The sequence below is a fragment of the Zosterops lateralis genome (genome assembly GCF_965231275.1).
Source record: "Zosterops lateralis genome assembly, chromosome: 16".
In the NCBI taxonomy this organism is placed as follows: domain Eukaryota; kingdom Metazoa; phylum Chordata; class Aves; order Passeriformes; family Zosteropidae; genus Zosterops; species Zosterops lateralis.
This window is the reverse complement of record NC_139776.1, coordinates 18,016-88,987: the sequence shown is the minus strand read 5'-3', so window position 1 is coordinate 88,987 and position 70,972 is coordinate 18,016. Positions and strand designations below refer to the sequence as shown.

The 70,972-nt window shown below is 46.0% G+C and overlaps 1 long non-coding RNA gene across 1 annotated transcript; it reads left to right on the top strand.

The window, feature by feature from the left end:
• Positions 1 to 20,561: 20,561 nt before the first annotated feature.
• LOC310916015 lies at positions 20,562 to 23,152 on the top strand. The gene is made up of 2 exons (XR_014591247.1): positions 20,562 to 20,679; positions 22,554 to 23,152. It is a non-coding gene; the product is annotated as an uncharacterized lncRNA (long non-coding RNA).
• The last annotated feature ends 47,820 nt before the right edge of the window (positions 23,153 to 70,972 follow it).

The following is a 70,972-nucleotide window of genomic DNA, read 5'->3' as shown; positions in this document are numbered from 1 at the left end:
CTGAGTTGCATTTTGTTTTTCCAGAAATTGTGGCTCTTTTGTTCCGCTGAAACTTCGCAACTCTGCTGAGAGTTTCAGCTGTCAAATCCAAGTAAAATTGGAGTTCCTTTGGATTGTTACTCCCATAAATGAGAGATCCTTTTTCGAATAGGAGTAAACAGGCATGTTTAACTCCCTCTTCCCTTGAAAATCAGAGCAGAGGAAGCAGATTTGAAATCCTCATTCCATGGGCTTCCACCGACTTCCTGACCGTTCCAAAAGTTTTCAGCGTTAGAAATTTCCGGGCTTGTTTTGCAGGCAAGCTGGGAGTTAGATATTATTCCTTCCTTTTATTTGATGTTTAGCCTCTCTCTGATTTTAGTAAGGCAGCTTTTTTTTTTCCTATTTTCCATCCAAGTTGGAATTTTGCTACTTCTTAGGGGACATTTCCAAGGAAATTTACCCAATTAATGTTGGTAAATCCGGAATTGTTCAGCGCCGTATCCGCAGAATTCTGGGAATTCCCAGGAAAACTCGTTAAGTGTTTAATTGCCGTGATTCGTCTCTTTGTGAAGTTCAATTTGGTGCGTTTTTTATTATATAAGTTCCATTAAAACTTAAATCCTGGCCTAGTTGCTGTTCCTTGGACACAAGGGGGTGGTTCTTTCCTGCCTTGGCACATGTGGATGTTCATCCAAAGTGAACTTCCCGATAAAACAGAATTTGTTTCCAAGCAAAACTGGGATTTGTCTAGAAAACCTTATTTTCTGGGAGGCACTGGGTTTGTTTTCCCTATCCCTGCATAATCCAGGATGCTCCCAGAGCTGTGGTAGTCAGTGGCATAAAGGGGAAAGCTGTGTTTATTTAGTTTCATATTTTATTTTAATTATTATTTTCCTTTTTACTTTTTGATTTTTGTATTTTTTATGTTAAATATTGTATTGTTGTTAATGTTTTCGTGGGGGTTTTTTTTGTTTTGTATTTTTAAAATGATTTGGGTTTATTTCTTTTATATTTTTGTTCTGTTATTTACTTTTTAGTTTTTATTTTTCTTTATTACTATTTAAAATCCTAATTACTCTTAATTTTTTCATTTTTCAATTTATGGATATTTTAGATTTTACTTTCATGATATTTTTTATTTTAAACAATTTATTATATTTTTAATTTATTTTAAATTTTATTTATTTTTTACTCTTTTGAGGGTTTTTTTTCAACTTTTATTTGTTTTATATTAATTTTTTTTTCATGTTTTCTTTATTCCGTTTTTTTTTATCCTACTCTTTTTTTCCCCTGAGCACGTGGAAAGTTGGCTGTGGGCAAGGAAGGAGTTGAGAAATGACCTCCCTCTCCGCTGGACGTCTGGATATAATCAAGAGCGCAGTTAGCAAAACTCCTCTGTATTTTCTGCTGAATTAAAAAACCTGAACGGAGAAGGCTGTGAACACCGTGGTGCCTTTCTTTTCCTTTCAAACCCTAAACAGGTCTCCTTCTCCCCGTGCACAGTATTGCCAGCAGTGAGTCACTGCCGAGGTGTATTTCAGAGGCAGCGATAAAACTGTGCGGACATTTTATTTTGTAACTCTCCGAACCCCCTTGTTTATTAGCCAAGAAATCCAAAATTCAGAAAAAAAAAAAAACAAACCACAAACAAACCCCCCCACAAACAACCCCCCCCTCCCCCAAAGCACGCAGAAAGAGAAAATGTGCCCATAATATTTTAATAAAGATTAAATATTTACCCCTTAGAAAACCAGGGTCATTCAATTCTAATTAACTGTGGTTCTGATCTGTTAGGTTAATGAATACATATGTTTAAAATATCAAAAAGAAAACACACACACACAAAAAATATATATATATAAGCAAGAAAAGGAGAACTATAAAATATGAAAAGTAATATCAATAAATCCACTCTATATTTTTACATGTTCCCTATATTATAATATGTAAAATATACCTACTATAATGTACATATCATAGATAAATTGTAATGATTAATAGAAATATCAAAATAAGAAATAGAAGAAATATTGAAGTGTAGCCTAAAATGAAGGCTTTTTTGGTTTTGGCTTGGTTGATGGCGGGGTTCTCGTAGTTGTTGTGGTTGGGGGTCTTTTGGGGCCTTTATTTTCGGGGATGTTAGGAAGGGGAATTTTGGCCACGTTCTTTTCTGTCTCCGCTCCCTACGGCGGCGCTGCCACCGTGTGGACACAGAGCGGTACTGCAGCTCTCCCCACCCGAGGCGTGTAGCAGCCCCGGGCTGTGATCTGTGAGGCAATGCTGCCATCCTGTGGATAAAAAGCGATACTGCAACGCTCCGCCGTGCCCGTCCCCGCGGGCCCGCAGCAGCCCCGAGCTGTGAGCTCACGGGCAGTGCTGCCGCCCGAGCGCCGAACGTTCACGGCCAAAAAGGTGGGAAAAAATGCGAAGACCCCGGGCGCGTGGCAGCCGGCTCCCTGCGCGCGACCTGGACCACGGAGACGCCCGGGAGCGATTTTTCCGCGGCGTACGCAGGTGCGCGGACACGGGATGGGGGCTGAGCGGCGCCAGGGCAGTGTTCGGGCAGGCGATGTGGTCAGGGGCCTGTGCGAGCAGCCGAGGGGGACATTTGGGGGGGTGCCACAACCAAGATGGCAGCGCGGCTCGGGGCGCTTGACCTTCTAAAGATGGCGGCGAAAAGGGCGGGAAAATGAGAGGACCCTATGTGTGTCTAGTTGACTGCCTGCACAAAACCCCGACCACGGCGCCGCCCGGGGGAAATTTTCTGTGCTTTCTCCAGATGTACGGACACGGGCTGTGGATTCAGCCGCGCAGCAGCCGGGTTAAGGTTAGTGGATTTAGTCAGGCGTCTATGTTAAACACCGACGGGGGCCTTAAGCGTGCCACAACCAAGATGGCGTCTCGACCAGAATTGGCTTCAGCCACAACTAAGATGGCGGCAGGGAGGGGCGAAAATGACGTAATGCTTCTCGCAACCGAAAAGAGCCCGGGGGGGGTGACGAGAACGACCGAGTGTTGCCGAACAGCCGAGAAGAGCCGACGGCTGAGGGAAAGCGCCGAGTTTCCCCGAAGAGCCGAAGCCAGCCGAGTTGCCCCGAACGTCGCTCCCCAGGACCCTGATTTTGGAATGCTTTATGGAATTAGCCGAGCAGCTTTTACTTCTGAGGTTTCCATAGAGAGGAAATGAGCTGTTCCATAGATTTATTTTTCGCAATGCGTTTTGAAATTATACCAGAATCTCCGCTCTCCCGTCAGACCCCGTGTCCCCGAGTTTTGAGGTTTCTCGTAAAGATTTTTCTGCCTATGCTGGAAACAGATTCCCCGGCACCACGGGGAGCGGCAGGATTTGGGGGGTCCCGGGGCCGGCACGGGGGTTCCCCGCGGCCCGGCCCGGCCCTGCCGGCACCAGGAAATCGCCGTCGCCGTCCTCTCGTGCCCGGAGCCCCGGCAGGACGCCGGCGCAGCGCCGGCTGCGGGCGGAGCAGGAGCGGCTCCTGCCGCCCGCAGCGCTCCCGGTCCCGATCGCGACCGCCCTGGCGGGAGCGGGGACATGAGGGGACAGCGGGGGGGGGCTCGCGGAGCCGAGCTGGGATTGGCGGGGCCGGCGCTGCCTCCGCTTGTGATTGGTTGGGCTCACCTGGCCGGCGCTTCCTCAACAGGGATTGTCGGGGCCGGCGCTGCATCCGCTTGTGATTGGCTGAGCTGGCCGGCCCTGGGGCATAAATAGCGCCCTGAGGGGACGGGGAGCGGCGTTTGGAGCTGTGCGGTCGGTCGGGAGGAGCGCCGCTGCGCCAGGACGGGATGTCCGCAGCTGCCGGCCCGGGGAGCGAGGGTGAGCACGGACGCGACTCCCGCGTCCGCCTGCGCCAGTGTCTGGGGGCCGGCGGTGTCCTGGGGCAGTGGCGCCAGCCGTACCAAGGGAGGCCGGAGGCCTGGTGCGGCGCAGGAGGACCGGCTGTAGCTAGCAGGGGCCCGGCGAGAAGCGCTTCTGTAGTTTCTGGATTTAAAGCAGCGTTTAAAGGATCAGAAATAAAACCGCGTTTTTTGCATTTTTTGTTATTTTTTGCTTTTATTAGAAGTAACTATGTTTTTCATATTTATTGCATCTTTTCACTATTTTGCTTGTTTCAATGCACTATTTTTGGTTCAATTTTTTTTTCCCTGTTTTTTTCCCCATGGCAGTAAAATTCTCTAAAGCACTAAACTGGCTGCATAATGGCATTTTATCGGACAAAGTAATGCTGCTTCTCCCAGCCAGCACTGCACCGTTCTTGGTGCAATTTTTCACTGTTTCCTGTAGACCCAGAATCCGTGGCTGTCCCTCAGGGTTCTGAAGGAGTGCTGTATTTGGATTTTTCGTTTCAGGATCTAAACTGTGGCATCTGGGCTGTATTCTAGGAACCCTGGAAAAGCAAGTTCTTATTCGTGAGGACCCATTAACTCTTGACAGTCGAGCTGTCTTGCAAGAGGTGCTGCAAAGGGTGAGATATCTTTTTTTTGTAATCATCTCTGTGAAACCTTAATATGCTTAAACAGTTTCTGCGGAACAGATGATTTCACCCAGAGCATTGCAGAGCATTGTAACACATACTGGACTGCTTCATGTAATCGGTATCTTTATTTTTCCCAATGCGTTTTGAAATGATACCAGGATCTCTCCTCTCCCCTCGGACCCGGCTCGGCTGAGCTGTGAGGGGCGGGGCCGGCCCAGGGAGAAGGGCGGGGCCGCGGGCGATGGTCCCGCCCCCATCTCGGGCAGGGTGGGCGCTGGGCGGGCTCGGGGCGGGGCCGGGCAGGGCCGGGGTTCTCGGTGTTTGGGTTTTGTCTGGGCTTGTCAGCCAAGTCATAAACAAGCCAACTCGGCTCCTGAACTCTCCAATGAATGTTTAAAATGCTTCCACAGAAGGACAAGTTAAGAGTGATTCCAAAGGAATGTTTGTAAATGAAGGGTAACGATTTCTGGGGAATTTCCTTGGGAATTATGAACCTCATGCATACGGACTTTCGGGGGTGGAATCCCCGTTCCAGCCTCGGGCACCTGCAGGAGAAGAGGGGTCCTTATCCACAGCAAGGGAAGCCCGGTGCCCCATCGTGTCAGGTGCAGACAATGAACCGTCCCGGGAATGAACACCAAGTCCCCTCTGCCCTCACCCTCGGGCTGGCAGCAGCTGCAGGTGAGAGATGCCACAGGATGGGGAGGGGAGAGAGCAGCCCCAGGTGTGAGCTGGGAACAGTGAGGGGGGACAGAGCAGGCACAGGTGGGGCTGTGATGGATAACGATGGGGCGGTTCCAGCCGGGGGCTGTTTAAAAGGGGAGCCTCAGCTCAGTTGAGTATCGAGCTGTGAGGAGTGAGGAGTTTATCCTGAGGTTCTGGGTGTGATTCATGGGGAGACTACAAGAGCATTTGGATTTAGAGCATTTCCTCGGGAAGCGCCGAGGGACAAACCTTTGTGCCAAACAGGTAAATAACCCAGTGCGGGTTTATTGGGGGGACTTTTTTCCTTTTCAGCTTCGTCTCACCAATCCCTCCCCGGTGCTCCCAGAAGAAAAAGGAGTTATGGAGACAAAAGGAGTTCAAATTGATGGAAGAAACTCCTTTTTTCTGTTGTTATCCGTGTTTAAAGTGGCGAGATTTTCTTTTCAGCTGAAATTTTAATTAATAGTGGCCCTTCTATGTGGCTTCTTTTTAATATGAGGTTCTTAGGTGGTGTGTCGTGTTTTGTCTGTCTTTTTTGGTATTATTTATTGTGTGTAATTTGGGTTTTGAGTGAAGGTAACCTCATGTGTGAGTTTGTTTGTATTTGAGGTAGAACTAATTTAAGTAGCTTTTTTAAAGAGACTTCTGAAATGTGTTATTGGGGTTTTGTGTGTTGTATGGAGGGATTCAGGTTGGGTAGGGCTGTTTTTTTTTCTGTTTGGTGGTTTTTAATTATTTATTGTGTAGCTTTATTCTCTTTGTAGGTGGTGTGATGAGGGATATGTGGTGTATTTATTTCATGTTCGGTTTCATAGCTCACATGATCAGAGTATTTTTGAACTGAGTTTTGTTACTGAGTTGTTTTTGGGGGATATTGTGTTTTTCAAGAGTTTGTTTTCTAAGGTTTACAGTGGTGTAATTGGCTGTGGTGTGAGGTATAGGGGAGGTTTTTATTTATTTAGCGGTGGCTTTAATCATGGCAATGGTGTTGTGTTTGTTTTAGTGGGTTTGAGTCAGTGTGATGTAGTTCATTTTTTAGGGTTTCTTAATATTTATAATTAGATTATTGTTTTATGGGATTTGTTTATTTAGCATGCTTGACTACAGTGTATGTTTTATAATTTTGGATAATTTAGGGGATATTGTTTGTAGCCAAATGGATCTTTTGGTTTTGTGTGTATTTATAGGTGATCTGTTTGTTTTGGTGGTTCTGAGGTATTATGGGTTCATTGAGTTAGGAATAATTGGTTTTGGTGCTGTTAATTGAAGTATATTTGTGCTGTTTTTATTCTTGTGGATTGATTTGTTTGTTGTTGTGGTTTAGGGTAAACCTGAGAGGAAACTTTTGAATAGGGTTTTTTTTAGAGAGTAAACCAAAATGGTCTCTCTTTTAAATTGGTTTGTGAAAGAATTTCTTTAGGAAGAAATGGAAAAAAAAATTTATTTAACAAACAAAGTGGTCATAAGCATAAAGAATAAATAACAAAAAATAATAAAACACTTTGTTTTTCTGAAAGGAGATGGTAAATTCAGCAAGTCCTTGCTGTGGGCTGTAGCTCAGCTCCTTTGGTCTCTTATCCGCTGTTCTGGTGTTGATAAAATGCTGAGGTCCAGGCCTCGTGGCTGCAGGTGCAGCTCTCGGTGCTTCTCTGGGTTTTTCAGTCTGCAGCAGGTTTAATGAACTCAAAGAAAAAGGGGAAATAATCAGTGCAGGGAACTTCTCTGCCCTAAAACTAACTAAGAGCGAAGGAGATCTGTGTGCTGCAGTCTGTCTGTGCTTGGGCTGAATACAGTGGACAGGGAATGCACAGGAGTGACCACTGTTTTCTTAAAACAGGCTGCGTGCTTTTTATTTCCTTGCTTTGCTCTCAAAATCAGTCTGAAAGGTACTGAAGGCGTTTTTGAAGTAGTTATTTTGAATTTTTGAGGGTTTTTGGTGTTTAAATTATTTATTTTGGAGGAAGTTTGTTTGAAGTTTTTGCTTAGTTATAATGAAATTATTTTATTTTTAATTAGAAGTTTTATTGCAGTTAAAGGTAGAGGCTTTTTTTGTTCTGTTAGTAATAGAAAATTGGCTTTGATTTGGTATGTAGTGATGGGATTGGTGTATATGGTCTACATGTGTGGACTAAGGATTTAAAAGTCTGTGGTTTTGACGTACTAGGTTAATAAATTTCTATAGGTCAAGGAATATAGGTTTTCTAGTTTTTATGTGGTTAGAGGCAGGTATTTCAGTTGGGGGTGTTCTGGGTGTATATTTCAGAGTTTTTTGGGGAGAATGGAGATGGGGTTATTTTTATTATATTTGGAAAATGGACTAGGAGTAATAAGAGTTGGCTTTTTTTTAATGGACTTTTGTTTGTGTTTTGTTTTCTAAAATGGATATATTTGTGTGGTCAGGGCAGTGGTGTTTCTGGTGCAACTCTGAGCATCCCTTATTGTTTGTGTGTTTCAGGTGGTCACTTGTCGCACACTGAGATCCTCTCACCCAACAGCCCTGCTGAGATCATCCGTGGATGTTTGGTTTTCTTTATGGCACCTGACTGAGACAGCAGGAATTTCCCTGAGGCAGAGACAGCCTTCCTTGGCCCCTGATGTGGATTCTCATCCCTGAACATCCCAGTGATAAGTGAAGGGCTCAAAGCCACAGAGGGGGTGAAAGTGGGATGTGGGTTGGGAGTCACTGGGAGGGATTTTTGGGTCAGGTTTGGAGGTGGGGATGTCCAAGCTGTGACCCCTTTAGGGCACGTGAAGGGAAGGTCTCACAGTGCTGAGGTGTGCAGGGCAGAGCAGTCCCAGGGCATGTCTTGTCACTTGTCTGTTGTGCACTCTGTGTCTGTTGTGTGTTTTGTTTTGTGTGTCTTTTGCCTTAACCCTTCAAGGGGTCTTTTGGAGACCCCAGGCATCGTTCTTAATATCTCCCTGTTCCTTGGACAGGCACTGATATCATTGAACTTTGAATCAGGTGCTCAGACACACATCAGAATCCATCTCTCTTCACAACCTTCCAGACTGGTTCCTTTCCAGGTCTTGTTCTGAGCTGTATCAACAGCTGTGCATTGCCACCATCCATTCAGGCAGATTAGGTCTTCTAAAAGTGCACAGCTGAGTGAAGGATTCTGACCGTAGGATTCTCAGGCATCCGTCTCTGCATTTCTTGGGATCAGTGATCCCATTGGCATCTTCTTCCTGCAGGGTTCTCTGAGCCTGGTCAGCTCCCCATGGGTCTTACTCGGTCATCTCATTGCGAGTTCTCTCGGTCCTCAGGGTCATTTTTCTTGCCGAGATATTTCTGTCCCTGTTGTGTTCCCCCTTTTGTCCTGTCCTGTGTCACGGGTGTTGGTGTGTTTGGCCTGGAGCTGCTCTGCCTTGTGTTGGAGAAGGGAGACGCAGACACCATTAGGTCATCAGCAGAACTCACTTTATTCAAGCACAGTCTCAAGTTATATACTTTGCTTAATTAGCTCATACATATTGCAAAAGCCAAACTCCTGATTGGTAGTGACTACACAATAGTTTACTTCATGTTATATCAGCATATTGTAACAGTTGTATCGCCTTGTAGCATTTAGTTCCTCTTTTCTCATGATCTCAGTTTCTCTCCCTCATCCTCATGCTGGCCTTGTCCTAGCTTCTAGTTACAATATTAGTCTGAGAGCTATTGTGTCCCTTATCTTCTTCCCATTTCTCAGCTAGCCTCTCCACAGCCTTGTTGCTCAGTCTGGGTGTAGGGGGAATGGGACAAGTCCTGGGGACTTGAAATTTGTCATGTAGGGTGTAGTTGGGCTGTAGAGGGTATTCCTAGATTGACACAAAGTGTCTGGAATTGTCAAGTTCTCCTTGGTAAAAATCAATAGTAAGGACTGAAAACATGAGAGACTGGCAAGTTATACATACCAGAGACATGTTTTTCTTTTTCTTTTTTTTTTCTTTTTTTTTTTTTTTAATAGCTGTGAGACTTACATCTTGATTTTGAGACTCTCTTTTTTTGTCCAACTTTTTTGTTAAAAAATCTTATTTTGAAGTGCCTCAACCAAGGAGATCCTGTTTGAAACTTTATCCCTGTTGCTTTTCCTCTTGCAGGTAGTTGGCAAAAAAGGATGGAGCCAGTAGGAAGCAAAGCCCCTGGAAGGCCTCATCCCAGTCCAGCTGTTGTTTTGTGTTCTTGAAAAGATTTTATATTTATTTTTTATTTTTAACTTTTTTTTAATATTACTTTTAGATTTTTTTGATTTTTATTTTATTTCCATGTTTTTATTGTATTATTAATTTTTATTCAATTTTTTTTTTTTTTTTTTCATGTTTTCTTTGTTCCTTTTTTAAATACTATTTCTTACCCGGAGTACGTGGAAGTTGGACCCTAAAGGAGAGAAAAACCAGGAAAAGACTGACATCAAAGAACACTAAATTCATTTGTGCCACGCTTTAATAGAAATAGGATACAGGATAGCATGAATAAAGACCAAGCATTCTCTGTTTTCCAGGAGACTCCCATTCTCTGAACACTGACCACCCTTCTGGTGGATTTCTACACAGAAACCATTAACTTGTTTATTGTATTTCTCCCTCTATGTATTTTAATGTGGGTTTTTTTTGTTTGGTTTTTTTTAGTGGTTTTTTTTTTTTTGTTTTGTTTTGTTTTGTTTTTTTGGTGGGTTTTTTTATGGGGTTTTTTTAATTTTTTTTTCCATACTCTTTCTTACCCTGTGTAGGTGGAAGTTTGGCTGTTGGTAAGAAAGAAGTTGAAAAATGACCTCCATGTCCATTGGAGGTCTGGATATAACTGAGAGTGCAGTTAGTGAAAAACCTCTGTATTTTCTGCTGAATTAAAACCTGAATGGAGAAAGCTGTGAACACTGTGGTGCCTTTTTTTCTTTTAGGTCTCATTTTCCCCATGCACAGTATTGCCAGCAGTAACTTGATGTCAAGGTGTATTTCAGAGACAGCAATAAAACTAAGTAGACATTTTAATTTGTAACTCTCTGAACTGCCTTGTTTATTAGCCAAGAAATCTAGAGCTAAGCAAACAAAAAAACCCCAAAACAAAGCCCCCCACAAACACCCCCCTCAAAAAGCAGGCAGAATGGGAAAATTATTTTATTATTTTATATTATTATTTTAATATCATTTTTATTATTATTAATTACTATTTTAATAAAGATTAAATATTTACCCCTTAGAAAACCAGGGTCATTCAATTCTAATTAACTGTGGTTCTGGTGTCTTAGGTTAATCAATTCATATGGTTTAAAATATTGTTTAAAATATCAAGAAGTAAATAAAAAAAAATACAAATACAAAAAAAAAAGGAAAATATAAGTAACAAGAGAACTATAAAATATGAAAGATAATATCAATAGATACACTATATATTACCTGTTCCATATATTATAATATGTAATGTATACCTAATATAATGTGCATGATATAATAGGTAAATTATAATAATATAAATAGGTAGGTAATATAAATAGATAAATTATAGTAGATAAATACATGATATAATGGAAATATCATAATAAGAAATAGAAGAAATATTTAAATATGGCCTAAAATGAAGACTTTTTTGGTTTTGGCTTGGTAGATGGTGGGATTCTCGTACTTGTTGCGGTTGGGGGTCTTTTGGGGCTTTTATTTTCGGGGATGTTTGGAAGGGGAATTTTGGCCACATTCTTTTCTGCCTCCGGTCCCTGCGACAGTGGTGCCACCGTGTGGAGAAAGAGCGGTACTGCAGCTCCCCCTTCCTGGCACCGGGCTGTGATCTGTGAGGCAATGCTGCCATCTCGTGGATAAAAAGCGGTACTGCAGTTCTCCCCCTTGCCCGTAGCAGCCCCGGGCTGTGAGCTCACGGGCAGTGCTGCCGCCCGAGGACCGAAAGATCACGGCCAAAAAAGGGGGAAAAAAAAATGAGGGGACGCAGGGCACGTGGCAGCCGGGTGCCTGCGCGCGATTCGGACCACGGAGCCGCCCGGGAGCGATTTTTCCGCGGCATACGCAGGTGCGTGGACACGGGATGGGGGCTGAGCGGCGCCACGGCAGTGTTTGGGCAGTCGATGTTGTCAGGCGCTTGTGCGAGCAGCCGAGGGGGACATTTGGGGGAGGTGCCACAACCAAGATGGCGGCGCGGCTCGCGGCGCTTGACCTTCTAAAGATGGCGGCGAAAAGGGCGAAAAAGAGAGAGGACCACCATGTGTGTCTAGTTGACTGCCTGCACAAAAATCCCGACCACGGCGCCGCCCGGGAACAATTTTCTGTGGCGTCTCCAGGTGTAGAGACACGGGCTGTGGTTTCAGCCGCGCTGCAGGCGGGTTGAAATTACTCGTTTTAGTCAGGCGCCTGTGTTAGACATCTATAGGGGCCTTAAGGGGCGCCACAACCAAGATGGCGGCTCGGCTCGCTGCTCTTGACCTTATAAAGATGGCGGCGGGGAGGGGCGAAAGTGACGTAATACTCTCTGCCACCAAAAAAGGCGAGGTGTGACGAAAATGACCGAGAGTTGCCGAACAGCCGAGAATAGCTGACGCCTGACGGAAATGACCGAGTTTAGCCGAACAGCCGAAAATAGCCGACGGCTGACGGAAATCGCCGGGTTTCCCCGAACAGCCGAACCCAGCCGGGTCTCCCCGAACAGCCGAAGACGTCCGACTTTCCCCGAACGTCGCCCCCCCTCAGCCGAACCGAACGCGCTGAGGGCAGTTCCAGGGTGGCCCCGGACCGGTGTCCGCCCTCACTGCCGCTTCCTCGGCGGGCCATTCAAGGCGGTGTCGGGGCCGCTGCCGATCCCCCGGCGGGCGGGCGGGACACGCTGGCGCTGTGCCCGGAGCTGGAGCACTCGCTGTCGGCGCTGGAGCCGAGCCCGGGGTTCCCGGGGAAGGCGGCGAGGATAAGCCAGTAAAACGCCCGGATTGCTCGTGTGGCCCTGAGAGCCCCCAGAACATTGATTTGGGGGGGTCTGTGCCAGCCGCTTATGCCCTAATGGAGAGGGATTTCTCACAAGGACACGCCGTGAGATGGACAAGGGGAAGGGCTTCATCAGGATGAAGGGAGGCTGAAACGACGCGGAAAGAACTCCACAACTAATCCGAGTTGTTAGAGCGGTTTGTATTTATTGACGTGGGGAATAATTTTATCAAAGACACGCATACCCCCCAGGGGATTTGCCCCCTTTCTTATTTTCTGAGGTTTTACATATTCATGATATCTTACAGACTTTCTTCATACATACTTATTTTTTGATCTTGCTTATTTTCCTTTGATATGGTAATCACTTTATGCTTTTCTGGGCACGCTCAGTGTTTAGTGGTGGTGGTCTCCAGGCCGTGGTGGGGGTCATTTTTTATTCATTTTTTCACCTTTATCTTTCTCACGTGTGCTTTGGCTTTTTTGGCACAATTTTAAGAGAACGTATTGTTTTAGAGTCTGTGTTGTTTTCTTTACTTGTGCTCTTAATGCTGTTATTCTGTTGTTTAGGTTAGTTCTTGTAGTTCATTTTCTGATTGTGCTGAAGGTTTCATATTTGTAATGTTTAAATATATGCAAAAAAGTAATAAGCACAGTATTACTAAATGCTGTCTTATATATTTTAAAATATTACTTGGAATATATTCTATTATACTGTATATGCTCTTTAATTTACTATAAAGGATTAGTTGTGATTTTTCAGTTTATGCCTCAGAGGCCGGTTTAGATTAAATATCAGGAAGGAATTGTTCCCTGGGAGGGCGGCGGGGCCCTGGCACAGGTTCCCCAGAGAAGCTGTGGCTGCCCCTGGATCTGGTGGAAGGTGTCCGTGCCCTGGGTGGGGGCTGGAATGGGATGAGCTTTCCCTTCCACAATTCAGTGATTCTGGTGGTCTTGCTGACAGCTCCTCAGTCAGCCTGAGGGGCTGTTGCAAATTCAGGCTGGAAGTTGAGTGCTTGTAATTTACACAGTGTAAAACAAGAATGAGCGCTTAAAAAAATTCTACTGCATGATTTTTTTAATATAAAAAGCAGGGGGAGAGGTGCTTCCTTTTATTTTCTTCTGATTCAATTGTATTTCTCACTTACAGCACAGTAGAAACCCTGTTCTGTTTTGGCTGCTGAAGGACACTGCAGCATCTCCAGGTGCACCTGAAGGCATCTCGACACCGAGAGAGATTTGTTCTGTTTCCGCATTGACTCTGTTGAAAGGTGAACGCAGAATGTCTATGGGTCACCCTGCCAGCTCCACTTGGCTCAGCAGGCATCGCAGGGAGGGCCCTCCTGTCATCTCTCTGGTGAGTCTGGAGGTGAGTTTTTCTGCTGCTCTGGGGCTGTGCTGGGACCCCTCAAATTCCAGTCAGAGGTGCTGGGCACTGCTGGGCCTTGGGGACACCACTGAGAGGCAGCTGCTTTGGTTCTTAATACCTAGAAATCCATGGATTGCTGGGTGATTTCCATAAGTTCTCCTATTTTGTGGGAGCTGCAGGGTGAGGTCAGTATTCTGAGGGAGGCCCTGGCAAAGCTGCCAAGGACAAGGAACACGGAGCATCCGGGGGCTTCTCCCACCTGAGTTTCTCCCGGAGCGTGCTGCGTGTCATGCTGGATGTTTAACCTGGCTTTGGGGCGTTCTCCTGCAGTCCCAGCTCCAACTGCTGCCCCTGAGCCGAGGCCTTGCTGTGTCCCAGAACTAAACCCGGCAGGTGGGTCCTGCTTTTCCAGCCCTTTAATTCCACGGGCAATCCCAGATTCCCGGAGCTCCCCTGGGCCCAGCCTGGACTCGCTCCCTGGGAGCTGCACTTCAGTCTGCCTGAACCAAGGACCTCCTGTTTGAAACTTTATTTCTGCTGTTTTTCCTCTTGCAGGTAGTCGGCAAAAAAGGAGAGAGCCAGTGGGAAGTGGAGGCACTGGAAAGCCTTATCCCAGTGCAGGGTTCCCACTTTTCTCTCTGACTCCTGGAGAAATGCCTGATCAGAACCAGAGAGTGTCCATTTGATTTCCTGCCCTTTACAGTAGATCGTTGCTTTCAGCTGGTTTGTGTTCCTGGTGTCATCCTCCTCCTCCTCCTCCATGGATTTGTCAATAGAATTCCTGACTTTTGCTGAGTTGAATTTTGTTATTCCAGGATTTGTGGCTCTTTGGTTCCACTGAAACTTCCCATCTCTGCTGGGAGTTTCATCTGTCAAATCCAAGTAAGATTGGAGTTTATTTGGATTGTTACTCCCACAAATGAGAGATCCTTCTGGAATAGGAGTAAACTGGCATGTTTAACTCCCTCTTCCCTTGAAAATCAGAGCAGAGGAAGCAGATTTGAAATCATCATTCCATAGACTTCCACAGACTTCCTGGCTGTTCCAAAAGTTTTCCATGTTAGAAATTCCTGAGCTTGTTTTGCAGGCAAGCTGGGAGTTGGATATTATTCCTTCCTTTTATTTGATGTTTTTCCTCTCTCTGATTTTAGTAAGGCTATATTTTTTTTCCTATTTTCTATCCTAATTGGAATTTTGCTAATTCTTAGGGGACATTTCCAAGGGAATTTCCCCAGTTAAGGTTGGTAAATCAGGAATGTGTCAGCACCATATCCACAGAATTCTGGGAATTCCCAGGAAAACTTGTAAAATGTTTAATTGCCTTGATTCATCTCGTTTTCAAGTTCAACTGAGTGTGTTTTTAATTACATAAGTTCCATTAAAACTTAAATCCTGGCCTAGTTGCTGTTCCTTGGACACAATGGGGTGGTTCTTTCCTGCCTTGGCACATGTGGGTGTTCATCCCAAGTGAGCTTCCTGCTAAAACAGAATTTGTTTCCAAGAATTGTCTAGAAAACCTTATTTTCTGGGAGGCACTGGGTTTGTTTTCCCTATCCCTGCCTAATCAAGAAAACTCCTGGGGCCTGTGTTAGGCAGTGGCATGAGGGGAGGGCTGTGTTTATTTAATTTCGTATTTTATTTTACTTATTGTTTATTTTTTTTTTAATTTTCGATTTTTGTATTTTAGGTTAAATATTGTATTGTGGTTAATGTTTTAATATATTTTTTGTTTTGTCTTTTTAAAATGCTTTTGGTTTATTTCTTTAATTTTTATATTTTTAGTCTATTATTTATTTTTAAAATTTAAAATTTTTTCTTTATTGCTATTTAAAATCTTAATGACTTTTATTTTTTTTAAAATTTATGGATATTATTTCAGTTTTTACATTCATGGTATTTATTTAGTATTTTAAATTTTTAAATTATATTTAAAATTTATTTTAGATTTTATTTATATTTTTTCTTTTTTAATAACTTTTGAGTTTTTTTAAAAATTTTAATTTTGTTTTATTTTATTTTATAATTTTTTTTTTCATGTTTTCATTGTTCCTTTTTTTTTTTCCTTACTCTTTTTTTTCCCCCGAGTATGTGGAAGTTTGGTCCCGCCCCCATCCCGGGCAGGGCGTGGGGCGGAGCGTGGGGCGGAGCGTGGGGCGGAGCGTGGGGGCGGAGCGTGGGGGGCGGAGCGTGGGGGGCGGAGCGTGGGGCGGAGCGTGGGGCGGAGCGTGGGGCGGAGCGTGGGGCGGAGCCGGGGGCGGAGCGTGGGGCGGAGCCGGGGGCGGAGCGTGGGGCGGAGCCGGGGGCGGAGCGGGGGGCGGAGCGTGGGGCGGAGCGTGGGGCGGAGCGTGGGGCGGAGCCGGGGGCGGAGCGTGGGGCGGAGCCGGGGGCGGAGCCGGGGGCGGAGCCGGGGGCGGAGCCGGGGGCGGAGCCGGGGGCGGAGCCGGGGGCGGAGCCGGGGGCGGAGCCGGGGAGCTCACGGGGCAGGGCCGGGCAGGGCCGGAGTTCTCGGTGTTTGGGTTTTGTCTGGGCTTGTCAGCCGAGTCATAAACAAGCCAACTCGGCTCCTGAGCTCTCCAATGAACGTTTGAAACGCTTCCACAGAAGGACAAGTCAGGAGTTATTCCAAAGGAATATTTGTAAATGAAGGGTAACGATTTCTGGGGAATTTCCTTAGGAATTATGAACCTCAGGCATATGGACTTTCGGGGGTGGAATCCCAGTTCCAGCCTCGGGCACCTGCAGGAGAAGAGGGGTCCTTATCCACAGCAAGGGAAGCCCGGTGCCCCATAGTGTCAGGTGCAGACAATGAACTGTCCCGGGAATGAACAGCAAGTCCCCTCTGCCTCACCCTCGGACGGGCAGCAGCTGCAGGTGAGAGATGCCACAGGATGGGGAGGGGAGAGAGCAGCCCCAGGTGGAGCTATGATGGATAATGATGGGGCGGTTCCAGGTGAAGAGGGCAGCCCCAGCTCATTTTGGTATCCAGCCGTGGGGAGTGAGGAGCTCACGCTGAGGTCCTGGCTGTGGGTCATGGGGAGCACGTGGGTTTGGAGCGTTACTTGGGAGGCGATGGGGATCAAACCTTTACACTGAGCAACAGCACAAGGTGAACCAGTGTGGGATTATAGAGGGGACTTTTTTTTCCTTTTCGGCTTCATCTTAATAAACCCTCCCCGGTGCTCCCAGACGAAAAAGGAGTTATGGAGACAAAAGGAATTCAAATTGATTGAAGAAACTCCTTTTTTCTGTTGCTGTCTGTGTTTAAAGTGGAGGGATTTTCTTTTCACCTGGAATTTAAATGAATAGTGGCAATTCTGTGTGGCCTTTATTCAATATGATTTTCTTAGGTGGTGTGTAGTGTTTTGTGTGACTTTTTTTGGTGTTATTTGTTATATATAATTTGGTTTTTGAGCAAAGGTAACTTTATGGATGGGTTTGTTTGTATTTGAGGTAGAACTAATTTAAGTAGCTTTTTTGAGAGACTTCTGAAATGTGTTGTTGGGGTTTTGTGTGTTGTATGGAGGGATCCAGGTTGGGTAGAGCTGGTTTTTTGGGTTTGGTGGTTTTTAGTGATTTATTGTGTAGTTTTATTCTGTTTGTAGGTGGTGTGACGAGGGATATGTGGTGTATTTAATTCATGTTTGGTTTCATAATTCACGTTGGTCAGAGTATTTTTGAACTGAGTTTTGTTGTTGAATTATTTTTGGGGGATATTGTGTTTTTCCAGGGTTTATTGTCTAAGGTTTACAGTGGTGTAATTGGCTGTGGTGTGAGGTGTAGGGGAGGCTTTTATTTATTTAGTGGTGGCTTTTATCATAGGGAGCATCTAGTGTTTGTTTTAGTGGGTTTGAGATGGTGTGATGTAGTTCATTTTTTAGGGTTTCTTAATATTTACAATTAAATGATTTTTTATTGTGTTATAGGGGTTTGTTTATTTAGCATGCTTGACTACAGTATACATTTTATAGTTTTGGATAATTTAGGAGATATTGTTTGTAGTCAAATGGATCTTTTGGTTTTGTGTGTATTTATAGGTGGTTTGTTTGTTTGTTTTGATGGTTTTGAGGAATTAAGAGTTCATTGAGTTAGGAATAATTGTTTTTGGTGCTGTTAATTTAAGTATATTTGTGCTACTTTTATTTCTATGGATTGAATTGTTTGTTGTTGTGCTTTAGGGTAAACCTGATAGGAAACTTTTGGATGGGTTTTTTTTTTAGAGAGTAAACTAAAATGGTCTTTCTTTTAAATTGGTTTGGGAAAGAACTTCTTTGGAGAAAAATGGGAAAAACTATTTATTTAACAAAGTGCTCACAAGCATAAAGAGTGAATGACATAAAATAATAAAACTTTCTGTTATTCTGTGGCGAGATGGTAAATTCAGAAAGTCCTTGCTGTGGGTTGTAGCTCCTTTGGTCTCTTGTCAGCTCTTTCAGCATTGATAAAATGCTGAGGTCCAGGCCTCCTGGGCTGCAGGTGCAGCTCTCGGTGCTTCTCTGGGTTTTTCTGTCTGCAGCAGGTTTAATGAGCCTGGAGAAAAAGGGAAAAAAAATCAGTGCAGGGAACTTCTCTGCCCTAAAACTAACAACTAACAAAGAGCCATCAGATCTGTGTGCTGCAGTCTGTCTGTGCCTCAGCTGAATACACTGGAGAGAGGGAATGCAGAGGAGTGACCACTGTTCTCTTAAAACAAGCTGTGTGCTTTTTCTTTCCTTGCTTTGCTCTCCAAATCAATCTGAAAGGTACAGAAGGCATTTGTGAAGGAGTTATTTTAACTATTTGATGGTTTTTGGCACTTCAAGTACTTGTTTTGGAGTGTTTGGGGTTTTGAGTTAGTTATAATGGGATAATTTTACTTCTAATTAGGTGTTTTTAGGTTTTATTGCAGTTAAAAGTTGTGACTTTCTTGTTTTGTTAGTAGAAATAGAAAATAGGTTTTGATTTTGTATATAGTGATGGGATTGGTGTATATGGTGTATAAGTGTGGACTAAGGATTTAAAATTCTGTGGTTTTGATGTGTTAGCTTAATGAATTTATAGTTTAAAAGACGTGGGGTTTATGGTTCTTACTTGGTTAGAGGCAGGTCTTTAAATTGGGGGGGTTCTGGGTGTGTATTTTGGAGGTTTTTTGAAGGGAATGGACATGGGGTTATTTTTATTATATTTGGAAAATGGACTACGAGTAATAAGAGTTGGCTTTTTTTTTGCTGGACTTTTGTTTGCAATTCCTAAAATTGATATATTTGTGTGGTCAGGGTCGTGGTGTTTCTGGTGCAACTCTAAGCCTCCCTTATTGTTTGTGTGTTTCAGGTGGTCCAGTTGTCTCACACTGAGATGTCCTCACTGACCAGCCAACAGCCCTGCTGAGATCATCCCTGGATGTTTGGTTTTCTTCATGGCACCTGACTAAGAGACAACAGCCCAGTAACAGCAGGAATTTCCCCGAGGGAGAGGTGGCCTTCTTTGGCACCTGATGTGGATTCTCATCCCTGGACATCCCAGAGATAAGTGAAGGGCTAAAAGCCACAGAGGGGATGAAAGTGGGGTGTGGGGTCATGGGTCACCGTGAGGGATTTTTGAGTCGGGTTTGGAGATGGGGATGTCCAAGATGTGACCCCTTTAGGGCACGTAAAGGGAAGGTCTCACAGTGCTGAGGTGTGCAGGGCAGAGCAGTCCCAGGGCACGTTGTGTCACTTGTCTGTTGTGCACTCTGTGTCTGTTGTGTGTTTTGTTTTGTGTGTCTTTTGCCTTAACCCTTCAAGGGGTCTTTTGGAGACCCCAGGCATTGTTCTTAACATCTCCCTATTCCTGGTGCTGATACCAGGCCAGGCATCAAACCCTTGACTCAGGAGCTCAGAGGCCCCTCAGAATCCGTCTCTCTTCACAAGTGTCCAGGCTGGTGCCTTTCCAGGTCTTGTTCTGAGCTGTATCCACAGCTGTGCACTGCCACCATCCATTCAGGTGGATTAGGTCTTGTCAGAATGCAGAGACAGGTACAGGATTCTGACCATAGGATTCTCGGGCATCCATCTCTGCTTTTCTTGGAATCAGTGATCCCGCTGGCATCTTCTTCCTGCAGGGTTCTCTGAGCCTGGTCAGCTCCCCATGAGTCTTACCTCGGTCATCTCATTGCGAGTTCTCTCGGTCCTCAGGGTCATTCTTCTTGCTGAGATATTTCTGTCCCTGTTGTGTCTCCCCTTTTGTCCTGTCCTGTGTCACGGGTGTTGGTGTGTTTGGCCTGGAGCTGCTCTGCCTTGTTGCTCAGTCTGGGTGTGGGGAGAATGGGAGAAGTCCTGGGGACTTGAAATTTGTCATGTGGGGTGTAGTTGGCCTGTAGAGGGTATCCCTAGATGGACACAAAGTGTCTGCAGCTGTCAAGTTCTCCTGCAGCACTTTGACTGTTGTCCTGACTTTGTTTCAGGTGCAGATGGATTAAATCCATGGCAGAGTGCCCCATCCTGGGTGTGGGGGCTCCCCTGAGACGGTCAGTCACTGTTGGTGTTTGCAGGGGAGTGTAAATGGTGGCCATGTTACAGCACTGTTCTTTGTCTTTGTTTTTAGGAGGCAAAGTTGGATCTGTGCAGTCAAGGTGAAGTGGACAAGGTGAGCAGTGATGGGTGGACAGAAGCAGTTGCTGTTGCTCAAGTCTCACTTGCTGGTTCTACTCTAAGCATTCTCTGTTCTGTTTTATTTTATTTTAGGTGGTCCCTTTGGCAGATGTGCTGGCCCAGGATGCCAGAGGAGGGTAGATGGGTGCAACATTAAGGTTCACTTGTGCTGCGCTTCAGTCAGAGCGGGGATGTTGCTGTTTCACAGGAACTCAGCATGATTTTTCCTTTTTTGTTTCTTTGCAGGTGCTGCTGCTGCCCCAGGTGTGCCAAGGAATAGAGGGAGGGGGTGAGTTGGCACTTGGGCAGGTGGCCCACAGGTGAGTGCTGTGCTCAGTGTGTCCCTTTTCCTTTTGCTGGGTTCACTCTGGGCAGCCTCTGGAGTGGGGGGAGATCTGAGGGGGAGCCGGGACAGGGGTGCAGAGGAGCCCTGGGGGTGACTCTTCTGGAGGGGAATAGTCACATTTTCTGTTCTGTGGTCCCAGGTAGTGTGAGGAGGTGCACAGCTGGAGTTTGGATATGGCAGCACCGAGGTGGGAGCAGAGAACATCTTCAAATCCACGGTGCCAACACATTCATTTCTGTCGAGGAGGGATTTTGTCTGCTCGTATTCCAAAAGCTGAGTGTTGGGGCTGGTGGTTGGGAGAAGGGGAAAAACCTTTTCAGTCCCAGGAGGCAATTTAAAGTTACCTTAGAGAGGAGAGGGCCCCAGTGGGATGGACCCCTCAGGAGTAAAAAGAGAGAGGGTGACACAAAGTGTCTGGAGCTGTTGAGTTCTCCTGCAGCACTTTGACTTTTGTCCTGACTTTCTTTCAGATGCAGATGGATTACATCCATGGCAGAGTGCCCCATCCCGGGTGAGGGGGCTCCCCTGAGAAGGTCAGTCACTGTTTGTGTTTGCAGGGGAGTGTAAATGGTGGCCATGTTACAGCACTGTTCTTTGTTTTTAGGAGGTAAGGCTGGATCTCTGCAGTCAAGGTGAAGTGGACGAGGTGAGCAGTGATGGGTGGACAGAAGCAGTTGCTTCTGCTGGAGTTTCACTTGCTGGTGCAACCCTAAGCCTCCTTTATTGTGTGTTTTAGGCAATCCACTTGCACTGCACTGAACTCCCCTCTCACCAACTGGACTGCTGTCCCAGTCTGCCTCATTCATGAGCCCTTGGGGAGCATTACAGGACTCTGTGGTGAAGCCTTGACCTTCTCCATTTGAAGGGGCCATCCAGGTGGGCTTTGGTAACAGCCGAGGAGTTGAGGTGTGTCAGGGAGGAGGAGGGAGGCTCTGCTCAAGTTTCAGCAGTGCCACATCACCTTGTCTGCTCTTAACCCAGGCACACCCCAATGTTGGTGTCTGAGCAGAGCTGGAGCACAGGGCCCGAGGACCTGGGTGTGCTTAGGAGGTGGTGAGTAGCAGAATTGCTGGTTTTTGGCCCATGTGCTGCTGAGATCACACGGTCACATTTGCTTTTCTTTATTGTAGCTGACGGAGAGACACCAGCCCAGTGACAGCAGGAATTTCCCCGAGGGAGAGGCACCTTCTTTGGCTTTTGACATGGATTGGCATCCCCAGATGTCCCAGAGATAAGTGGAGGGCTGGGAGCCACAGAGGGAATGAAAGTGGGATGTGGGGTCAGGGGTCACCAGGAGGATGTTTTAAATCAGGTTTGGAGATGGGGATGTCCAAGATGTGACCCCTTTAGGGCACATAGAGGGAAGGTCTCACAGTGCTGAGGTGTGCAGGGCAGAGCAGTCCCAGGGCATGTCCTGTCACTTGTCTGTTGTGCTTTCTGTGTCTTTCTGTGTTTTGTTTTGTGTGTCTTTTGCCTTAACCCTTCAAGGGGTCTTTTGGAGACTCCAGGCATTGTTCTTAAAATCTCGCTTTTCCTGGTGCTGATACCAGGCCAGGCATCAAACCCTTGACTCGGGAGCTCAGAGGCTCCTCAGAATCCATCTCTCTTCACAAGTGTCCAGGCTGATGCCTTTCCAGGTCTTGTTCTGAGCTGTATCCACAGCTGTGCACTGCCACCATCCATTCTGGTGGATTAGGTCTTGTCAGAATGCAGAGACAGGTACAGGATTCTGACCGTAGGATTCTCGGGCATCCATCTCTGCTTTTCTTGGAATCAGTGATCCCGTTGGCATCTTCTTCCTGCAGGGTTCTCTGAGCCTGGTCAGCTCCCCATGGGTCTTACCTCGGTTATCTCATTGCGAGTTGTCTCGGTCCTCAGGGTCATTCTTCTTGCTGAGATATTTCTGTCCCTGTTGTGTTCCCCCTTTTGTCCTGTCCTGTATCACGGGTGTTGGTGTGTTTGGCCTGGAGCTGCTCTGCCTTGTTGCTTGTCTGAGTGTAGGGGGAATGGGAGAAGTCCTGGGATCTTGGAATTTGTCATGTGGGGTGTAGTTGGCCTGTTAGAGGGTATCCCTAGATGGACACAAAGTGTCTGCAGCTGTCAAGTTCTCCTGCAGCACTTTGACTGTTGTCCTGACTTTGTTTCAGATGCAGATGGATTAAATCCACCCTCTTGTTTCCCCCGAGTACGTGGAAGGTTGTCTGTCAGCAAGGAAGAAGTTGAAAATTGACCTCGCGGTTTGCTGGACGTGTGGATAGAATTGAGAGTGCAGTTAGGCAAAATCCTCTGTATTTTCTGCTAAATTAAAAAACCTGATAACACCGTGGTGCCTGTTTTTTCCTTTCAGGTCTCATTCTCCCCATGCTCAGTATTACCAGCAGTAACTTCATGTCGAGGTGTATTTCAGAGGCAGAGATAAAATAATATAGACATTTTATTTTGTAACTCTTTGAACCTCCTTGTTTATTAGCAAAGACATCCAAAACTAAGGAAACAAAAAAAACCCCAAAACAAACCCCCCCCCAAACAACCTTCCTTCCCCAAAAGCACACAGAAAGAGAAAATATGCCCCTATTATTTTAAAAAAGATTAAATATTTACCCCTTAGAAAACTAGGGTCATTCAATTCTAAATAACTGTCGTTCTGATGTGTTAGGTTAATGGATTCATATAGTTTAAAATATCGGTAAAAATGTCAAGAAGTAAATACGAATTGAAAAAATACAAATACAAAAAAATAAGAAAAATATAAGTAACAAAAATAGAACTATAAAATATGATAGATAATAGCAATATATACACTATTGATACAGTATATTATTACTTGTTCCATATATTATAATATGTAAAATATAGTTAATATAATGTACATGATATAATAGATAAATTGTAATGGTTATTAGATATATCACAATAAGAAATAGAAGAAATTTTGAAGTACAGCCTAAACTGCAGGCTTTTTTGGTTTTTGCTTGGTTGGTGGCTGGGTTCTCGTAGTTGTTGTGGTTGGGGGTCTTTTGGGGCATTTATTTTCGGGGATGTTTGGAAGGGGAATTTTGGCCACGTTCTTTTTTGCCTCCGCTCCCTGCGGCGGCGCTGCCACCGTGTGGACACAGAGCGGTACTGCAGCTCTCCCCCGAGCCGATCTGTAAGGCAATGATGCCATCCTGTGGATAAAGATCGGTACTGCAGCTCCCCCCGAGCCGATCTGTAAGGCAATGCTGCCATCCTGTGGATAAAGATCGGTACTGCAACTGTCCCCCGTGCCGGTCCCGAGAGCTGTGCGGCAGTGCTGCCATCCTGTGGACATACAGCGGTACTGCAATTCTCCCCCGTGCCGGCACCCGAGGTGAGCAGCAGCCCCGTTCTCTGAGCTCACGGGCAGTGCTGCCGCCCGAGGACCGAAAGATCACGGCCAAAAGGGCGGGAAAAAAAAAGAGGGGACCCAGGGCACGTGGCAGCCGGCTGCCTGCGCGCAACCTGGACCAGGGAGCGGCCCGGGAGCGGTTTTTCCGCGGCATACGCAGGTGCGTGGACACGGGATGGGGGCTGAGCGGCGCCATGGCAGTGTTTGGGCAGGTGATGTTGTCAGGTGCTTGTGCGAGCAGCCAAGGGGGACATTTGTGGAGGGTGCCACAACCAAGATGGCGGCGCGACTCGGGGTGCTTGACCTTCTAAAAATGGCGGCGAAAAGCGCGGGAAAAAATTAGGACCACCATGTGTGTCTAGTTGACTGCCTGCACAAAAATCCCGACCACGGCGCCGCCCGACGACAATTTTCTGTGACGTCTCCAGGTGTAGGGACACGGGCTGTGGGTTCAGCTGCGCCGCCGGCGGATTCGGGTTACTCATTTTAGTCAGGCGCCTGTGTTAGACACCTATGGGGGGCCTTAAGGGGCGCCACAACCAAGATGGCGGCTCGGCTCGCTGCTCTAGACCTTCTAAAGATGGCGGCGGGGCGGGGCGAAAGTGACGTAATACTCTCTGCCACCAAAAAAGGCGAGGTGTGACGAAAATGACCGAGAGTTGCCGAACAGCCGAAAAGAGCCGACTGCAAACGGAAATGACCGAGTTTAGCCGAACAGCCGAAAATAGCCGGGTCTCCCCGAACAGCCGAAGACGTCCGACTTTCCCCGAACGTCGCCCCCCCTCAGCCGAACCGAACGCGCTGAGGGCAGTTCCAGGGTGGCCCCGGACCGGTGTCCGCCCTCACTGCCGCTTCCTCGGCGGGCCATTCAGGGCGGTGTCGGGGCCGCTGCCGATCCCCCGGCGGGCGGGCGGGACACGCTGGCGCTGTGCCCGGAGCTGGAGCCGAGCCGGGGGTTCCCAGGGAAGGCGGCAGGAGAAGCCGGTAAAGGGCCTGGAGTGCTCGTGTGGCCCCGAGGGCCCCCGGAACATCGATTTGGGGGGGTCTGTGCCAGCCGCTTATGGCCTCATGGAGAGGGATTTCTCACAAGGACACGCAGTGATGGACAAGGGGAACGGCTTCATCAGGATGAAGGGAGGCCGGTTTAGATTAAATATCAGGAAGGAATTGTTCCCTGTGAGGGCAGCGGGGCCCTGGCACAGGTTCCCCAGAGAAGCTGTGGCTGCCCCTGGATCTGGTGGAAGGTGTCCGTGCCCTGGCTGGGGCTGGAATGGGATGAGCTTTCCCTTCCACAATTCAGTGATTCTGGTGGTCTGGCTGAGCTCAGTCAGCCTGAGGGGCTGTTGCAAATTCAGGCTGAAAGTTGAGTGCTCGTAATTTACACAGTGTAAAGCAAGAATGATAGGTTAAAAAAATTCTGATGCATGACTTTTTTAATATAAAAAGCAGGGGGAGAGGTGCTTCCTTTTATTTTCTTCTGATTCAATTGTATTTCTCACTTACAGCACAGTAGAAACCCTGTTCTGCTCTGGCTGCTGAAGGACACTGCAGCATCTCCAGGTGCACCTGAAGGGATCTCGACACCGAGAGAGATTTGTTCTGTTTCCACATTGACTCTGTTGAAAGGTGAACGCAGAATGTCCATGGGTCACCCTGCCAGCTCCACTTGGCTCAGCAGGCATCGCAGGGAGGGCCCTCCTGTCATCTCTCTGGTGAGTCTGGAGGTGGGTTTTTCTGCTGCTCTGGGGCTGTGCTGGGACCCCTCAAATTCCAGTCAGAGGTGCTGGGCACTGCTGGGCCTTGGGGACACCACTGAGAGGCGGCTGCTTTGGTTCTTAATAACTGGAAATCCATGGATTGCTGGGTGATTCCCATAAGTTCTCCTATTTTTTAGGAGCTGCAGGGTGAGGTCAGCATTCTGAGGGAGGCCCTGGCAAAGCTGCCGAGGAGAAGGAACACGGAGCATCTGGGGGCCTCTCCCACCTGAGTTTCTCCTGGAGTGTGCTGCGTGTCATGCTGGATGTTTGACCTGGCTTTGGGGTGTTCTCCTGCAGTCCCAGCTCCAACTGCTGCCCCTGAGCCGAGGCCTTGCTGTGTCCCAGCACTAAACCCGGCAGGTGGGTCCTGCTTTTCCAGCCCTTTAATCCCACGGGCAATCCCAGATTCCCGGAGCTCCCCTGGGCCCAGCCTGGACTCGCTCCCTGGGAGCTGCACTTCAGTCTGCCTGAACCAAGGACCTCCTGTTTGAAACTTTATTCCTGCTGTTTTTCCTCTTGCAGGTAGTTGGCAAAAAAGGAGAGAGCCAGTGGGAAGTGGAGGCACTGGAAGGCCTTATCCCAGTCCAAGGTTCCCACTTTTCCCTCTGACTCCTGGAGAAATGCCTGAGCATAACCAGAGACTGTCAGTTTGATTTCCTGCCCTTTACTGTAAATCGTTGCTTTCAGCTGGTTTGTGTTCCTGGTGTCATCCTCCTCCTCCTCCTCCATGGATTTGTAAATAGAATTCCTGACTTTTGCTGAGTTGAATTTTGTTATTCCAGGATTTGTGGCTCTTTGGTTCCACTGAAACTTCCCATCTCTGCTGGGAGTTTCATCTGTCAAATCCAAGTAAGATTGGAGTTTATTTGGATTGTTACTCCCACAAATGAGAGATCCTTCTGGAATAGGAGTAAACTGGCATGTTTAACTCCCTCTTCCCTTGAAAATCAGAGCAGAGGAAGCAGATTTGAAATCATCATTCCATAGACTTCCACAGACTTCCTGGCTGTTCCAAAAGTTTTCCATGTTAGAAATTCCTGAGCTTGTTTTGCAGGCAAGCTGGGAGTTGGATATTATTCCTTCCTTTTATTTGATGTTTTTCCTCTCTCTGATTTTAGTAAGGCTATATTTTTTTTCCTATTTTCTATCCTAATTGGAATTTTGCTAATTCTTAGGGGACATTTCCAAGGGAATTTCCCCAGTTAAGGTTGGTAAATCAGGAATGTGTCAGCACCATATCCACAGAATTCTGGGAATTCCCAGGAAAACTTGTAAAATGTTTAATTGCCTTGATTCATCTCGTTTTCAAGTTCAACTGAGTGTGTTTTTAATTACATAAGTTCCATTAAAACTTAAATCCTGGCCTAGTTGCTGTTCCTTGGACACAATGGGGTGGTTCTTTCCTGCCTTGGCACATGTGGGTGTTCATCCCAAGTGAGCTTCCTGCTAAAACAGAATTTGTTTCCAAGAATTGTCTAGAAAACCTTATTTTCTGGGAGGCACTGGGTTTGTTTTCCCTATCCCTGCCTAATCAAGAAAACTCCTGGGGCCTGTGTTAGGCAGTGGCATGAGGGGAGGGCTGTGTTTATTTAATTTCGTATTTTATTTTACTTATTGTTTATTTTTTTTTTAATTTTCGATTTTTGTATTTTAGGTTAAATATTGTATTGTGGTTAATGTTTTAATATATTTTTTGTTTTGTCTTTTTAAAATGCTTTTGGTTTATTTCTTTAATTTTTATATTTTTAGTCTATTATTTATTTTTAAAATTTAAAATTTTTTCTTTATTGCTATTTAAAATCTTAATGACTTTTATTTTTTTTAAAATTTATGGATATTATTTCAGTTTTTACATTCATGGTATTTATTTAGTATTTTAAATTTTTAAATTATATTTAAAATTTATTTTAGATTTTATTTATATTTTTTCTTTTTTAATAACTTTTGAGTTTTTTTAAAAATTTTAATTTTGTTTTATTTTATTTTATAATTTTTTTTTTCATGTTTTCATTGTTCCTTTTTTTTTTTCCTTACTCTTTTTTTTCCCCCGAGTATGTGGAAGTTTGGTCCCGCCCCCATCCCGGGCAGGGCGTGGGGCGGAGCGTGGGGCGGAGCGTGGGGGCGGAGCGTGGGGGGCGGAGCGTGGGGGGCGGAGCGTGGGGGGCGGAGCGTGGGGGGCGGAGCGTGGGGGGCGGAGCGTGGGGCGGAGCGTGGGGCGGAGCGTGGGGCGGAGCGTGGGGCGGAGCGTGGGGCGGAGCGTGGGGCGGAGCCGGGGGCGGAGCGTGGGGCGGAGCGTGGGGCGGAGCGTGGGGCGGAGCCGGGGGCGGAGCGTGGGGCGGAGCGTGGGGCGGAGCGTGGGGCGGAGCGGGGGGCGGAGCCGGGGGCGGAGCCGGGGGCGGAGCCGGGGGCGGAGCCGGGGGCGGAGCCGGGGGCGGAGCCGGGGGCGGAGCCGGGGGCGGAGCCGGGAGCGGAGCCGGGGGCGGAGCCGGGGGCGGAGCCGGGGAGCTCACGGGGCAGGGCCGGGCAGGGCCGGAGTTCTCGGTGTTTGGGTTTTGTCTGGGCTTGTCAGCCGAGTCATAAACAAGCCAACTCGGCTCCTGAGCTCTCCAATGAACGTTTGAAACGCTTCCACAGAAGGACAAGTCAGGAGTTATTCCAAAGGAATATTTGTAAATGAAGGGTAACGATTTCTGGGGAATTTCCTTAGGAATTATGAACCTCAGGCATATGGACTTTCGGGGGTGGAATCCCCGTTGCAGCCTCGGGCACCTGCAGGAGAAGAGGGGTCCTTATCCACAGCAAGGGAAGCCCGGTGCCCCATAGTGTCAGGTGCAGACAATGAACTGTCCCGGGAATGAACAGCAAGTCCCCTCTGCCTCACCCTCGGACGGGCAGCAGCTGCAGGTGAGAGATGCCACAGGATGGGGAGGGGAGAGAGCAGCCCCAGGTGGAGCTATGATGGATAATGATGGGGCGGTTCCAGGTGAAGAGGGCAGCCCCAGCTCATTTTGGTATCCAGCCGTGGGGAGTGAGGAGCTCACGCTGAGGTCCTGGCTGTGGGTCATGGGGAGCACGTGGGTTTGGAGCGTTACTTGGGAGGCGATGGGGATCAAACCTTTACACTGAGCAACAGCACAAGGTGAACCAGTGTGGGATTATAGAGGGGACTTTTTTTTCCTTTTCGGCTTCATCTTAATAAACCCTCCCCGGTGCTCCCAGACGAAAAAGGAGTTATGGAGACAAAAGGAATTCAAATTGATTGAAGAAACTCCTTTTTTCTGTTGCTGTCTGTGTTTAAAGTGGAGGGATTTTCTTTTCACCTGGAATTTAAATGAATAGTGGCAATTCTGTGTGGCCTTTATTCAATATGATTTTCTTAGGTGGTGTGTAGTGTTTTGTGTGACTTTTTTTGGTGTTATTTGTTATATATAATTTGGTTTTTGAGCAAAGGTAACTTTATGGATGGGTTTGTTTGTATTTGAGGTAGAACTAATTTAAGTAGCTTTTTTGAGAGACTTCTGAAATGTGTTGTTGGGGTTTTGTGTGTTGTATGGAGGGATCCAGGTTGGGTAGAGCTGGTTTTTTGGGTTTGGTGGTTTTTAGTGATTTATTGTGTAGTTTTATTCTGTTTGTAGGTGGTGTGACGAGGGATATGTGGTGTATTTAATTCATGTTTGGTTTCATAATTCACGTTGGTCAGAGTATTTTTGAACTGAGTTTTGTTGTTGAATTATTTTTGGGGGATATTGTGTTTTTCCAGGGTTTATTGTCTAAGGTTTACAGTGGTGTAATTGGCTGTGGTGTGAGGTGTAGGGGAGGCTTTTATTTATTTAGTGGTGGCTTTTATCATAGGGAGCATCTAGTGTTTGTTTTAGTGGGTTTGAGATGGTGTGATGTAGTTCATTTTTTAGGGTTTCTTAATATTTACAATTAAATGATTTTTTATTGTGTTATAGGGGTTTGTTTATTTAGCATGCTTGACTACAGTATACATTTTATAGTTTTGGATAATTTAGGAGATATTGTTTGTAGTCAAATGGATCTTTTGGTTTTGTGTGTATTTATAGGTGGTTTGTTTGTTTGTTTTGATGGTTTTGAGGAATTAAGAGTTCATTGAGTTAGGAATAATTGTTTTTGGTGCTGTTAATTTAAGTATATTTGTGCTACTTTTATTTCTATGGATTGAATTGTTTGTTGTTGTGCTTTAGGGTAAACCTGATAGGAAACTTTTGGATGGGTTTTTTTTTTAGAGAGTAAACTAAAATGGTCTTTCTTTTAAATTGGTTTGGGAAAGAACTTCTTTGGAGAAAAATGGGAAAAACTATTTATTTAACAAAGTGCTCACAAGCATAAAGAGTGAATGACATAAAATAATAAAACTTTCTGTTATTCTGTGGCGAGATGGTAAATTCAGAAAGTCCTTGCTGTGGGTTGTAGCTCCTTTGGTCTCTTGTCAGCTCTTTCAGCATTGATAAAATGCTGAGGTCCAGGCCTCCTGGGCTGCAGGTGCAGCTCTCGGTGCTTCTCTGGGTTTTTCTGTCTGCAGCAGGTTTAATGAGCCTGGAGAAAAAGGGAAAAAAAATCAGTGCAGGGAACTTCTCTGCCCTAAAACTAACAACTAACAAAGAGCCATCAGATCTGTGTGCTGCAGTCTGTCTGTGCCTCAGCTGAATACACTGGAGAGAGGGAATGCAGAGGAGTGACCACTGTTCTCTTAAAACAAGCTGTGTGCTTTTTCTTTCCTTGCTTTGCTCTCCAAATCAATCTGAAAGGTACAGAAGGCATTTGTGAAGGAGTTATTTTAACTATTTGATGGTTTTTGGCACTTCAAGTACTTGTTTTGGAGTGTTTGGGGTTTTGAGTTAGTTATAATGGGATAATTTTACTTCTAATTAGGTGTTTTTAGGTTTTATTGCAGTTAAAAGTTGTGACTTTCTTGTTTTGTTAGTAGAAATAGAAAATAGGTTTTGATTTTGTATATAGTGATGGGATTGGTGTATTAGTGTGGACTAAGGATTTAAAATTCTGTGGTTTTGATGTGTTAGCTTAATGAATTTATAGTTTAAAAGACGTGGGGTTTATGGTTCTTACTTGGTTAGAGGCAGGTCTTTAAATTGGGGGGGTTCTGGGTGTGTATTTTGGAGGTTTTTTGAGGGGAATGGACATGGGGTTATTTTTATTATATTTGGAAAATGGACTACGAGTAATAAGAGTTGGCTTTTTTTTTGCTGGACTTTTGTTTGCAATTCCTAAAATTGATATATTTGTGTGGTCAGGGTCGTGGTGTTTCTGGTGCAACTCTAAGCCTCCCTTATTGTTTGTGTGTTTCAGGTGGTCCAGTTGTCTCACACTGAGATGTCCTCACTGACCAGCCAACAGCCCTGCTGAGATCATCCCTGGATGTTTGGTTTTCTTTATGGCACCTGACTAAGAGACAACAGCCCGGTGACAGCAGGAATTTCCCTGAGGCAGAGACAGCCTTCCTTGGCACCTGATGTGGATTCTCATCCCTGGACATCCCAGAGATAAGTGAAGGGCTCAAAGCCACAGAGGGGATGAAAGTGGGGTGTGGGGTCAGGGGTCACCAGGAGGGGGTTTTAAATCAGGTTTGGAGATGGGGATGTCCAAGATGTGACCCCTTTAGGGCACATAGAGGGAAGGTCTCACAGTGCTGAGGTGTGCAGGGCAGAGCAGTCCCAGGGCACGTTGTGTCACTTGTCTGTTGTGCACTCTGTGTCTTTGTGTGTTTTGTTTTGTGTGTCTTTTGCCTTAACCCTTCAAGGGGTCTTTTGGAGACCCCAGGCATTGTTCTTAACATCTTCCTATTCCTGGTGCTGATACCAGGCCAGGCATCAAACCCTTGACTCGGGAGCTCAGAGGCTCCTCAGAATCCATCTCTCTTCACAAGTGTCCAGGCTGATGCCTTTCCAGGTCTTGTTCTGAGCTGTATCCACAGCTGTGCACTGCTGTGATCCATTCAGGTGGATTAGGTCTTGTCAGAATGCAGAGACAGGTACAGGATTCTGACCATAGGATTCTCGGGCATCCATCTCTGCTTTTCTTGGGATCAGTGATCCCGTTGGCATCTTCTTCCTGCAGGGTTCTCTGAGCCTCGTCAGCTCCCCATGGGTCTTACCTCGGTCATCTCATTGCGAGTTGAGGACCTCATCTCGGTCCTCAGGGTCATTCTTCTTGCTGAGATGTTTCTGTCCCTGTTGTGTTCCCCCTTTTGTCCTGTCCTGTGTCACGGGGGTTGGTGTGTTTGGCTGGAGCTGCTCTGCCTTGTTGCTTAGTCTGGGTGTAGGGGGAATGGGACAAGTCCTGGGGAGTTGAAATTTGTCATGTAGGGTGTAGTTGGCCTGTAGAGGGTATCCCTAGATGGACACAAAGTGTCTGGAGCTGTCAAGTTCTCCTGCAGCACTTTGAATTTTGTCCTGACTTTCTTTCAGATGCAGGGGGATAAAATCCACCCTTTTGTTTCCCCCGAGTATGTGGGAGGTTGGCTCTCAGCAAGGAAGAAGTTGAGAAATGACCTCCCTGTCTGCTGGACGTCTGGATATAATTGAGAGTGCAGTTACTAAAAATTCTCTGTATTTTCTACTAAATTAATAAACCTGAACCGAGAAAGCTGTGATCACCGTGGTGCCTGTTTTTTCCTTTCAGGTCTCATTCTACCCATGTACAGTGTTACCAGCAGGAGCTTGATGTCGAAGTGTATTTCAGAGGCAGAGATAAAATAATATGGACATTTTATTTTGTAGCTCTTTGAACCTCCTTGTTTATTAGCCAAGAAATCCAAAACAAACCCCCTCTCCCCAAAAGCACACAGAAAGAGAAAATATGCCCATATTATTTTAATAACGATTAAATATTTATCTCTTAGAAAACCAGGCTCATTCAATTCTAATTAACTGTGGTTCTGATGTGTTAGGTCAATGAATTCATATACTTTAAAATATCGGTAAAATTGGAAAGAAGTAAATACGAATTGAAAATAATACAAAAAAATAAAAATATAAGTAACAGAATGAGAACTATAAAATATGAAAGATAATAGGAATAGATACAGTATTGATACACTATATTATTACTTGTTCTATTTATTATAATATGTAAAATATACTTAATATAATGTACATGATATAATAGATAAATTTGTAATGGTTATTAGATATATCAAAGGAAGAAATAGAAGTTATTTTGAAATGCAGCCTAAACTGAAGGCTTTTTTGGATTAGGTATGGTTGATGGCAGGCGATTTGTAAGGCAATGCTGCCATCCTGTGGATAAAGATCGGTACTGCAACTGTCCCCCGTGCCGGTCCCGAGAGCTGTGCTGCAGTGCTGCCATCCTGTGGACATACAGCGGTACTGCAATTCTCTCCCGTGCCGGTACCCGAGGTGAGCAGCAGCCCCGGTCTCTGAGCTCACGGGCAGTTTTGCCGCCCGAGGACCGAAAAATCACGGCCAAAAAGGCGAGAAAAAAAAAGAGGGGACCCAGGGCACGTGGCAGCCGGCTGCCTGCGCGCGACCTGGACCAGGGAGTGGCCCGGGAGCTGTTTTAGCGGCCCACGCAGGTGACGGACACGGGATGGGGGCTGAGCGGCGCCACGGCAGTGTTTGGGCAGGCGATGTTGTCAGGCGCTTGTGCGAGCAGCCGAGGGGGACATTTGGGAAGGGTGCCACAACCAAGATGGCGGCGCGACTCGGGGCGCCTGACCTTCTAAAAATGGCGGCGAAAAGGGCGGGAAAAAATGAGGACCCCCCCATGTGTGTCTATAAGACTGCCTGCACAAAAATCCCGACCACGGCGCCGCCCGGGAACAATTTTCTGTGGCGTCGCCAGGTGTAGGGACACGGGCTGTGGGTTCAGCCGCGCCGCAGGCGGGTTCGGTTTACTCATTTTAGTCAGGCGCCTGTGTTAGACACCTATGGGAGGGCCTTAAGGGGCGCCACAACCAACATGGCGGCTCGGTTCGCTGCTGTTGACCTTCTAAAGACGGCGGCGGGGAGGGGCGAAAGTGACGTAATGCTCTCTGCCACCAAAAAAGGCGAGGTGTGACGAAAATGACCGAGAGTTGCCGAACAGCCGAAGAGCCGACTGCAAACGGAAATGACCGAGTTTCTCCGAACAGCCGAGCCCAGCCGGGTTTCCCCGAACAGCCGAGCACGTCCGACTTTCCCCGAACGAGCCGCGCCCGCCCGAGCCGGGGGCAGTTCCCGGGCGGCCCCGGGTTGGTGTCCGCCGTCACTGCCGCTTCCTCGGCGGGCCATTCAAGGCGGTGTCGGGGCCGCTGCCGATCCCCCGGCGGGCGGGCGGGCGGGACACGCCGGCGCTGTGCCCGGAGCTGGAGCACTCGCTGTCGGCGCTGGAGCCGTGCCGGGGGTTCCCGGGGAAGGCGGCAGGAGAAGCCGGTAAAACGCCCGGAGTGCTCGTGTGGCCCCGGGAGCCCCCAGAACATTGATTTGGGGGGGGTCTGTGCCAGCCGCTTATGCCCTAATGGAGAGGGATTTCTCACAAGGACACGCAGTGATGGACAAGCGGAAGGGCTTCATCAGGATGAAGGGAGGCCGGTTTAGATTAAATATCAGGAAGGAATTGTTCCCTGTGAGGGCGGCGGGGCCCTGGCACGGGTTCCCCAGAGAAGCTGTGGCTGCCCCTGGATCTGGTGGAAGGTGTCCGTGCCCTGGCTGGGGCTGGAATGGGATGAGCTTTCCCTTCCACAATTCAGTGATTCTGGTGGTCTGGCTGAGCTCAGTCAGCCTGAGGGGCTGTTGCAATTTCAGGCTGGAAGTTGAGTCCTCATAACTTACACTTGCATAAAAGCAAGAATGAACACTTAAAAAAATTCTAGTGCATGATTTTTTTTAATATAAAAATACAAGGAGAGATGCTTCCTTTTATTTTCTTCTGATTAAATTGTATTTCTCACTTACAGCACAGTAGAAACCCTGTTCTGCTCTGGCTGCTGAAGGACACTGCAGCATCTCCAGGTGCACCTGAAGGCATCTCGACGCCGAGAGAGATTTGTTCTGTTTCCGCATTGACTCTGTTGAAAGGTGAACGCAAAATGTCCATGGGTCACCCTGCCAGCTCCACTTGGCTCAGCAGGCATCGCAGGGAGGGCCCTCCTGTCATCTCTCTGGTGAGTCTGGAGGTGGGTTTTTCTGCTGCTCTGTCCCAGAGGGGTTTTCTATATTGCTGCTGTTGGCATCGTAGTGCTGAGTTGTGAGGAACATCACCTGTGTAGGGCAAATCCTACAAAAAACCCAAACAAAACTGCCTTTTGTATGAGAAATTGCATTTTGTCCAGGAAAATCTCACCGGGCTCAGGGCACAGGAGGGTTCCTTCCCATCTGATCAGGAGAATACACAAAGCAAACTCATAAAGGGCCTGGCTGGAGCCTGTTGGGGCCAGTATTAGCAGCAGGAAGGGTGGCCAGAGGGGCTCAGGCAGGGCTTGGGGTGGGTCTGACCTGCACTGGCCACGTCTGCTCTGTCCTTGCTGAGGAGGGCAAAGGCAAATCTGACGACTGAGTGTGTGCTTGAGACTCTCACTCAGCAGTCTGAGGATCTGTCTAGAAAATGGAAGCGGGCTTGGGTTTAGTTTGGTGTACAGCACTTAAAAGTGGTCTTCAGATATTCTTCAGTAACTTTATCCTGAATTAAGGCTCCACGCCAGAGTTCTTTGGTGCAAGCATTGTTCTAATAGACGGCTTTTCATTGGGGCTGGTTTTAATGTCTCTATTTTTTTTTCTGAAGTCTCTATTTATTTTGATGTCTTATTGTGGATGTTCAGCCTCAGACTCTGGACAGTGGTTTGGGGATTTTTTCCCTTCATTCCCCAGCTATAATACCTTTTTTTTTTTTTCCCTCCCCCATGGCAGTAAAATTCTCTAAAGCACTAAACCGGCTGCAGAATGGCATTTTCTCAGAGAGTAATGCTGCTTCTCCCAGCCAGCACTGCACTGTTCTTGGTGCCATTTTTCACTGTTTCCTGTAGCCCCAGAATCCGTGGCTGTCCCTCAGGGTTCTGAAGGAGCACTGTATTTGGATTTTTGGCTTCAGGATCTCAACGGTGGCATCTGGGCTCTATTCTAGGAACCCTGGAAAAGCAAGCTCTTATTTATGAGGAACCATTAACTCTTGAAAGTCGAGCTGTCTTGCAAGAGGTGCTGCAAAGGGTGAGATTTAACCTTATATCATTTTTGTTTAATCATCTCTGTGAAACCTTAATGTGCTTCAGCAGTTTCTGCGGAACAGATGATTTCACCCCGAGCATTTCAGTGCATTGTAACACGTACTGCACTGCTTCATGTCATTGCTGTCTTGTGTTATGGAAGATCTTCAGCAAGTTTTCCTTCAGTTTTCATGGTAATCAGCATTTTGTGTTTATCCAGCACAGCATCAGGTTCCTATTTGTGTCTCAATAATTTGACAGGTTGTTTTTGGTTAGTTCTGATTCACTTCTCCAGATCTTGACTTAACTTTGAGTCACGTCTCTTCTGCCTTTTGTGCAAATGGACTTAATGTTGTTGCTGTCACTTTGTATTGAAATATCGAGCAGCTTTTACTTCTTTGGTTTCCATAGTCTGCTCTTGGCAGGTCCAGCCTGTGCTTCAACCTGGAGCCCTCAGTCCGCAGGGAAATGGACCTTTGGGAAGTTCTTACAGCTCTATTTAATGCTTTGTGGATGATGCTGATTTTCTGGAGGTAGGCTGTCCATTCTGACCCATTTTCTTCTCTCTCCTTGCAGGCTGGACCTGCTGAAAGGCTGAGGCGAGACCAGGATCTGCAAAATCTCTGAGTCTGTCTTGCTGAGGCTGAAGCCATGTTTGCTGTCAACGGTGACATTGTGGAAGATGCTAAAGACTGAAAACTTTGGGGTTTTTCCCCTGAGTCACCAGACTCTGTCTGCGGCTGTGCCCTGTATATCTCTTAAAAGAGTTTCTGGGTTTAGAAAGGTTTTTTACATTCTGCAATATTAATCTATAACTCAATTGAAAAGAATCATACTCTCTCAGTGTGGTGTTAATTGCTCTGAGTTGGTTAATTAAAATTATTGGTAAGGGGTTTTAGCAACCGTTGGATGGCCCCTGGAGCTGGCAGCTCTTGTTCAATTTGTCTTCATTCCTTTCATGTTTTTCAAATATTTCTTAAGCAATTACTGCAATTAGGATATAATTTTTGCCTTGTTGGATTGGGAAATCCAAGCCGAGGTCCTTGGAGAGACTGAGGGGATGGGGAGCTGAGCCTCAGGCTGGGTTTTGACAGTGGGAGTTTGGTGAGGAAGAAAAGAGAGATCCCCCAAAAGTGATTAAGGCCAGTTCTGCTGGCTTTGGGTGCTGCTATCCCCAGAAAATCATTCTGGTTAAACGGGACTTGGAGAAGCAGGGGGATGTGCCGGGGGTCCTGTGCTGGGACCCCCAAACCCTGGTCAGGGCTGCTGGGAAGTGTCAACTCCAGAGGAGGAACACTCCAGAGGGGCTGTGCTGGGACCCCTCAAATTCCAGCCAGAAGTGCTGGGCACTGCTGGGCCTTGGGGACACCACTGAGGGGCTCCGCTGCCTGATCCAGGGAGTTCTCCCATTATTTTCTGTCGTGCTTAGACTCTGGCAGGTCATTGCAGCTCCACAGGCTGAAAATGCCATCAGAGCAGTTGGAGTCACAGACGATCACACAGAAGCCAATCTGGGAGAGGAAATGAGCTGTTCCATAGATTTATTTTTCCCAATGCGTTTTGAAATTATACCAGAATCTTTCCTCTCCCCTCGGACCCGGCTCGGCTGAGCTGTGAGGGGCGGGGCCGGCCCAGGGAGAAGGGCGGGGCCGCGGGCGATGGTCCCGCCCCTACCTCGCTGGGCGGAGCCGGGGGCGGGGCCGGGCGTTCCAGGGGGCGGGGCCGGGCCGGCGGTCTCGGTGTTTGAGTTTTGTCTGGGCTTGTCAGCCAAGTCATAAACAAGCCAACTCGGCTCCTGAACTCTCCAATGTATGTTTGAAACGCTTCCACAGAAGGACAGGTCAGGAGTGATTCCAAAGGAATATTTGTAAATGAAGGGTAACGATTTCTGGGGAATTTCCTTGGGAATTATGAACCTCAGGCATACGGACTTTCGGAGGTGGAATCCCCGTTGCAGCCTCGGGCACCTGCAGGAGAAGAGGGGTCCTTATCCACAGCAAGGGAAGCCTGGTGCCCCATCGTGTCAGGTGCAGACAATGAACCGTCTCGGGAATGAACAGCAAGTCCCCTCTGCCTCACCCTCGGACGGGCAGCAGCTGCAGGTGAGAGATGGCACAGGATGGGGAGGGGAGAGAGCAGCCCCAGGTGTGAGCTGTGAACAGTGAGGGGGGACGGAGCAGGCACAGGTGGGAGCTATGTTGGATAATGAGGGGACGGTTCCAGTTTAAGAGGGGAACCTCAGATCAGTTTAGCATGGAGCTGTGAGGAGCTCACGCTGAGGTCCTGGCTGTGGTTCATGGGGAGCACGTGGGTTTGGAGCGTTACTTGGGAGGCGATGGGGATCAAACCTTTATACTGAGCAGCAGCACAAGGTAAACCAGTGTGGGATTATAGAGGGGACTTTTTTTTCCTTTTCGGCTTCATCTTAATAAACCCTCCCCGGTGTTCCCAGAAGAAAAAGGAGTTCAAATTGATTGAAGAAATCCCTTTTCTGTTGTTGTCTGTGTTTAAAGTGAAGGGGTTTTCTTTTCAGCTGGAATTTTAATGAATAGTGGTACTTTCATGTAGTTTTTATTCAATGTTATGTTCTTAGATGGTGTGTAGTGTTTTGTGTGCCTTTTTTGGTATTATTTGTAATATATAATTTGGTTTTTGAGATAAGGTAACTTTATGGTTGGGTTTGTTTGTATTTGAGGTAGAATTAATTTAAGTAGCTCTTTTTGAGGGACTTCTGAAATGTGTTATTGGGGTTTTGTGTGTTGTGTGGAGGAATTCAGGTTGGGTAGGGCTGGTTTTTTCTGTTTGGTGGTTTTTAGTGATTTATTGTGTGGCTTTATTCTGTTTGTAGGTGGTGTATGATGAGCGATGTGTGGTGTATTTATTTCATGTTTGGTTTCATAGTTCTCGTGGTCAGAGTATTTTTGAACTCAGTTTCATTGTTGAATTATTTTTGGGGGATATTGTGTTTTTCCAGGATTTGTTTTCTAAGGTTTACAGTGGTGTAATTGGCTGTGGTGTGAGGTATAGGGGAGGTTTTTATTTATTTAGTGGTGGCTTTTATCATAGGGAGCATCTAGTGTTTGTTTTAGTGGGTTTGGGACAGTGTGAGGTAGTTAATTTTTTAGGGTTTCTTAATATTAATAATTAGATTATTGTTTGTTGTTTTGTAGGGGTTTGTTTATTTAGCCTGCTTGACTATGGTATATGTTTTATAGTTTTGGATAATTTAGGAGATATTGTTTGTAGTCAAATGGATCTTTTGGTTTTGTGTGTATTTATAGGTGTCTGTTTGTTTTGATGGTTTTGAGGAATTATGGGTTTATTGAGTTAGGAGTAATTGTTTTTGGTGCTGCTAATTTGAGTATATTTGTGCTGGTTTTATTTTTGTGGATTGATTTGTTTATTCTTGTGCTTCTCTGGGTTTTTCAGTCTGCAGCAGGTTTAAACAGTCTGAAGAAAAAGGGAAAAAAAAAGTCTTTGCTTTAGCTGGCTAAAACTAACTAAGAGCAAAGGAGATCTGTGTGCTGCAGTCTGTCTGTGCTTGGGCTGAATACACTGGACAGGGAATGCACAGGAGTGAACGCTGTTTTCTTAAAACAGGCTGTGTGCTTTTCTTTCCTTGCTTTGCTCCCAAAATCAGTCTGGAATGTACAGAAGGCATTTCTGAAGGAGTTATTTTAAATGTTTGAGGTTTTTTGACGCTTAAAACATTTGTTTTGGAGGAAGTTTGTTTGAAGTTTTTGCTTAGTTATAATGAGATTATTTTATTTTTAATTCGGTGTTTTTATGGTTTTTTTGTAGTTAAAAGTTGAGACTTTTTTGTTATTTTATTAATAGAAAAGAGGATTTGTTTTTGTATATAGTGATGGGATTGGTGTGTATGGTGTTGACTAAGGATTTAAAATTCTGTGGTTTTGATGCATTAGGTTAATGAATTTATATAGTTTAAAAGATGTGGGGTTTAGGCTTATTTGATTAGAGGCAGGTCTTTAAATTGGGGGTATACCCAAATATATAAGATATGCATCTTGGAGGTTTTTTGAGGGGAATGGACATGGGGTTATTTTTATTACATATTATATTATGCTATACGTTTTTATATTATATATTATATAATATATAATATATTATATGTTATTATATATATTATAGTATACATCATTATATTGTATTATTGTATTATATTGTATTATTGTATTGTATTGTATTATTGTATTGTATTAGGTAGTTTGACTATCAGTAATAAGAGTTGGGGTTTTTTTTGCTGGACTTTTGTTTGTGTTTCCTACAATTGATATATTTGTGTGGTCAGGGCAGTGGTGTTTCTGGTGCAACTCTGAGCATCCCTTATTGTTTGTGTGTTTCAGGTGGTCACTTGTCTCACACTGAGATCCTCTCACCCAACAGCCCTGCTGAGATCATCCGTGGATGTTTGGTTTTCTTTATGGCACCTGACTGAGACAGCAGGAATTTCCCTGAGGCAGAGACAGCCTTCCTTGGCACCTGATGTGGATTCTCATCCCTGGACATCCCAGAGATAAGTGAAGGGCTCAAAGCCACAGAGGGGATGAAAGTGGGGTGTGGGTTGGGAGTCACCGGGAGGGATTTTTGGGTCAGGTTTGGAGATGGGGATGTCCAAGCTGTGACCCCTTTAGGGCACGTGAAGGGAAGGTCTCACAGTGCTGAGGTGTGCAGGGCAGAGCAGTCCCAAGGCACGTTGTGTCACTTGTCTGTTGTGCCCTCAGTGTCTGTTGTGTGTTTTGTTTTGTGTGTCTTTTGCCTTAACCCTTCAAGGGGTCTTTTGGAGACCCCAGGCATTGTTCTTAACATCTCCTGTTCCTTGGACAGGCACTGATATCATTGAACTTTGACTCAGGTGTTCAGACACACATCAGAATCCATCTCTCTTCACAACCATCCAGGCTGGTGCCTTTCCAAGTCTTGTTCTGAGCTGTATCCACAGCTGTGCACTGCTGTGATCCATTCAGGCAGATTAGGTCTTCTAAAAGTGCACAGCCGAGTGGAGGATTCTGACCTTGGGATTCTCAGGCATCCATCCCTGCGTTTCTTGGGATCAGTGATCCCGTTGGCATCTTCTTCCTGCAGGGTTCTCTGAGCCTGGTCAGCTCCCCATGGGTCTTACCTCGGTCATCTCATTGCGAGTTCTCTCGATCCTCAGGGTCATTCTTCTTGCTGAGATGTTTCTGTCCCTGTTGTGTCCCCCCTTTTGTCCTGTCCTGTGTCACGGGTGTTGGTGTGTTTGGCCTGGAGCTGCTCTGCCTTGTTGCTCAGTCTGGGTGTGGGGGGAATGGGACAAGTCCTGGGGAGTTGAAATTTGTCCTGTGGGGTGTAGTTGGGCTGTAGAGGGTATTCCTGGATTGACACAAATTGTCTGGAATTGTCAAGTTCTCCTGCAGCACTTTGATTTTTGTCCTGACTTTGTTTCAGGTGCAGATGGATTAAATCCATGGCAGAGTGCCCCATCCCGGGTGAGGGGGCTCCCCTGAGAAGGTCAGTCACTGTTTGTGTTTGCAGGGGAGTGTAAATGGTGGCCATGTTACAGCACTGCTCTTTGTCTGTATTTTTAGGAGGCAAAGCTGGGTCTCTGCAGTCAAGGTGAAGTGGACGAGGTGAGCACTGATGGGTGGACAGAAGCAGTTACTATTGCTCCAGTCTCACTTGCTGGTGGAACTTGAAGCATTCACTGTTTGGGTTTTTTTTTATTTTATTTTAGGTGGTCCCTTTGGCAGATGTGCTGGCCCAGGATGCCAGAGGAGGGTAGGTGGGTGCAACATTAAGGTTCACTTGTGCTGTGCTTCAGTCAGAGCGGGGACGTTGCTGTTTCACAGTAACTCACCATGATTTTTCCTGTTTTGTTTCTTTGCAGGTGCTGCTGCTGCTGCCCCAGGTGTGCCAAGGAATAGAGGGAGGGGGTGAGTTGGCCCTTGGGCAGGTGGCCCAGAGGTGAGTGCTGTGCTCAGTGTGTCCCTTTTCCTTTTGCTGGGTTCACTCTGGGCAGCCTCTGGAGTGGGGGGAGATCTGAGGGGGAGTCGGGACAGGGGTGCAGAGGAGCCCCGGGGGTGACTCTTCTGGAGGGGAATAGTCACATTTTCTGTTCTGTGGTCCCAGGTAGTGTGAGGAGGTGCACAGCTGGAGTTTGGATTGGGCAGCACTGAGAGAACGTCTCCAAATCCACGGAGCCAGCACGTTCATTTCTGCCCAGGATGGATTTTTTCCACTCATATCCCAAAGTTAAGTTGTTGGGGTTGGTGCTGGGGTGAAGGAGAAAAACCTTTTCATTTCCAGGAGGCAATTTAAAGTTACCTTAGAGAGGAGAGGGCCCCAGTGGGATGGACCCCTCTGGAGTAAAAACAGTGAGAGTGACACAAAGTGTCTGGAGCTGTCGAGTTCTCCTGCAGCACTTTGACTCTTGTCCTGACTTTGTTTCAGGTGCAGATGGATTAAATCCATGGCAGAGTGCCCCATCCCGGGTAAGGGGGCTCCCCTGAGAAGGTCAGTCACTGTTTGTGTTTGCAGGGGAGTGTAAATGGTGGCCATGTTACAGCACTGCTCTTTGTCTGTATTTTTAGGAGGCAAAGCTGGGTCTCTGCAGTCAAGGTGAAGTGGACGAGGTGAGCAGTGATGGGTGGACAGAAGCAGTTACTATTGCTCCAGCCTCACTTGCTGGTGGAACTCTGAGCATCCAGTGCTGTGTGTTTTAGGTGTTCCACTCACACGATGCCGAGCTCCCCTCACCAGCCAGACAGTGGGAGCATTACAGGACTGTGTGGTGAAGCCTTGACCTTCTCCATTTGAAGGGGCCATCCAGGTGGGCTTTGGTAACAGCCGAGGAGTTGAGGTGTGTCAGGGAGGAGGAGCGAGGGTCTGCTCAAGTTTCAGCAGTGCCACATCACCTTGTCTGCTCTTAACCCAGGCACACCCCACAGTGTTGGTGTCTGAGCACAGCTGGAGCACAGGGCCCAAGGACCTGGGTGTGCTCAGGAGGTGGTGAGTAGCAGAATTGCTGGTTTTTGGCCCATGTGCTGCTGAGATCACACGGTCACGTTTGCTTTCCTTTATTGTAGCTGACTGAGAGACACCAGCCCAGTGACAGCAGGAATTTCCCCGAGGGAGAGGCGGCCTTTTTTTGTACCTGACATGGATTTGCATCTCCAGATGTCCCAGAGATAAGTGGAGGGCTGGGAGCCACAGAGGGGATGAAAGTGGGGTGTGGGTTGGGAGTCACCGGGAGGGATTTTTGGGTCAGGTTTGGAGATGGGGATGTCCAAGCTGTGACCCCTTAGGCTGTGTAAAGGGAAAAGTCTCATTTTTGATCCCAGTGCTGAGGTGTGCAGGGCAGAGCAGTCCCAGGGCAAGTCATGTCACTTGTCTGTTGTGTACTCTGTGTCTTTTGGCAACTCGTCTCTTTCATGTCTTTTCCCTTTTCCCTTCAAGGGGCCCTTCAAAAACACTGGCATCAATCTTAGCATTTCTGATCTCTGCATTTCTCAGCCAGGTGACTTTGACTCAGGTGCTCAGACACACATCAGAATCCATCTCTCTTCACAACCATCCAGGCTGGTGCCTTTCCAAGTCTTGTTCTGAGCTGTATCCACAGCTGTGCACTGCTGTGATCCATTCTGGCAGATTAGGTCTTCTAAAAGTGCACAGCCGAGTGGAGGATTCTGACCTTGGGATTCTCAGGCATCCATCCCTGCGTTTCTTGGGATCAGTGATCCCGTTGGCATCTTCTTCCTGCAGGGTTCTCTGAGCCTGGTCAGCTCCCCATGGGTCTCACCTCGGTCATCTCATTGCGAGTTCTCTCGGTCCTCAGGGTCATTCTTCTTGCTGAGATATTTCTGTCCCTGTTGTGTCCCCCCTTTTGTCCTGTCCTGTGTCACGGGTGTTGGTGTGTTTGGCCTGGAGCTGCTCTGCCTTGTTGCTCAGTCTGGGTGTGGGGGGAATGGGACAAGTCCTGGGGAGTTGAAATTTGTCCTGTGGGGTGTAGTTGGGCTGTAGAGGGTATTCCTGGATTGGCACAAAGTGTCTGGAATTGTCAAGTTCTCCTTGCTAAAAATCAATTTAAGGACTGAAAACATGAGGGGCTGGCAGGTTATACACACCAGAGACAGCTGTTTATTTTTTTTTTTTAATATCTGTGAGACTTATATCCTGATTTTGAGACTCTCTTTTTTGGCCAACTTTTTTTTTGTTAAAAATCTTATTTTGAAGTGCCTCAACCAAGGAGATCCTGTTTAAAACTTTATCCCTGTTGTTTTTCCTCTTGCAGGTAGTTGGCAAAAAAGGATGGAGCCAGTAGGAAGTGAAGCCACTGGAAGGCCTCATCCCAGTCCAGCTGTTGTTGTGTGTTCTTTAAAAGATTTTATATTTAGTTTTAACTTTATTTTATATTACTTTTAGGGTTTTTTTACTTTTTATTTTATATTACTTTATTATTTTTATTTTAGTTTTTTATTTTATATTACTTTTATATTTTTATTTTATTTTAATTTTTTATTTCCATGTTTTTATTTTTTGTATTTTTAATTTTTTAAAAACTTTTTATTAATTTTTATTCAATTTTTTAATTTTTTATATTTTCATGTTTTCTTTGTTCCTTTTTTAAATACTATTTCTTACCCAGAGTACGTGGAAGTTTGACCCTGAAGGAGAGAAAAACCAGGAAAAGACTGACATCAAAGAACACTAAATTCATTTGTGCCACACTTTAATATAAAAAGAATAAAGGATAACATGAAAAAAGACCAAGCATTCTCTGTTTTCCAGGCGACTCCCATTCTCTGAGCACTGACCACCCTTCTGGTGGACTTGGACACAGAAACCTTTAACTTGTTAATCCTATTTTTCCCTCCACATATTTTTTATGTTTTCTTTGTTCTTTTTTTTTGTTTTGTTTTGTTTTTTTCCTCCGTTCTCTTTCTTACCCTGAGTAGGTGGAAGTTTGGCTGTTGGCAAGAAAGAAGTTGCAAAATGACCTCCATGTCCATTGGGTGTCTGGATATAATTGAGAGTGCAGTTAGGGAAAAAATGCTGTATTTTCTGCTGAATTAAAAAACCTGAACAGAGAAAGCTGTGAACACTGTGGTGCCTTTTTTTCGTTTCAGGTCTCATTCTCCCCATGCACAGTATAGCCAGCAGGAACTTGATGTCGAGGTGTATTTCAGAGGCAATAAAACAATTCAGACATTTTATTTTGTAACTCTTTGCACCTCCTTGTTTATTAGCCAAGAAATCTAAAATTAAGCAAAAAAAAAGAAACCCCAAAACAAACCCTGAAGAAACAACCCCCTCCCCAAAAGGATGGAGCACAAGAAAATAATTTTAATTATTAAATTATTTTTAGATTATTTTTATTATTAATTATTATTTTAATAAAGATTAAATAGTTACCCTTTAGGAAACCAGGGTCATTCAATTTTAATTAAGTGTGGTTCTGAATTCTTAGGTTAATGAATTCATATTGTTTAAAATATCAAGAAGTAAATAAAAAAAAAATACAAGTACAAAAATATGTAAGTAACAAAAAGGGAACTGTAAAATATGAAAAATAATATCAGTAGATACACTATATTCTTATTATGTGTTGCATGTATTATAATCTGTAAAATATACCTGATATAATGTACATGATATAATAGGTAAATTATAATAATAGAAATAGGCAGATAATATAAATAGATAAATTATCATAGATAAATACATGATATAATAGAAATATCATAATAAGAAATAGAAGAAATATTTAAATATAGCCTAAAATGAAGGCTCTTTTGGTTTTGGCTTGGTTGATGGTGGGATTTTCGTAGTATTTGTGGTTGGGGGTCTTTTGGGGCCTTTATTTCCGGGGATGTTTGGAAGGGGAATTTTGGCCACGTTCTTTTCTGCCTCCTTTCCCTGCGGCAGTGCTGCCACCGTGTGGACACAGAGCGGTACTGCAGCTCCCTCTGCCTGGCACCGGGCTGTGAACTGTAAGGCAATGCTGCCATCTCGTGGATAAAAAGCGGTACTGCAGCTCTCCGCCGTAGCAGCCCCAGGCTCTGAGCTCACGGGCAGTGTTGCCGCCCGAGCGCCGAAAGATCACGGCCAAAAAGGCGAGAAAAAAGTGCAAAGACCCCGGACACGTGGCAGCCGGCTCCCTGCGCGCGACCTGGACCACGGAGCCGCCCGGGAACGATTTTTCCGTGGCGTACGCAGGTGCACGGACAAGGGATGGTGGCTGAGCGGCGCCACGGCAGTGTTCGGGCAGGCGATGTGGTCAGGCGCCTGTGCGAGCAGCCGAGGGGGACATTTGGGGGGATGCCACAACCAAGATGGCGGCGCGGCTCGCGGCGCTTGACCTTCTAAAGATGGCGGCGAAAAGGGCGGGAAAAATGAGGACCCCCCCCATGTGTATCTATTTGACTGCCTGCATAAAAATCCCGACCACGGCGCCGCTCGGGGACAATTTTCTGTTGCGTCTCCAGGTGTAGGGACATGGGCTGTCGGTTCCGCCACGCCGCAGCCGGGTTCGGCTTAAGCAATTTAGTCAGGCGCCTGTGTTAGACACCGATGAGGTCCTTAAGTGTGCCACAACCAAGGTGGCGGCGCGGCTCGCAGTGCTCGACCTTCCAAAGATGGCGGCGGGGAGGGGCGAAAGTGATGTAAGGCGCGACGTCACCGTAAAGAGCCGGAGAGTGACGAAAATGACCGAGTGTTGCCGAACAGCCGAGAAGAGCCGACGGCTGACGGATATCGCCGAGTTTCCCCGAACAGCCGAGAGTAGCCGACGGCTGACGGAAATCGCCGAACAGGCGAACCCAGCCGAGTCTCCCTGAACGTCGCCCCCTCAGCCGAACCGAACGAGCCCAGGGCAGTTCCGGGCCGGATTTGCCGCCTTTCTTATTTTCTGAGGTTTTACATATGCATAATGTCTTACAGACTTTCTTCATACATATTTATTTTTTGATCTTGGTTATTTTTGTTTGGAATAGTAATTACTTTATGCTTTTCTGGGCAAGCTCAGTTTTTAGTGGTGGTGGTCTCCAGGCCGTGGGGGGGGGGTCTTTTTTTATTCATTTTTTCACCTTTATCTTTCTCATGTGTGCTTTGGCTTTTTTGGCACAATTTTAAGAGAAGGTATTTTTTTAGAGTCTGTGTTCATTTCTTTATTTGTGCTCTTAATGTTGTTATTCTGTTGTTTAGGTTAGTTCTTCTAGTTCATTGTCTGATTATTTGAAGGTTTCTTATTTGTAATGTTTAAATATATGCAAAAAAGTAATAAGCACAGTGTTACTAAATATATTAATATATATAATAATATATATATAATACATATTATATATATGTAGTATATAATAATAAATTTATATATTTTAAAATACTACTTGGAATGTATTCTAATATACTATATTGTATACTATATTTTATACTATATACTATACTATATACTATTCTATACTAATATACATAATGTATATGGTCTTTAATTTACTATAAAGGATTAGTTGTGATTTTTCAGTTTATGCCTCAGAGGCCGGTTTAGATTAAATATCAGGAAGGAATTGTTCCCTGTGAGGGCGGCGGGGCCCTGGCACGGGTTCCCCAGAGAAGCTGTGGCTGCCCCTGGATCTGGTGGAAGGTGTCCGTGCCCTGGCTGGGGCTGGAATGGGATGAGCTTTCCCTTCCACAATTCAGTGATTCTGGTGGTCTGGCTGAGCTCAGTCAGCCTGAGGGGCTGTTGCAATTTCAGGCTGGAAGTTGAGTCCTCATAACTTACACTTGCATAAAAGCAAGAATGAACACTTAAAAAAATTCTAGTGCATGATTTTTTTTTAATATAAAAATACAAGGAGAGATGCTTCCTTTTATTTTCTTCTGATTAAATTGTATTTCTCACTTACAGCACAGTAGAAACCCTGTTCTGCTCTGGCTGCTGAAGGACACTGCAGCATCTCCAGGTGCACCTGAAGGCATCTCGACACCGAGAGAGATTTGTTCTGTTTCCGCATTGACTCTGTTGAAGGGTGAACACAGAATGTCCATGGGTCACCCTGCCAGCTCCACTTGGCTCAGCAGGCATCGCAGGGAGGGCCCTCCTGTCATCTCTCTGGTGAGTCTGGAGGTGGGTTTTTCTGCTGCTCTGTCCCAGAGGGGTTTTCTGTATTGCTGCTGTTGGCATCGTAGTGCTGAGTTGTGAGGAACATCACCTGTGTAGGGCAAATCCTAAAAAAAAACCCAAACAAAACAACCGTGTCTGCCTTTTGTATCAGAAATTGCATTTTGTCCAGGAAAATCTCACCGGGCCCAGGGCACAGGAGGGTTCCCTCCCATTAGATCAGGAGAGTGCACAAAGCAAACTCCTAAAGGGCCTGGCTGGAGCCTGTTGGGGTCAGCCTTAGCAGGGAGAAGGGTGGCCAGAGGGGCTCAGGCAGGGCTTGGGGTGGGTCTGACCTGCACTGGCCACGTCTGCTCTGTCCTTGCTGAGGAGGGCAAAGGCAAATCTGACAACTGAGTGTGTGCTTGAGCCTCTCACTCAGCTGTCGGAGAATCTGTCTAGAAAAAGGAAGCGGGCTTGGGTTTAGTTTGGTGTACAGCACTTAAAAGTGGTCTTCAGATATTCTTCAGTAACTGTATCCTGAATTAAGGCTCCACGCCAGAGTTCTTTGGTGCAAGCATTGTTCTAATGGAGGATGGTTGTTCATCTGAACTGGATTTAATGTCTCTGTTATTTTCTGAAGTTCTCATTTATTTTGCTGTGTTGTTGGGGATGTTCACCCTCGTACTCTGGACAGTGGTTTGGGGTTTTTTTTAATTCCACAGCTATATTACCTTTTTTTTTTTTTTTTTTTTTTTTTTTTTTTTTTTTTTTTTTTTTTCCCATGGCAGTAAAATTCTCTAAAGCACTAAACCGGCTGCAGAATGGCATTTTCTCGGACAGAGTAATGCTGCTTCTCCCAGCCAGCACTGCACTGATCTTGGTGCCATTTTTCACTGTTTCCTGTAGCCCCAGAATCCGTGGCTGTCCCTCAGGGTTCTGAAGGAGTGCTGTATTTGGATTTTTGGCTTCAGGATCTGAACTGTGGCATCTGGGCTCTATTCTAGGAACCCTGGAAAAGCAAGCTCTTATTTATGAGGAACCATTAACTCTTGAAAGTCGAGCTCTCTTGCAAGAGGTGCTGCAAAGAGTGAGATTTAACCTTATATCATTTTTGTTTAATCATCTCTGTGAAACCTTAATATGCTTCAACAGTTTCTGCGGAACAGATGATTTCACCCCGAGCATTTCAGTGCATTGTAACACGTACTGCACTGCTTCATGTCATTGCTGTCTTGTGTTATGGAAGATCTTCAGCAAGTTTTCCTTCAGTTTTCATGGTAATCAGCATTTTGTGTTTATCCAGCACAGCATTAGGTTCCTGTTTGTGTCTCAATAATTTGATAGGTTGTTTTTAGTTAGTTGTGATTCACTTCCCCAGATCTTGACTTAACTTTGAGTCACGTCTCTTCTGCCTTTTGTGCAAATGGACTTAATGTTGTTGCTGTCACTTTGTATTGAAATATCGAGCAGCTTTTACTTCTGGGGTTCCCAAAGTCTGCCCTTGGCAGGTGCAGCCTGTGCTTCAACCTGGAGCCCTCAGTCCACAGAGAAATGGACCTTTGGGAAGTTCTTACAGCTCTATTTAATGCTTTGTGGATGATGCTGATTTTCTGGAGGTAGGCTGTCCATTCTGACTCATTTTCTTCTCTCTCCTTGCAGGCTGGACCTGCTGAAAAGCTGAGGCGAGACCAGGATCTGCAAAATCTCTGAGTCTGTCTTGCTGAGGCTGAAGCCACGTTTGCTGTCAACGGTGACATTGTGGAAGATGTTAAAGACTGAAAACTTTGGGGTTTTTCCCCTGAGTCACCAGACTCTGTCTGCGGCTGTGCCCTGTATATCTCTTAAAAGAGTTTCTGGGTTTAGAAAGGTTTTAAATACTTCAATATTTTTCTATAACTCAATTATAAAGGATCATGCTGTATCATTGTGGTGTTAATTACTCCATTTGAGTTGGTTAATTAAAGCAAATTATTGGTTTGAGGGTTTTGAGCAACCCTTGGGATGGCCCCTGGAGCTGGCAGCTCTTGTTTAATTTCCCTTCATTCCTTTAATGTCTTTCAATTATTTCTTAAGCAATTACTGCAATTAGGATATACAATGAGGACAGCAGAATTTCTGCCTTATTGGATTGGGAAATCCAAGCCGAGGTCCTTGGAGAGACTGAGGGGATGGGGAGCTGAGCCTCAGGCTGGGTTTTGACAGTGGGAGTTTGGTGAGGAAGAAAAGAGAGATCCCCCAAAAAGTGATTAAGGCCAGTTCTGCTGGCTTTGGGTGCTCCTACCCCAAAAATTCATTCTGGTTAAATGGGACTTGAAGAAGGCGGGGCGCTGGGCGGACTCGGGGTGGAGCCGGGGCACTGTGGGGCGGGGCCAAGAGGCGGCCGGGGGCGGGGCCGGGCAGTGCCGGGGGCGGGGCCAAGAGTCGGCCAGGGGCGGGGCCGGGCAGTGCCGGGGGCGGGGCCCAGAGGCAGCCGGGGGCGGGGCCGGGCAGTGCCGGGGGCGGGGCCAAGAGGCGGCCAGGGGCGGGGCCGGGCAGTGCCGGGGGCGGGGCCCAGAGGCAGCCGGGGGCGGGGCCGGGCAGTGCCGGGGGCGGGGCCCAGAGGCAGCCAGGGGCGGGGCCGGGCAGTGCCGGGGGCGGGGCTCCACGGGCGCGGGGCGGGTCCCAGGTGCCAGGACCCCGGACCCCACCGGAGAGTTCCACACCGAGCTCATGGAGCATCGGCATTTTCCGGCACCGATTTGAATCCCCGCCCGGCTCCCAATTGGCGGGCTCGCTGAGGCATCGGCAGCGCTGATTGGACAGCGGGTCCCGGGAACCGCCCCCGGCTCCGCCCCGCGCTCAGCACCGACCCCGATCCCCCCCGGCCCCGATCCCCCGGCACCCACAGGTGAAGCTGTAATGGATAACGAGGGGACACACCAGGCACAGGTGGGAGTTGTAATGGATAACGAGGGGGCGGTTTAAGAGGGGGAGCCTCAGCTCAGTTCGGTATCCAGCTGAGAGCAGTGAGTGCTCGGGTTCTGGCTGTGGCTCTTGGAGTGAAGGCAGGAGCACGTGGGTTTGGAGCGTCACTTCTGGAGGCCACGAGGGACAAACCTTTATACCCAGCAGCAGCAGAAGGTAAGCCAGTGTGGGTTTATAGGGGGGACTTTTTTTTCTTTTTCAGCTTCGTCTCACCAATCCCTCCCCGGTGCTCCCAGAAGAAAAAGGAGTTATGGAGACAAAAGGAGTTCAAGTTGATTGAAGAAATTCTTCTTCTGTTGCTGTCTGTGTTTAAACTGGAGAGATTTTCTTTTCTTCTGGAATTTTAATTAATAGTGGCCCTTCTTTGTGGCTTCTTTTCAATATGATGTTCTTAGGTGGTGTGTAGTGTTTTGTGTGACTTTTTTGGTGTTATTTATTGTGAGTAATTTGGTTTTTGAGTGAAGGTAACTTTATGTGGGTTTGTTTGTATTTGAGGTAGAATTAATTTAAGTAGCTCTTTTTGAGAGACTTCTGAAATGTGTTATTGGGGTTTTGTGTGTTGTGTGGAGGGATTCAGGTTGGGTAGAGCTGGTTTTTCTGTTTGGTGGTTTTTAGTGATTTATTGTGTGGCTTTATTCTGTTTGTAGGTGGTGTGATGAGGGATATGTGGTGTATTTATTTCATGTTAGAATTCGTAGTTCACATGGTCAGAGTATTTTTTAACTGAGTTTTGTTGTTGAATTATTTTTGGGGTATATTGTGTTTTCCGAATAATTGTTTTTTAAGGTTTATAATGGTGTAGTTGGCTGTGGTGTGAGGTGTAGGGGAGGCTTTTATTTATTTAGTGGTGGCTTTTATCATGGTGAGTGTGTTGTGTTTGTTTTAGTGGGTTTGAGACAGTGTGATGTAGTTAATTTTTTACAGGTTTTTTAATATTTATAATTAGATAATTGTTTGTTTTATTATTGGGGTTTGTTTATTTAGCCTGCTTGACTACAGTGTATGTTTCATATTTTTGCATAATTTAGGAGATATTGTTTGTAGTCAAATGGATCTTTTGGTTTTGTGTGTATTTATAGGTAGTCAGTTTGTTTTGATGGTTTTGAGGAATTATGGGTTTATTGAGTCAGGAATAATTGGTTTTGGTGCTGTTAATTTGAGTATATTTGTGCTGTTTTTATTTTTGTGGATTGATTTGTTTATTGTTCGGTGCTTCTCTGGGTTTTTCAGTCTGCAGCAGGTTTAAACAGTCAGAAGAAAAAGGAAAAAAAAATCTTTGCTTTAGCTGGCTGAAACTAACAGAGAGCAAAGGAGATCTGTGTGCTGCAGTCTGTCTGTCCTTGGGCTGAACACACTGGACAGGTGTTGGAGTCCAGGGCATCCCTCTGGGCGCCCTGGGAAGTCACAGACCTCGGTAGAGAGGCCTGGGACCCAAGAAAGAGGGTCTGGGGTCTGTGCAGGGGGGTTTGCCTGGCACAGAGCCCAGGAAGACACAGTCTTTGATCTTGGTCCATGAGAAAAACATCTAACACAGAGAAGAATTGCAAGTCACAAAGGTGTTACTGAGAGTAGTGTAGTTATCACTGTGCAGAAGATTTTGTAGTTTTGGATTTTTAGAATGTAGATGCAAAGGGACAAGATGGTGGTTTTAGGGCGGTGCCCTGGGTTCTTCTTCTTCTTCTCCCTTGGCATCCATCTTCTGCAGTGACATGGGCACAAAATAGTTTCAGTGGATTGGATCAAAGTAGAAATGACCGTGTTAGTATAGGTGATAGACATTGGCACAGAATTGTAAACAATGGGTACGTAGTTATCTGTATAAGAGGTAGCGACCTCCCATCACACGGGGGAGTCGCCTTGTGTCCGAGCTGCTGTGAACACCATGGCCGGACACAGGAGGGGAGTCGCCTTGTGTCCGAGCTGCAGTGGACATCATGGCCGGACACAGGGGAAGGGGAGTCACCTCGTGTCCAGGCTGCTGTGAACACCATGGCCGGACACAGAGAATTGTAAGATAAGAACTAATAAACAACGCGAGAAACCAGAAAACCAAGACCTTGAGACTCCTCATCATTCTCGCTCTGAACACCGAGCACCGAGCTCAGCACAGAACACAGAGACACAGAGTCAGACAGCAGACCCTAAATCCTTCAGAGGTCAAGAGGGAAAATCACTCCCTTCGTGCCCACACGAACCACCAGCCAGCTTTGGAATCTCGGGTGAGGAAACAACCGGATTGAAACCCCGAGAATTGGCGTCCCTGGGTGGGCACACGAGTGGGCACATGGATGGGCATGAACGGGCACGAATGGACACCAGTGTGGGCAGAATCGGTGCTTTCCAGTGGACACAGCAAAACCTCTTAAGGAAAGAAGACAAGCTGAGAAGACAGGGGAAGAAATCTCTAACCAGAGACGGCAGCTGATTGCAAATTCACCTCGGACGGACGAGTTCCAAGGGCCCAGGACTCGTCTCCTGAAATCTGCAGGTCGGTGATCAGGAAACCTCCGAACTGAATTTGAGAACACCTGCACTGCATTCTTCGATTTTGGTAAGAACAGTTAAATTTAGAACACGGGAGGAGACCCTCTCCCGGGAAAAATAAGGGAAAAACTTTCTCCGTGCAGCAGCAGTAGTGTAGTGGGGAGGGAGGAAAGAAACACCTTACCCGCTGGCCTCCAGCCAGCACCGGCTTTGTCTGTTGCCAGCAGCAAGCAGCGGTTTCTTTTGCTGGCCGGCAGCCAAGCAGGTTCTTTCGTCTGTTATCAGCAGACGGGTCTCATACACCTCTTACAGGAGGTGGGGAAGGGGAGAGCCATCAGCCTCCTCTGGGTTTTAATAGGAAAGGAGAGATACCAGCACCCTCAGGATTACCGCAGGGAGGTAAAAAAACCCTCGAGACAGGAGAGTCAGCAGATCTCCTTGAGTTTAGCACACGGGAGACACCAACTTTCCTTGTGTTTGCCACAGTCCTCAGGAATTCAGTCCCAGAAATTCGTCTCGGGAAAGTCAAAACTTCTAATCCATCCCAAGATAAGAACATGCTTGTTTTCGAGGCATGTTCCGTGAGTACGGGACACTTGCCGCAGCAGTGGGGGAGGGAGAAGTGAGACAAAGTGCATCCAGGAGTCTTTTCAGCCCCCCTCAGACACAGCGCGTTCAGACACAGCCTGAAAGTTTTCCACTGCCCTTTCCCCTTCAGCGCAGGGACAGACAGAGAGAGGGGGGAAGGGGGAGTGGAGGAGACACCAGGAAAACAGGGAAAACAAGCCCAGATCGCGTCAGTGGTGAGAGATAACACTGCGGCGTGTGCGCGCGAAAGCGATCGCGATGGGGGCGGCCGGGGAGTGCCCCGTGTCGGGACAGCGCGGGCTGCGGGGGCGGCGCGGGCGGAGCAGGGCCTGTGTCGCGGAGCGCGAGTGAGGAGCCGGAACAGGCAGAGTTGGAAACTACAAACCCCAGAAAGCTTTGCGGTTGGCGCATGTGCAGACACAGAGCCAAGATGGACGGCGCAAGTGCAAAGCAGGAAACTACAAATCCCAGAAAGCCTTGCGGCAGGCAGGGAGCAAGTAGGATGCAGCTCGAGGATCACGATCGCTCCAGGCGGGACAAACCCCGACAGAGAGCGAGACGCGGGCAGCGCCGGGGCGGCACAAGCAGAGCCGAGGCAGGCGGTGCCGGCACAGGCAGGACCGGGACAGGCAAAGGCAGAGCAAGCAGAAGAGGCGTGGCCAGGGCGGAGAGTTTCTCTGGGGTGCCAGCCCCTCAGAGCAAGTGCTGCAGAGCCTGACCCCGCCCACAAGCGGCACTTCGATATTGTCAGTCCAGTTCCCTCAACTTTTCCTTTCAGCAAAAGGTAGCCAGGTTTCCCTTAAATTCACTGCACACATCCTTTCTTCATTTATCCTTCGGCTACATGCTGGGTTTACCCTTTTCTTAAGAGTTTTAAGGTTCCCACTCCTCATCCAGGAGAGGAAGGGTTTTTCTTAAGCAGTGCTGCACAGGGATTATGTGCAGCAACAAGAGTTTTAAGGTTCCCACTCCTCATCCAGGAGAGGGAGGGATGCCAGGGATGGCAGTAACCCTCGGGGTTAGGAGAGGCTGCATTCAGGCAAAATAATAATTCAATTAAAGTTACAGGTTTTATGAATTCAGAAGCAGAGATCCGGAAATCATTGGATGTTTGCAAAGCAGCTGCATGATCAGGAGCAAAAGACTTATTGTCATGACATGGAAAAGGATTTTTGATTATAGTATTGATGTATTTGGATCCAAGTTGATTTGTGTTTTAGTATTGTATTGACATTAGAAGTGATTTCTATGTGGTTTTAAGTTCAAGATTTGTTAAGTAAGTAAAGTTGAATTTAAGATAAGGATTGATAAAGTTTAAGTGATAGATTTATATTTTATAAATTTAAAGTTTTATTGTATGTAGGTTTTAAATGTATTTTATGTTAAGATAAGTTAAATAAGTTAAGTATATTAAGTTATAAGATAGATAAGATAAATAAGTTAAGAGAATAAGTTTTAAGAGAATAATTCAAGTTTTAAGTTAAGTAAGTTAAAGTTAAGATAATAAATAAGTTAAAAAGGTAATAAGTAAGATAAGTTGGTAAAATAAGATAAGTTTAAGATAATAAGTTTTAAGTAATAAGTACTGTGAATTGTATCATGATATACTTCAGGATCCTTCTTTATGTTCTTTAGTTGCTTAAGCATTTCATAATTGTTGTTGTTAAGAGCTTTGTTCCAAAAATGTATTAAAGGATATTACTTTGATAAGGTCAGGGTTTTGGCCACACCTTGACTTTAACTAGAGGAGAGATGTGTTCATCAACAAGCACAGATGTTGCATGTGAAACTTTTCCTGATGGATTTCAGGTTTGAACAAGAGTTGTGCATTTTCCATCAAAGTACAGTTTTAACTAACCTATGGCAAAGAAGCAGCTTTTGTTTCTGCAGATACAGAGCACAAGTGAATTTCTGCAAAGAATGTGGAAATCATGTCAAGCGCAGAAGCTCTGACGGCTTCAAGAGTGGAAAAGAAAGCATGCAGATGTGAACCAGTGTCAAGACTGCAGACATCTTTCATTCTGCGTGCAAGGACTTATATCTTGGGTTTTCTTTTCATTCTGTATTGCATGAATTTGTCAGATGGTTCAGAATCGATTCATGGAAGCATAGAGCAGTTGGGAAATGGAGTGAACAAACTCGGAGAAGAAACCGGATCATGGATGAATGGCATGTTTGATTTCTTCAACCTTTCACGGTTGTGGAAGAAAATTTTGAAAACAATTGTATATATTTTATCGAGACTTGTAATTCTTCTCATGATCGAGTCGTGTTTGCTTTAATGCATATGGCAAAGCAGCCAAAGAGGTGTTTTTTGTGAAAACAAAGGGGGGAGATGTTGGAGTCCAGGGCATCCCTCTGGGCGCCCTGGGAAGTCACAGACCTCGGTAGAGAGGCCTGGGACCCACGAAAGAGGGTCTGGGGTCTGTGCAGGGGGGTTTGCCTGGCACAGAGCCCAGGAAGACACAGTCTTTGATCTTGGTCCATGAGAAAAACATCTAACACAGAGAAGAATTGCAAGTCACAAAGGTGTTACTGAGAGTAGTGTAGTTATCACTGTGCAGAAGATTTTGTAGTTTTGGATTTTTAGAATGTAGATGCAAAGGGACAAGATGGTGGTTTTAGGGCGGTGCCCTGGGTTCTTCTTCTTCTTCTCCCTTGGCATCCATCTTCTGCAGTGACATGGGCACAAAATAGTTTCAGTGGATTGGATCAAAGTAGAAATGACCGTGTTAGTATAGGTGATAGACATTGGCACAGAATTGTAAACAATGGGTACGTAGTTATCTGTATAAGAGGTAGCGACCTCCCATCACACGGGGGAGTCACCTTGTGTCCGAGCTGCTGTGAACACCATGGCCGGACACAGGAGGGGAGTCGCCTTGTGTCCGAGCTGCAGTGGACATCATGGCCGGACACAGGGGAAGGGGAGTCACCTCGTGTCCAGGCTGCTGTGAACACCATGGCCGGACACAGAGAATTGTAAGATAAGAACTAATAAACAACGCGAGAAACCAGAAAACCAAGACCTTGAGACTCCTCATCATTCTCGCTCTGAACACCGAGCACCGAGCTCAGCACAGAACACAGAGAGAGACACAGAGTCAGACAGCAGACCCTAAATCCTTCAGAGGTCAAGAGGGAAAATCACTCCCTTCGTGCCCACACGAACCACCAGCCAGCTTTGGAATCTCGGGTGAGGAAACAACCGGATTGAAACCCCGAGAGACAGGGAATGCACAGGAGTGAACACTGTTTTCTTAAAACAGGCTGCGTGCTTTTTCTTTCCTTGCTTTGCTCTCAAAATCAGTCTGGAAGGTACAGAAGGCATTTTTGAAGGAGTTATTTTAAATTTTTGAGGTTTTTTGGTGTTTAAAATATTTATTTTGGAGGTGGTGTGTTTGAAGTTTTGGCTTAGTTATAATGAGATTATTTTATTTTTAATTCGGTGTTTTTATGGTTTTTTTGTAGTTAAAAGTTGAGACTTTTTTGTTATTTTATTAAAAGAAAATAGGATTTGTTTTTGTATACAGTGATGGGATTGGTGTATATGGTGTTGACTAAGGATTAAAAATTCTGTGGTTTTGATGTGTTAGGTTAATGAATTTATATAGTTTAAAAGATGTGGGTTTTATGCTTATTTAGTTAGAGGCAGGTCTTTAAGTTGGGGGTATGCCCAGATATATAAGATATGCATCTTGGAGGTTTTTTGAGGGGAATGGACATGGGGTATTTTTATTATATATTATATTATGCTATACATTATTATATTATATGTTACATAATATATATTATATTATATATTATTATATATATTATAATATACAACATTATATTGTATTATATTGTATTATTGTATTATATTGTATTAGGTAGTTTGGCTATCAGTAATAAGAATTGGCTTTTTTTTTTGCTGGACTTTGGTTTGTGTTTCCTACAATTGATATATTTGTGTGGTCAGGGCAGTGGTGTTTCTGGTGCAACTCTGAGCATCCCTTATTGTTTGTGTGTTTCAGGTGGTCACTTGTCTCACACTGAGATCCTCTCACCCAACAGCCCTGCTGAGATCATCCGTGGATGTTTGGTTTTCTTTATGGCACCTGACTGAGACAGCAGGAATTTCCCTGAGGCAGAGACAGCCTTCCTTGGCACCTGATGTGGATTCTCATCCCTGAACATCCCAGAGATAAGTGAAGGGCTCAAAGCCACAGAGGGGATGAAAGTGGGGTGTGGGTTGGGAGTCACCGGGAGGGATTTTTGGGTCAGGTTTGGAGATGGGGATGTCCAAGCTGTGACCCCTTTAGGGCACGTGAAGGGAAGGTCTCACAGTGCTGAGGTGTGCAGGGCAGAGCAGTCCCAGGGCACGTTGTGTCACTTGTCTGTTGTGCCCTCAGTGTCTGTTGTGTGTTTTGTTTTGTGTGTCTTTTGCCTTAACCCTTCAAGGGGTCTTTTGGAGACCCCAGGCATCGTTCTTAACATCTCCCTGTTCCTTGGACAGGCACTGATATCATTGAACTTTGACTCAGGTGTTCAGACACACATCAGAATCCATCTCTCTTCACAACCATCCAGGCTGGTGCCTTTCCAGGTCTTGTTCTGAGCTGTATCCACAGCTGTGCACTGCTGTGATCCATTCTGGCAGGTTAGGTCTTCTAAAAGTGCACAGCTGAGTGGAGGATTCTGACCTTGGGATTCTCAGGCATCCATCCCTGCGTTTCTTGGGATCAGTGATCCCGTTGGCATCTTCTTCCTGCAGGGTTCTCTGAGCCTGGTCAGCTCCCCATGGGTCTTACCTCGGTCATCTCATTGCGAGTTCTCTCGGTCCTCAGGGTCATTCTTCTTGCTGAGATGTTTCTGTCCCTGTTGTGTCCCCCCTTTTGTCCTGTCCTGTGTCACGGGTGTTGGTGTGTTTGGCCTGGAGCTGCTCTGCCTTGTTGCTCAGTCTGGGTGTGGGGGGAATGGGACAAGTCCTGGGGAGTTGAAATTTGACCTGTGGGGTGTAGTTGGGCTGTAGAGAGTATTCATGGATTGACACAAAGTGTCTGGAGCTGTCGAGTTCTCCTGCAGCACTTTGACTCTTGTCCTGACTTTGTTTCAGGTGCAGATGGATTCAATCCATGGCAGAGTGCCCCATCCCGGGTGAGGGGGCTCCCCTGAGAAGGTCAGTCACTGTTTGTGTTTGCAAGGGAGTGTAAATGGTGGCCATGTCACAGCACTGCTCTTTGTCTGTATTTTTAGGAGGCAAAGCTGGGTCTCTGCAGTCAAGGTGAAGTGGACGAGGTGAGCAGTGATCAGTGGACAGAAGCAGTTACTATTGCTCCAGCCTCACTTGCTGGAACTCTGAGCATCCAGTGCTGTGTGTTTTAGGTGTTCCACTCACACGATGCCGAGCTCCCCTCACCAGCCAGACAGTGGGAGCATTACAGGACTCTGTGGGGAGGCCTTGACCTTCTCCATTTGAAGGGGCCATCCTGGTGGGCTTTGGTAACAGCCGAGGAGTTGAGGTGTGTCAGGGAGGAGGACGGAGGCTCTGCTCAAGTTTCAGCAGTGCCACATCACCTTGTCTGCTCTTAACCCAGGCACACCCCGCACTGTTGGTGTCTGAGCAGAGCTGGAGCACAGGGCCCAAGGACCTGGGTGTGCTCAGGAGGTGGTGAGTAGCAGAATTGCTGGTTTTTGGCCCATGTGCTGCTGAGATCACACGGTCACGTTTGCTTTTCTTTATTGTAGCTGACTGAGAGACACTAGCCCAGTGACAGCAGGAATTTCCCCGAGGGAGAGGTGGCCTTTTTTTGTACCTGACATGGATTTGCATCTCCAGATGTCCCAGAGATAAGTGGAGGGCTGGGAGCCACAGAGGGGATGAAAGTGGGGTGTGGGGTCAGGGGTGACCAGGAGGGGTTTTTAAATCAGGTTTGGAGATGGGGATGTCCAAGCTGTGACCCCTTAGGCTGTGTAAAGGGAAAAGTCTCATTTTTGATCCCAGTGCTGAGGTGTGCAGGGCAGAGCAGTCCCAGGGCACGTCGTGTCACTCGTCTGTTGTGCACTCTGTGTCTTGTGTGTTTTGTTTTGTGTGTCTTTTGCCTTAACCCTTCAAGGGGTCTTTTGGAGACCCCAGGCATCGTTCTTAACATCTCCCTGTTCCTTGGCCAGGCACTGATATCATTGAACTTTGATTTAGGAGCTCAGACACACATCAGAATCCATCTCTCTTCACAACCATCCAGTCTGGTGCCTTTCCAGGTCTTGTTCTGAGCTGTATCCACAGCTGTGCACTGCTGTGATCCATTCTGGCAGATTAGGTCTTCTAAAAGTGCACAGCTGAGTGGAGGATTCTGACCGTAGGATTCTCAGGCATCCATCTCTGCGTTTCTTGGGATCAGTGATCCCGTTGGCATCTTCTTCCTGCAGGGCTCTCTGAGCCTGGTCAGCTCCCCATCGGTCTTACCTCGGTCATCTCATTGCGAGTTCTCTCGGTCCTCAGGGTCGTTCTTCTTGCTGAGATATTTCTGTCCCTGTTGTGTCCCCCCTTTTGTCCTGTCCTGTGTCACGGGTGTTGGTGTGTTTGGCCTGGAGCTGCTCTGCCTTGTTGCTCAGTCTGGGTGTGGGGGGAATGGGACAAGTCCTGGGGACTTGAAATGTGTCATGTGGGGTGTAGTTGGGCTGTAGAGGGTATTTCCAGATTGAGAAAAAGTGTCTGGAGTTTTCAAGTTCTCCTGCAGCACTTTGACTTTTGTCCTGACTTTGTTTCAGGTGCAGATGGATTAAATCCATGGCAGAGTGCCCCATCCCGGGTGAGGGGGCTCCCCTGAGAAGGTCAGTCACTGTCGATGATGAGAGTCACATATTTCACATTTATTGGCACTCCAGTGCAGGGCACCTGCATTTACAGCTCCAAACAAGTGAGTCCCTTGGTAACCCCCCCTGGGGAGCAGCTGGAGCCTGCTCTGGGCTGGGGGACCAAACAGTTGGGGCTGACACAGCTCCACACTGAGGGGGCTTGGTAAAATGCCTTCCTATGTCCTGTAGTTGTTTGTTTATTTATTCATTTATTTATTTTTTTTATTTTTTTAAGCTTTCTACAAGGCTTTAACCATCAACCTGGTAAAAATAAACTGTAATGACTGAAGACATGAGGGGCTGGCAGGTTATACACACCAGAGACAGCTTTTTTTTTTTTTGTTTTGTTTTGTTTTGCTTTGTTGGGTGGTTTTTTTTTTTGTTTTTTTTTTTTTTTGTTTTTTTTTGTTTTTTTTTTTTTTTGTTTTGTTTTTTTTGTTTGTTTTTGTTTTGTTTTTGTTTTTTGTTTTTTTGTGGTTTTTTTTTTTGTTTGTTTGTTTGTTTTTTTTTGTTTTGTTTTGTTTTTTTTGTTTTTGTTTAATAGCTGTGAGACTTACATCTTGATTGTCAGACTCTTTTATGGCCAACATTTGTTAAAAACCTTATTTTGAGATATGCTGCTTCAATAACCAATTTATTGTAAAAATACCTTTAATGTCAGAAGATTAAGGCACTAACACCAACATGCCACCGCCTTAATGTTTAGCAGCAAAACTTGATCTTTACTGAAGTTAAAACTTCATTTTTTTTTCTGCTAGTAAAAGTTAATGAAGGTGTTTATCAGCTTTTGCTGGCCTTTGGTCATACTCAAGGTCATTAAAAAATTGCTCTACTGCTCTAAAATAATTACAGATTTTAGACCTCCCTCATTTTCTCCAGACTAGAAACATGTGAATTGATTTTTTATCTCCTTCCTTGTGGTTTGTGTGGGTTTTAAGCTGCATGGAGAAGGTGTCAGTGGACACGGCACTCAGGGCATGGTGCTGGGGAGGGCAGGAGGGGAAGGAACTGCTCAGAAATCCAGGAGCAGCAGTGGATTGGGAGCTGGTGATCCTGCCTCAGTCGCACTCTCCTGGACAGTCTGTGCAATGATAATATTCCTATTTCCCCTCCTGAACATGGAGTTGGAGGAGAACAGAAGTCTTCGCATTGGTGGGAAGGGGAACACCAGGGAACAACTGCTGTTTGTGTCCAACTGCTGTTTGTGTCCTCAGAGAGCAGTGGGGAGAGCCTGAGAGAAACACTGGCTGGCTGAGGGATAGTTGTGTCCCCTCTGGAATAAGTCCCTGTGTCTCCTCAGAGCTGCTGGTTTGCAGTAGAGTTTGGGCACATTTTGCTGCAGCTTTGGTTTCTTAATAACTGGAGATCTATGGATTGCTGGGTGCTTCCCATAAGTTCTCCTATTTTGTAGGAGCTGCAGGGTGAGGTCAGTATTCTGAGGGAGGCCCTGGCAAAGCTGCCGAGGGCAAGGAACACGGAGCATCCGGGGGCTTCTCCCACCCGAGTTTCTCCTGGAGCGTGCTGCGTGTCATGCTGGATGTTTAACCTGGCTTTGGGGTGTTCTCCTGCAGTCCCAGCTCCAACTGCTGCCCCTGAGCCGAGGCCTTGCTGTGTCCCAGCACTAAACCCGGCAGGTGGGTCCTGCTTTTCCAGCCCTTGAATCCCATGGGCAATCCCAGATTCCCGGAGCTCCCCTGGGCACAGCCTGGACTCGCTCCCTGGGAGCTGCACTTCAGTCTGCCTGAACCAAGGACCTCCTGTTTGAAACTTTATTCCTGTTGTTTTTCCTCTTGCAGGTATTTGGCAAAAAAGGAGAGAGCCAGTAGGAAGTGGAGCTGCTGGAAGGACTTTTCTCTCTGACTCCTGCATAATTCTTTGACCATAACCAGAGCCTCGGTTTCATTTCCTGTCTTTTCCAATAAATCATTGCTTTCAGCTGGAATGTGTTCCTGGTGTCCTCCTCCTCCATGGATTTGTAAATAGAATTCCTGATTTTTCCTAAGTGGAATTTTGTTATTCCAGCAGTTGTGGCTCTTTTGTTCCACTGAAACTTCCCAACTCTGCTGAGAGTTTCTGCTGCCAAATAAAAATAAGATTGGAGGTTTTTTTGATTGTTACTCCCACAAATGCAGATAATTCTTGGATAGGAGTAACTAGACCTGTTGAATTCCCACTTCCCTTTAAAATCAGAGCAGAGGCAGCAGATTTGAAATCATCGTTCCATGACCTTCCACCAAAAGTTTTCAATGTTAGAAATTCCTGAGCTTGTTTTCCAGGCAAGCTGGGATGTAGATATTATTCCTTCCTTTTATTTGATGCTTTTCCTCTCTCTGATTTTAGTGAGGGAATATTTATTTTTTCCAATTTTCCATTCTAATTGGAATTTTGGTACTTCTTAGGGGACATTTCCAAGGAAATTTACCAAAATAAGGATGGTCAATCAGGAATTGTTCAGCACCATATCCACAGAATTCTGGGAATTCCCAGGAGAACTTGCTAAGTTTTAATTGCCATGATTCATACCTTTGTAAAGTTAAATTTACTGCATTGTTAATTACATAAATCCCATTAAAACTTAAATACTGGCCTAGTTGTTGTTCCTTGGACACAATGGGGTGGTTCTTTCCTGCCTTGGCACATGTGGCTGCTCATCCCAAGTGAGCTTCCCCATAAAACAGAATTTGTTTCCAAGCAAAACTGGGAATTGTCTACTAAACCTTATTTTCTGGGAGGCACTGGGTTTGTTTTTCCAATCACTGCATAATCAAGGAAACTCCTGGAGCTGTGTTAGGCAGTGGCATGAGGGGAGATCTGCATTTATTTATTTTCTTCTTTTTATTATTTTTTTTTATTTTTGTATTTTTTATGCTCTTTTATTTTATTGTGGTTTTTATGGGGTTTTTTGTTTGTTTTGTATTCTTTCAAAAAATTATATTTTTTCTTCTATTTTTTAATTTTTAAATTTTAAATTACTTTTAGATTTTTATTTGATTATTTATATTTTTATTTTCATGTTTTATTTAGCATTTTTAATTTGTATTTATTTTAATTTTTTATTAACTTTTATTCAATTTTATTTATTTTTATTTTATTTTTTCTTGTTTTCTTTTTTTCCCATACTCTTTCTTACCCAGAGTATGTGGAAGTTTGGCTGTAAGGAAGAAAGAAGTTGAAAAATAACCTCAATGTCCACTGGATGTCTGGATACAATTGAGAGTGCAGTTAGCAAAAACCCTCTATTTTCTGCTAAATTATAAAACCTGAACGGAGAAAGGTGTCAACACTGTGCTGCCTTTTTTTTTCCTTTCAGGTCTCATTCTCCCCACATACAGTATTACCAGGAATAACTTGATGTCAAAATGTTTTTCAGAGGTAGCAATAAAACTAAGTAGACATTTTATTTTGTTACTCTCTGAATGTCCTTATTTATTAACAAAGAAATTCAAAACAAAGCAAACAAACCCCACCAAAAGCCCCCATGAACAACCCCCCCCCCCCAGAAAACACAGAAAGAGAAAATATGCCAATATTATTCTAATGAAAATTAAACCTTTTCCCCTTAGAAAACCAGGCTAATTTAATTCCACTTAATTGTGGTTGTGATGTGTTAAGTTAATGAATTTATATAGTTTAAAATATAATTTAAACAAACAGGAATTAAAAAATAAATACAAACAAAAATACAAGTAATAAAGACAAAAATATATGAAAAATATCAATAAAATAAATTATTCCGTGTTATGTATAATATATAAAAGAGATATTAATATAAAAGATAATTTGTAATGATAAATATAGATCTCAAAATTATAAATATAAAAAAAATTGAAATATAGCCTAAAATAAAGGCTTTTTTGGTTTCAGTTTGGTTGATGGCAGGGTTCTTGGCGTTGTGGCTGGGCGTCTTTTGGGACATTTATTTTAGAGGATGTTTGGAAGGGCATTTTTGGCCACCTTTTTTGCCTCCGCTCTGCCTGTCCCCTTGGCCCGAGGTGAGCGGCAGTGCTGCCACCCTGTGGGCACAGAGCGGTACTGCAGCTCAGCCCCGGGCAGAGGAGAGCGGCAGTGCTGCCACCCTGTGGGCACAGAGCGGTACTGCAGCTCAGCCCCAGGCAGAGGAGAGCGGCAGTGCTGCCACCCTGTGGGCACAGAGCGGTACTGCAGCTCTCCCCCGTGCCTGTCCCTAATGTGTGCAGCAGCCCTGGGCTGAGGTGAGCGGCAGTGCTGCCACCCTGTGGGCAAAGAGCGGTACTGCAGCTGTTCCCCGTGCTGTTCCCAGCAGCCAGAGCAACCAGGACGTGGCTGCTCTCTTTGCCAGGAGGTGAGGGGTGCGGAGCAGGGTGCCTGGTTTGCCCCGCTGCATTATGTTGCGGTGCTGCTGCATCACAGGAGGAAAGAGCTTGAGGTGCAAAGGTCTGAGCGGCATGGTGGGAAATGGGAGGTGAGGAAGGGTCGTGCTAAGGATGGAGTTAGTCAAGGAAGAGACATTTCTCGTCCAAACTAAAGATCTGTAAAATCCTAGCACTGCCTCGTGTTTAATGTGTTTTTACTTCATATTTATGTCATCACAAAAAGCAAGGAATGTAGATGTGACTGGTTCCCACTCTTGCAATGTGAAGATGTAAAAGCCTGTTGTGGTTTGAAAGCAAAGTGAGTGAGAGCCTCCAAGTCAAAAATACAATTTAACAGGTAGAAAGGTAAAAAAGTAAAATAAAATAAATGCAATAATACCAAAGACCACTGACAGAGTCAGAATACAACCTGAGCAGGATGGTGGAACAGTCCAGATGAGGTGGTCTGTGATCCTGTAGAAAGGTCTGGTATCTCTGCTCCTCTGGGAATCCAGTGGGTCGGGGCTGCTTGTACTGTCCCAAATCCCAGATTATATCCAGGTGAGAAGGTTTAGCTCCTCCCCCTGGGTGGAGCATCTCACCAAGGGATGATGAGTCATGAAGTGGGTCCTTGATGGCCCATTAAACAGAGAGAGCTCCTGGAGGGAGTTCCCTGTGAGTCCTGGGCAAGGCATTGATGGGCCATGAGCAGAAGAGCGCAAAGGAGGGGCCTGGGAAAACACTGCCCCACCTGGTTCCAACAGCTCATGAAGATGGTGATGGAATAAATACTTGTGTACATCCTACACTACAACCCGGGACAGAGCCTGAATGAGAGAGAGGGGACTCCAGGCGGCTCTTTAAAGGTGCTGTTTATTTCATAGATTGAAGTCACAGCAGTCATGGGTTGTGGGTAAGAGAGCCAAGCCTATAGCTGTCAGCATCAGCTTATAGGCAAACCTGAAGCCACTTTAGCTCCGGTTACAATGCATTATGTAGTTTTCTTTATTGAGCATCTTAATACATAAAATCCAATCAGCATTGTACACAATACCTTTAAATTTATAGCCTATCACAACTACTATTATTACCGTATTATGATTAGTACTATCCAATCACATTGAGTTAGCATGTTACATTTTAAGCTTAAAGTTGTTTTTTCTCTTTTCTTGCAGTGGAAAATTCTTTGACTTTTTTTTACTTGGTAAAAACATGGTTTTGTTCGGCTGGGTTTCTCTATTTACTTGGTAAAAGCATGTTATTTTTTGTAGATGCCTTATCCTTTGATCTCAACCATAAATGTTTTCTTCCAACTCATCCTAACCTTTGTTCAGTAACAACAAACTCAGCAATCCCTAACTTAAACATTTTTTTTATTCTCCTGTATCCAAACTTGCTTTTATTTCTATTCTGCTTTCAGGTTCTACATTCAGAGAGCTTCTGCTAAGCATTCATATCTGTAAAACTCTACCTGCAAACCTTCATTGTTCCCAACATGAAGGTTTTTTACAGGCTCATGTATTACTCTGTCTTTTACTGCTTCAAGCTTGGCTTTTCCCTGGTTTTTCGATATCTGTGGCATCGGGTGTCACAAGGGGTTCCTCAGCAGGGGTTTTAGGAGTCGGTGCTCATTCTGCTTTTTCTGAAGGTGTGTGAAGGTGTGCTACCCCAATGGCTATTTTTTCCAGTGAAAAGTTTTCCACCTACGACCACCAAGGCATGCACGTGTTTTAATCTTGTAGCCAGCTGTACTAAGGTTTTTACTTTCTAATCCAACACCCGTAGCAGATTTCTGTTTGGATTGTGTCTGCGAGAGTTGGGATTTGTGCTGGAGAGGTGCCATTGGGAAGAAAAGATGGAGCAAATCCTGAGTTACAGGGAAGAGGCCTATGTATGAACTCTATTAATATTTCCCTGTAATTCTGGGTATTAGGATTTGGCCTGGGCTGTCAGGACGAGTCTCAAACAATCAAACCGAGCCCCTGAACCCGAGCGTCTGCCGCTGTTTTTGGGAGGCTGCACCCACCATGGAAGCCAAAGCCTTTGAAGACCACAGGTAAGGGTAACAACTGTGCCTTTTTTTATCTTCTCCAGGTCTCTGGCAAGTGTCAGACAAGAAGGAACCAAAACTCCTCGGGGCCCTGAGAAAGAGACAAGCAGAAGATCCAGACGTCGGGAGAGTTTCTGCGAGTGCCTGTTGGTGAGTCTCGTTCGGTGCCATCCCTCAGTCAGCTCCAGAGGCGCTCCCGGAGCACATTCGAGCCGTGCCACGTCCGCACCCAGCCAGGTGTGGGCGTTTGCCCCTCACCAGCCCCGGCAGTTGAGAGCCGCAGGTGCCCCTCTGGTGGCAGAGGAGGCATCAGACCTGAGAATCCTGGTCTGGGAAAAGAGAAACAAGAGAAGGAAGGATGAGAACCTAATGAACCTGGGAGGCAAAGAGATTAATAACCTACAGGATAGTAAAGAAGTAAGGACTCTGTAACTTGGGACCAAGGAGCACAGAACCAATGCTTTTCTCTGGGTAATTTTGACTGCACCAGTCTGTGAAAAAGCCAGTAAAAATCCTGCGTGATGGAATGACTTTCTCTGTACGAGCCAGGCAACGTAATGATAAAATGATTCCCGTTGCACGTCCTGGCTAGAAAGAAATCACGCCTTGATTCTCTAAGCCCCAAAAAATTGTTGTTTCAATTCCCGAGTTTTTGCTTTTCCTGCAGTTTCTGTGACACGAGCCAGAGATCATGTGCATTGACTCGAACGGTGCAGTGTAAATTTTCTTTCAGAATCTCTGTAAAAAAAATGAAATGCAGTCCCATGAAACTGGGTTAGGCCAGGCTTAGACACCAGGCCACAGCTCACGGGCCAGCGATAATGTCCAGGTTTTAAGGTAAGAGTTTAGGGCCAGAGGACAAGGCAAAGCTATAGCCAAAGTGACTGATGTTCTGCAGGGTGCTGGAAGAGACACTTTCCAGAGCCACACTTAAAGCCAATTTGCCTTCCAAGGTAGTTCAGCCACTGGATTTCCTCTTCCCACTCGGATGGCAAGGCTCGGCATACCCACAGTGGAGAGGAAACTGAGTTTAGCCTGGTGGGGTCTCCTCTTTAGCAGAGAACAGAGCGTGCTCAGGGCAGCCACGCTCACCTTCCTGACGGTGTACCAGGGACCCAAAAAGCTACAAAGCAAAAAGACTCCTTCAAGTGGCTCACTTTCCATCATAACTGAGGAGTAAGTAAAGAGCTTTCCAAAGGAGGTGAGTACACATGGTACCAGAAAGGGAGTGTCTGAGGTAAAAAGAGGACATACATTCCTAGGGGTAGAATATATAAACAGTATGCTGAAATAAAGAATTGATAAGGGGAAAGAGAGAAATAGTAAGTAAAAACAGATCAGCTCTTTATGTAAATCATAAAAATCTGCGGGTTTGACTGGTATTCTGTGTCTTTGAATTCAAATTTTGTGGTAGGAAAATTGACGATGAGAACTTTGGAACAGGAACAAAACCTTTAAAGGACGGCCCAGCGCTCGTCCAAAACCTATCGGACCTGCGCGTAAAGCTTTCTTCCTACGGTATCGTACCCACATTGCATAATCTCATATTCAAATATGAAATGAAATAGGAGCTAAGTAGTTTTAAACCCTCCCACTGACACACTGGTGATTGCGGAAGCCCAACAAGCTACAAAATGCCAACTCTACTGCTTTAATACCACATTAAAAGAAAGGTGTAATTATAATGTACTTTGCCACTATTACCTCCTCATGTTCCATGCGCTCATGTTGTCAGTGATAACACTTAATCAAATGGAAAAAAAAGATAGTCTATAAGATAAACCTCTGAGCATCTTCCTTAAGGAAGGCTAAACACTGTACCAGCTCTTAATGGAAACTCTTTTGCTCAGAGAATTGTAAAACTATTTGCTAAAAAAGAAAAAAATTAATGGATTTTAGCTAAAGAAAAGAGTAGATTTTTTTAAGCCTACAACTCCATCTTGGAGGAAACCTCCACCCTCTGTGCTGCCTGTACTGTTACCGCCCCAGTCATCCTCACCAAATTAGAACTTTAACTTTTACAAGTACATGGATGCTCAATAACGTGTCACTGCTTTATTGCATGCCTGCTCTGAGTCTTTTATTTATACTTGAGAGGACTTTTCTCTGCACTCATACTCAGCTGTCACTCTGAGTGTACCCCAGGGGCTGCAGGGGAGCAGGACACGCACCCTGGAGCACAGTACAAAGCTGGGGATGCTCTGAGCGGGACACAGGTTAGCCGTGACCCCCCAGCACACACTGACATGGGTCCTTAGCCCATCCCAGGGGTGCCAGGAGCTGGGTTCCCTGGAAATGACACCTAGGACAAGTATTCAGCCGCTGTCTGATCAGGCTGGAAGGGACTGACACTGACCCTGTGGGACTGCACAGCTGTGAGCACATCACCCACCAAAGACAAATAGAGGAGTTCCTGACAGGTACCACCCCCCAGGCAGCCCACAGCGCTCCAGGGACCAGCACTTGTCCTGGGACACCTGGACAAAGCACCTGTGCAGCACAGGCCAGGTCACCTGCACAAACCAGGTGTGTGTTTTACAGCTGGAGCAGGGAGAGGCTTGCTTTTTATTTCTGACTTTTTAGTTTTCAGAGGATGAGGGTTTTTCGAGTTCCTAAAGTTTACCGTTTTGTTCCACAGCAACACCTCGGTGATGCATTCCAGGTAACAATCGGTGCCTGTCCGGGAAAGCCTTGGTCGGTAGGGCCAGGTAGCGCTACCCAAGATGTACGTCAGCTTTATGCTGAGAAGTGGGAAATTCAGAAGAATACAGCCAGGTTCTTTTTGCTGATGACACCCGTATAGATGTGTCTTGTGTTCCCTTGTTCTGTGTGCTCCCCCTCCCACTTCCTTTCACACTGTCTTGTTCTTCTTTTTCTTGTAAGGAACGAATCCTCAATATTTATTTAATAAATGTTGCTCAATCCCTCTCCCTGTTCTGTCCTGCTTTTTGTCTCCCTCCCTCACTCCCCACATCTTTGTCTTTCCTTTTTCATTCCTCTTTTCCCTTTGTCCCTCACTGTGATTCTTTCTTTGTCCCTCTCGTCATCCTTTTGCCCGTACCCGTCCGCACCTATCGCCCAGTCCTTTGCACTTATTGTACCCTTCTCTCCATAAGCCTCCCCCCTTTCAGCCACACCTCTCCGTCTCCATCCCTGCGCTGTGCCTTGCCCGTCTTCCCCCCACCAGCACCTGCCGTGGTCGTTTCCTCTCCGGTTCCTTGTTTCCCTCTTTGTCGCCATATGCATCTGTCCTTGCCATGTGTCTGGCACTCTGTCTTTTTCTCTGTCTTTTTCCATGCCTCACTCCCATTCCTTTTTTTATTCTCTGTGGCTCTGTGGTGCTCCTTGTGCCACTTTCCCACAGGAAATCTGGGATCCTGGTGTCCCATTTGCTATTTCTGTTCTTTTTAAATCCCTCTATGCTCTGCTGGCCATCTCAGGTTTTTTGTTTGGTGGTTTTTTTTTTTTTCAAGTTTCATCCTGCACCCTGACCTTAATTTCCCCCCCCCCCCCCCCCCCATCTTCTCTGCTGCCAATCCTTTGTGTCTTTGTGTCTCTTGCCTGTGACTGCAGGGGTAAGGAGGGACCGCAACCCTTCTGGGGGCTGTTCCCCTTTCTTGTTGCAGCAAAGTCCCTTTTTGGGGGGATGTACACTTGGAAAGGGCTGGAATAAAGCACCGTGCTGCTGTCCAGGGCAGTTTGACTCATTCTGTGCCTTCTTTGGGGGTGAGGAAAAAAAGCTGAGGGGGAGGAGGTGGAGACTTGGGGGCTCTGATGTCATTTGGGGCATCATTTGGGACCAAGAGGAAGCCACCTGGCAGTGGAGGAGCAGGTGAGTGAGGAATGAGGAGGGGTCATGCTGGGTGCCCTCCCCCGGATGATCCCAAAGCTGCCAGAAAATTCACAGGCACGGG